Here is a 72,089-nt window from a genome sequence, read left to right as displayed (position 1 = left end):
AGGTATTCTTCATAAGCTAAGTCATGCAGTTTGAAATTTGTTAAACCTTAGCTTGTCAAAGAGCATCCAGTTCAAGGAATGTCTAGACTTTAGAGCAATTCTAGACATTCCATATAAAGAAGACCCATCATATGCACTTTCTATAATTCCTCTAAAGGTCATAATGGTTGAAGATGTTAGAAAATGCTATAACTACAAGATAGGTGGAATAGGAGACATGGAAATAAGGAAAGCCTATGACAAATTGTGCTAAAATCACATTTTGAAAGAAGAATTTAAGATTCTTGAAAGAAAGGGTTTAACCCATGCCCTAGATTTCAGTATAGTGACCAAAATAGAATGCATCAAGATAGTGCTAAGCAGAATATATGATGGATGCTTATGGCTGGAAGATGGTCCCATTAAAATTTCAAAGAGAATAGTTCATAGGGTAACTAGTTTTCCAACCCTAGATCAGTCAGAGACCCTGCAAAGTGACTCAAAGGAAGTTATTGAGAAAAAAAAAGGAACAAAATGGAACAAACGTGGAATGACTATTGAGACTATCACAGATCCTCAATTGGACTTTTCCATAAGGGTAATTTCTCACAAGTTTTATCAATCAAGCAGGTTAAACAGTGTGCCCTACATTATAGTAGATGTGGGCTATAAAATTGTAAAAAAGGATCATACCTATGATCTAGCTAAACTAGAATTGTAACAAATAATGGAAAACCTGGGTTCCATTAGAAAAACCAAGAGTGCATAGTATAAGTTTGGAAAAATCCTAATTTGCATATTTTTCTATGTTCAAAACACATTCCCATCTTTTGGCAAGGTGAGTTGGAAGACAAATAGATTAGTTGTAGTTCAAGTCAATGAGTTTATTGAACAAATGGGAGATAACTTTGAGACTATCATGACTAGCTATTTTGAAGACTTCAAGAAGTCTATGAAACAAAGGATGAGAATACTAGTTTCCTTGGTTGAACAGTATTATAATGACATATACTTTCTTGTTGATATTGACTATACATATGTATAGACTATCATACCTAGGGTAAGATGGCTAAGACCCTTAGGCTATGAGATTAATGTTGATGAAGCCTTAGCTACCATCACTACACTTTTTGCTAAAGAAGTTGATAAATCAGCCAAAATCTTTGGCAATTATTATGTCATGAAATCCAAAGTTGAGATGGAGTTGAAGACAACCTCCACATTGAAGAAGAAAGACAAATTGGTTAAGAAATTAAAGGAAAAACTTGGTGAAGGTAAAAGTGAAGAAGATGATGAAGAGGAAGAATAGGAACAAACTCAAGAACCTCTTGCACTAACCCAAGAACTAGGAAAAGATAAGGATGAAGAAGAAGTAGAATGTGTTGAGGAAGCAAAGGAAGCGTGAATATAGGTAGAACCAAAGAAGAGAAAGGCCAAAGCATAGCTTGTGGCAAAGACAAAGGCTAAGAAGATTGCTAAGCCAAGCCTGGTAAAGCCAACAACACCAACAACCAAGGCAAGCACACGAGCCAACACACAAAAAGCTAAAGAAAAGGCCAAAGATACAGAACAAGGATGTCAGGAACAAAAGAAAAAAGAAGGAAATAGATTGCACAGCTAGAAATTGATGATGAGAGGAAAAAATCAGAGGATACAAGCCAATTTAGAGTGGTAAGTCATACACCAAAATCTGATCTTGAGAATCTGTGTGAAAATGTTAGAAATAATGCAAATTTGCCTAGTTTGAAAAGTATTAATTTTTAAAAACTTGGTAGAGAAGAGAAGAATTTAATTGAAGAATCATTATATGAAATGATGTCAAAATTCAAGAACACCCCACTCGAATTAGATAACACTATGCCAAAATAATTATATACTATTGTTGAAAATAAGTGGCAGTATTGTTCATACCTAGAGAAACAAATTAGAGAATCCTTACTAGCCCAAGTAATGCCAGAATTGTCAAAAGGGTAGATTATCAAGGCCAACAAGAAATATGGTGGAAGGTTTGTACCAAAATACAAGGTATTTAGCATGAACTTCAAAAAAATATTGAAGATGTTGTGAAGAAATCCACTCAAATGTGCAAATTGATTTATGGTTTGACAATGGTAAACAAGGAGAAGAAGATCCCTTTGAGGGAAGAAATAATGGTGATGATAACAATGATAAGGAGGAAGAAGATAAAGAAAAGGATAATACTAAGAAGGAGACACAAAATAAAGATGAAGACATGGCTACAATTGAAGAGTAGTAGGAAGAACAAAGTGTGCAAGACACACAAATGCCAACTATGAGTCCTCCTCATGACACTAGTATACCTATAGAAACCATGAATGTTAAGGATGTCATGACTCTTAAGGATCTAAAGAAGATTCTTAACAATCATGACACTAGTATACCTTTAGATCTAAAGAAGATTCTAGACCAATCTACACTAGAAGCAAAGTTATGTGAAAATCTAGTATTGATTAGTGTAGATGTGCTTCAAAAGGTAGTAGCCAACATCACAAGGGATAAGGTGAACACACAAGAGCCACCTTCTTCCATCCCTTTAGCTACTAGTGTTCAACCCTTGATTCAAACAACTAGAGATACATCTATCAAGGTTAACACAAGTGTCAAAGAAGACATAATTGAGCAAGAGTAGACTACCAAAAAAGAGGAAAATAAAGCAACAACAAAGCAAGTAGGATAGATAGATGCATCTGTACCTACAACACAACCACAAGGTACAACTCAAATCATTATGATTGATGGAAGTATATCTAAAGAGATAAAGGATATACCAAAGAATAAGAAGCAAGAAGCTATTCAAACATTGGTAACATTACCAACATCAAGCACTCCTACAAAAACCCTTTAGAAACCAAGCATAGAGGCAATACCACTACAAATTTCAGCACTAGCTCATGCTCTGTAAAATTTGACAAGGTAATTCACTATGGTGATGTTGTTGGATATAATTGATTACTTGTGTGTTGTCCTTGATATTACACAAATGTCGTATTAGTTGTTAGTTAGAACATGTCGAGCTCACTTGGTCAGTGAAGATAGTTTTCCTAGTCTACCAAGCTCACTCGAGTGTCGAAGGAAGTTAAGTAGAAATGAGTGTTAACCAAGCTCACTCAGTTAATGAAGGGAAATTTGAATAGAGTTAGTGCTAACTAAGTTCACTCAGTTACCAAAATAATTTTGTAATTTCATAGTGTTAACTGAGCTTCTATTGGTTAACATAGGAAATTGCTTCAAAATTAGTTTCTACCAAGTTGAATTGGCTACCCAAGGATTTTCTTATTTTGGCATGTAAAGCTTAAATTATTTTACCTATTGATTCTATCCAATAGATGTAATGAATATTGGTTATTCTAATTTGTATTTGAGCCAACTTGACAATCTGAAAGGTATAAGTAAAAGGTCAAAAATTGATTTCAAGGTGTGTGAGATGCAAGTTGAATAAGTTGAAAGATAAGAAGAGGAAGCAAACTTGAAGGATAAGGAGATATCCTTGAGATGCAGGAATGTATTATTTGATTAGGAAGGATCAAGTATAAACTAGAATAGAGATTTATAATCAACAATTCAGTTGCATCACAATCAGATCATTTCATTGTTACTCTCTAACCATTGTAGTAGTGATCTAAAATCTCTTAACAGAGTTGGTTTAACAACCATTTCTAAATCCTCTAACAAGGTGGAAATTCCATTGAATTATTTCAAGACCTTTTACAAGGCCACTCCTAACGGGGTGATTAAATCCTTTAGCAGGGTCACACCTAACAATGTGTTTTGTAACCTTTAACAAGGTTCACTTTAGAAGAGTGAAAAATAGCAACTAGTTACATTTGTGGTTTTTCCCAAATTAGGTTTCCACATTAAATCCTGGCATCTCATGTGTTCATATTATTTCTTTCACACATGCAAAAAATTACTGATAACATCTTAAGATTCACTATTAAAGTCATTCAAACTCTACATTTACCAAGTAACAACAGTAATATATTTTATTAGTCTAAATTTTATAGTTGACATCTAAGGGATCTAGGATTTGTTTTAGTGGTAACTGATTCACCCCCACTAGTTACTCCTCTTATATTTCCAACAATTGGTATTAGAGCATCTAGTGCTTGTAGAGAAGGTTTTAAGGACATAAACTAAAGATCAGGATGTCTTACAAGAGAGAGATTCCAAAGTTGAATAGAGATAACTTTGTAGCATGGCAAGGACTTATGAGGCATCATATGGCTACCATCAATTATATAGGATGAAAATATCTTGATAAAGAATATAAAACTCCCACTAGAACATTATCAATTAATGATATTGCTAAGAAAAAGAACTATAACATCATGATGATTGGCATTGCATCTGCTCTCACTTATACTAAATTTGATGAAGTCAAAGACTGTAAAACTACTTTTGATATGTGGAACAAGCTGAAAAAAATCTATGGAGGTGAGGCAAAGCAGAAAGCCTTAGAGGATAGTTTGATCAAATGAGGATGAGAGAAGATGAAAATGTTGCAAAATATGTGGAAAGAGTCAAGGCTAGTGTTAGTGCAATCAAAGCATTTAGAGGAGAAATCAAAGAAGAAATTGTTATAAGTAAAGTGCTTAGAACTTTGTTTCCTATCTATGTAATTAGAGTATCTGCTATTCAAGAAAAGAGATGTGATCCAAATCACAAGTTAAATTTGGATGCCCTAGTAGGAAAATTGATATCTTTTGAACTAGACAACTTTGATAACTATGTTCCTACTTTGAAGAATATTGAATCTACATTTGAAGCTAAACTCTCACTCAAAGAAAAAGGAAAGAAAATAAAAGATAATTAATCAAAAAGTGAAGAAGAAAGTAAAGAAAGTTTAGAAAATGATCTTGAAATTATTGAAGCTTTACTTGCAAAGAAATATTCCATGAGTAGAGGAAAGTACATAGGTAAAATCTCTCTAATATGTTTTTGTTGTGAAGAAATTGGTCATATTGCTTCTAGGTGTCCAAACAAAGAAGAAAAGGAATAGAAGAAAAGCCACAAGTACAAAGGCAAGAAGGAATTCAAAGGTCAAAAATCCTACAAAGACAAAGGTAAGAAAACTTGTTTTATGGCTAAAGATTCTGATAACAGTGAAGATGAAATAGTGTATATTGCTATAAAAGATTAATCTAATGATGAAGGAGATAAGATGGAACTTTTCTCTCATGTTAGAAAGAATGAAGCATAGATCATAGATAGTGGATGTTCTCACCATATGACTAGAGACAAAACTAAGTTTCAACATTTTGAGCACTATGATGGAGGTAGTGTAAGGTCTGGAAATAAGGAACCTTGTTGCATAAAAGGGAAAGACCGAACCTCATTAACCAATGAACTTGTATGTGACAATGCCTATTAGGTTGAAGGACTAAAACATAATTTACTGAGTGTGGCATAGCTGAACAATATCGGATTCAAGGTAGAATTCATGAATGGCAAGGCAAGATTGTTGGATAACCAAGTAAATTTGATTGGATAGGGCAAGCAAACAAAAGGTAACTTATTTTATCTTGATCTTGGTGATTGCTCACATTTCATTGCTCAAGTAGAAGAAAGTTGGTTATGGCACAAAAGACTATGTCATGTAAACTTTGATAATATGGTCAAGATCAAAAAACTTAGAAGAGTAAGAGGTCTTCCTTATTTGAAGAAACCTGATGTTGGATTATGCAAAAACTGTCAAATTGGTAAAATGGGAAAGACTAGTTTTAATAGAAAAAACTATCAGTCAAAAGATGTCTTGGAAATTATGTATACTAATTTGTGTGGACCCATTGGAATAGAAACTTATAGTGGACAAAATTTTTTCATTCTTTTTTTTGATGATTATTCTAGAATGATGACTGTTATGTGTTTGAGAGAAAAATCAAAATATTTTGAGAAATTTAAATCGTATCTTGCTAGAGTAGAAAAAGAAAATGGAAAAAGATTGAAATTTTTGAGATCAGATAGAGGTGGTGAATTCATCTCAAATGAATTCAAAAAAAATTGCATTGAAAGAGGAATCAAAAGACAAGTATCAACCTCTGGTACTCCTGAGCATAACAGAATAGCAAAAAGAAGAAATAGATCCATCATGGATTGTGCAAGAACACTAATGATTGAGAAGAACATTGCTATCAAATACTAGAAGGAAGCTATCGGCACTACAGTTCATACTCTAAATCAAGTTTAGTTGAAAAAGGGCTCAAACAAAACTCCCTATGAAATATCATATGGCTACAAACCCAATGTAAGTTACTTGAAAGTATTTGGCAAAAAATGTTATATCTTGAAAGAATTTATAAAAGGAAAATTTTATGTAAAAGGTGATGAAGGTATATTTCTAGGATATTCCTGTAGAAGTAAAGCATACAGATGTTTGAATTTGTCCACTCACAAAATCATAGAAAGTGCACATGTGAGAATTGATGAGTTTGCAAAAAAGACTAAAGAAGAAAGCAAAAATGAACCAGAAGATTATAGAAGATCTTTCTACTATGAACCTGATACATTGCCAAACACATTTGACAAAAAGGAGACTTCATCTCCCAAGTTGACCAAATCTCCATCAACCACCGAGTTGTAGGAAGTTCAAATTGAGTCATAAGTACTCGAGTCACATTCAGAGGCTACTAAGTTAATGCATACCGAGTCTAAAGAACTCAAGCTATAGATAGAAGGACCCAAGCTAGAAATTGAAATTGAAAACGAAGATAGTGCACTTCATTCAAAAGTCAAAGAACTCGTATTGGCTAAATATGTCAGAAGGCATCATGCACCTGATCAGATTATTGGAGACAAATCAGATGGAATAATGACAAGAAATAAACTAAAAGGTAAATGTTTACTTGCTGAATTTGAACCTAGAATTGTTAAAGATGCATTGGAAAATGAAAGTTGTATTGAGGCTATGAAGGAAAAAATAGAATAGATAGAAAATAATAAAACTTGGACTCTTCTACCTAGGCCCAAAGATAAAAATGTAATTGGTACAAAATGGGTATTTAGAAATAAGCTAAATGAAGATGGAAAAGTGTCAAGGAACAAACAAAAGTTGATATGTAAAGGCTATTCTCAAGAAGAAGGTATTGATTACAGTGAAAATTTTTCCCCTGTTGCAGGATTAGAAGGTGTGAGGAATTTACTTGCTTATGCAGCTCACAAAGGATTCAAAGTATATTAGATGCATGTTAAATCCGTATTCTTAAATGGAATTCTTGATGAGGAAGTCTACATTGAATAGCTATAAGGTTTTGTTGATCCAAACAAAAGGGATATGGTCTACAAATTAAACAAATCTCTATATGGTCTTAAATAAGCTCCTAGAGCCTGGTATGAAAGACTACATAACTATTTGATACAAATTGGTTTTCAAAGAAAAAATGATAAAAACAACCTATACATCAAGGAAGGACTAGATAAGAAGATTGTGTTGGTAGAAATAATTGTGGATGATACTCTATTCACAGGAAATGATGACTTATGTAAAGAATTTTTAGAACAAATGAATAAAGAATTTGAGATGTCCATGTTTGGTAAAATAAAAAAATTTGCTGGATTACTGATACAGTAGAACAGAAATGGTATCTATATCACCCAATCTAAGTATATCAAAGAGATACTCAAGAAATTTGGAATAGAAGATTCAAAAACTAGTTGGAACCCCCATGTGTACTAGACTTAAGCTTACGAAAGATGATCACTCCAGAGAAGTAGATCAAACCTCATATAGATCAATGATTTAGAAACTACAGTATATGGTACATACAAGGCCTGATATTTCCTTAGTAGTAGGGATAGTGGAAAGATTCTCAGCTAAATGTAGAGAAAACCACATGATGGAAATAAAAAGCATCTTGAGATATTTGAAAGGTACTAAAGAGTATGGCTTATGGTGAAAACTTGGAGGAAACCTTGACCTAGAAGTATTTACTGATCTTGATTGGGTAGGAAATCTTGATGACAAAAAGAGCACCAATGGTGGAGCATTCTTTCTTGGTAAAAAGCTAGTATCTTGGACAAGCAAAAAGAAAAATTGCACATCTCAATCTATAGAAAAACTAGAATATGTAGTAGTAGCAGTGAATTTCTCTAACATTGTTTGGTTCAAACAATTATTGGAAGGAATAAACATTGAAATCAAAGAGCCAATAGTGATGTATTATGATAACACTAGTGCAATCAACATATCAAAGAATCCATTGATGCATTACAAAACAAATCACATTGTTATCAAATATCACTTTGTAAGAGAATTAGTTGAGGACAAAGAAATTAGATTGGAATATGTGCATACAAAAGAACAAATTGTAGATATATTCACCAAGCCATTACCCAAGGATGCATTTTTGTATCTAAGTGGTAAGCTAGGCATCATTCCACTATCTAAAGCTCACTAAATAAAATTTAGTGATGCACCAATATGAACCAAGTTGAAGATCAATCAATTGATGTAGTATTGACAAGGACATATTGCAAATAAATCTATACCCAAGGTACATTGATACTAATCAGAATTGTCATTGGTATGTGTTGTCAAAGAGGGAGAAGTTTATTGTCATATCTTTCTAAAATTTTGTAGAGGGAGAAGTTAAGTAGTTTCTTCATAGAGGGAGAATACTATAGGAGAAGTTTTCTATATAAAATCAAAGAGGGAGACACTTTCTAATAGAGGGAATCTTGTGCTATAACATGTGTTTCCATCAATACCAAAGAGGTAGATTGTTGAATATAATTTATTAATTGTGTGTTGTCCTTGATGTTATAAAAATTTCATATTAGTTGTTAGTTAGAACATGCCAAGCTCACTTGGTCAGTGAAGAAAATTTTCCTAGTCTACTGAGCATTCTTGAGTTTACTTTGTGCAGAAGGAAGTTTCTACCGAGCTCACTTGGGTATCAAAGAAAGTTAAGTAGAAATGAGTGTTAACCAAGCTTAGTTGGTTAACAAAGAGAAAGTTGAATAGAGTCATTGTTAACCGAGTTCACTTGGTTACCAAAGGAATTTTGTAATTTCACAATGTTATCTGAGCTTTTGTTGGTTAACATAGGAAATCACTTCAGAATTACTTTCTACCAAGTTAGGTCGGCTACCAAAGGATTTTCTTATTTTGGCATATAAAGCTCAAATTATTTTACCTATTGATTCTATCCAACTAAGGTAATGAATATTGGTTATTCTAATTTGTATTTGAGCTAACTTGGTAATCTAAAAGGTATAATTAAAAGGTCAAGTTGTGATTTTAAGGTGTGTGAGATGCAAGTTGAATAAGTTGAAAGAGATAAGAAGAGAAAGTGAACTTGAAGGATAAGGAGGTATCCTTGAGTTGCAGAAAAGTATTATTCAATTAGGAAGGATCAAGTATAAACCAAAATAGATATATGTAGTTAGAAATTGAGTTACATCACAATTAGGTCATTTCATTGTTACTCTCTAACCATTATAGAAATGATCTAAAATCTCTTAACAAAGTTGATTTAATAGCTATTTGTAAATCCTTTAACAAGGTGGCAATTCCATTGAATTATTTCAAAACCTTTTGCAAGGCCACTCCTAACAGGGTGATTAAATCCTTTAACAAAGCCACACCTTATAACAATGTGTTTTGTAACCTTTAACAGGGTTGGCTCCTAATAGGGATCACTTCAGAAGAGTGAAAAATAGTAACTAGTTACATTGGTTGTTTTTCCCAAATTAGGTTTCCATGTTAAATCCTGGTGTCTCATGTGTTCATGTTATTTCTTTCATGCTTGCAAATAATTATTAATAACATCTTAAGATTCACTATAGTAATTCACACTCTGCATTTACCAAGTTACAACAATTTCTATGTGTTTACCGAGTAATAGCAGTAATCTATTTTATCAGTCTAAATTTAATAGTTGACATCTAAGGGATCTGGGATTTATTTTAGTAGTAACTAATTCACCCCCTTCTTAGTTAGTCCTCTTATATTTCCAATAGATTTAACTTTAGTTAAAGAAATAGTGATACCTTAGTTTGATTAAGCAACAATGACACTAAAACAAATAAAAATGTTGCAACAAGCTTTCAAAAAGAAGAAACATCAAGAAATACTTAGAAAGGAATTTAGGCAAAGGAAAGCATTACAAGACATCAAGGAAATCTTCTTAATGCATTGAGTCTACCTACACCTAAAGAAATAAAGCTTATGTTAGAACAATTGTCAAAAATTGTTGAGAAGGTCAATAATGAAGATATTGACACAAGTGCAAAACTTATTGAGTGTTTAGAGAAGAAATTCTAGAATAAAGCAAATGAGAAAATATCTACAGAGATTTCACTCACTCAAGTTGCACTAACCACAAAGGTTGAAGATGTGAAGAAAGTACTAGAGAATATTTTTGCATTGTACACTAAACTATGTGATCCAACACTCTTCACTCAAGAAACAAGACATAGAATTTAGAGTCTAGAGAGAAATATTAATGTATCAAGTATGCAACTACCTAAAAACCTAGCTCAGAGTGAGAAGCATTTTCATGCATTGCTTTAATCATAGAGTCAACTAGCTATGTTGACAGTAGAAGGGGCTAATATAAGAGCCAAGTTGACACAAATGCAAGCCTTCCTCACCCCACATATGGAAATACTCCATAAAGAGCTAGGATATGCAAAAACTTTGTTAAAGAAATATCCTCATCTTTCTACATCAGATGCACTTGTTCACCTAGCTACCAAATTGGAAATCCAACTCAAGTCAATGGATGTTGTTGTGAGGCCTCACCTCGACCCATCATAGCATAGTGATATTTTATTATTTTGATTCTCATGACTCGATACATCAAGACACTATCAGATACATTGAACATATTATATTATTTCATGTTCTGTGATGTTTTACTTTAAAATATTTTGATTTCATCATTTAATGCTTAATGAACATGTATACCGATGAAGTAAGAGAATGTAAAATTAGCACTTTGAGTATACAATTTTGATGAGAGATTAACAATTGATTATTTGAAATTGGATGTTTTAATTTATGTGATTTCTCTAATATGTTATATAAATATATGCATGTGATTTTCTTGAGCTATTGACATATGCAATGAGTGTGCAGGACATCTTAGTTGAGAAACCTAATGGAGAAAGAAAACTAAACCCCATGTACCAATTGTGGAAATGTTGTTGTTGTATTTTATTTGCATCATGAGTTGTATGAATGTATCTCTCTGTAATCAATAGATGTTAATGTTTTGTAATAGTGTTTTGATGGTGTCACTTGACACTCGTGAATTGTTTATGCATTCCAACATACTAGTTAGGGTTAACCGAGTAACCTATAGACCTAAGTCAGACTAAGTTAGTGCCCTTTTTGCTAATAAATTTTTAATCAATTATTTACCACTAATCTAGATTAGTGTTTAATCTTCTTATTTTGTAGGTTGTTAGATAGTCCTAAAAGTTCCTAGCATTTGTTAGGTCCCAAATTAATCCATAAGGCCTAAAAACATGAAATCTTAATACCCAAGGGGTATGGGTATGGGTTGGGGGCATTTTCCACCCCTCTAGCCCCTTTTGTTGACTTTTATGGTCACTCAAAAATCCAATTTTTGCTTCGTTGCGAAAATTGATTGATTTCATCATGGGTTGAGAACTTTAACTCCACCTTGAGGTTAGCCTTAGGTCTAGTTGAGTTAGAAGTCCCTAGAAATTTTGGGCAAGTGGGGGGAGTTATTGCTTTTAGAGGTGGTTGAGTTTAGGATCTTATTTAGAGGCAATTTTTAGGAGGTTTGGGTTGTTCACCCAACCTCTAGTTTTAGACGGATTTTTAGAATTGAAGGAGAAGGAGAGGAAAGCAAGCTCATCTCAAACTTGCTCATTTTCCATAACTTGTTTTTTTTAAGGTAAAAATACTTCACCTCATTTTGGTTTCATGTTGTGCTTCATATTTTAGTTTCATTGTTTATGTATGTATGTGTGTGTGTTGAGTGTGTTGGGAGGGATTGAAAACAAGTTTTCTTCAATGTTTTTCCTTTGTATTTGTTTTGAATTTTGAAGTTTTCTTTTATGGGTGTTTTGGCATTACTCACCCTCGAATAAGGTAGAAGTGGCCATCTTCAAGAAAGGTCTTCAATTGGACTCCAACAGTGTAGAGTCTCTTCTCAAGATGAGAAGAGAGAGAGAGAGAGTGGGTAGGGTGTTATGGGCCCCTATTTGTTAGCACAAACCATGTATGCGTTTTGGCATGTAAAAATGGAAGAACAGAAGTTCTTGAGTTATAGCCCCGATAGGGCACCTATTTTGGTGTTGTGTCTAACATCTCCTATTGGAAAAATCCACCTTCTCCCTAGTTTTGGTTCAATGTCGAACCTATTGTGAAAACCCGATATGAGAATGAATGTTTGATTTTGTCTCCTTGTTATGTTTGTTTGTCACCTGGTTAGTTTTCATTCTATCCATGACCTCAGCGATGTATTGCAAAAAATGAAATGGATCCCTTATTAAGGGCCATGAAGAAAATTTAAATTGATTGAAATTCAATTATGTTTGGGATTGAAATCCTATGTAAAGTGTTTTTAAACTTTTTGTTGTAATGGCAATGATGTCAGGTTTTCTTCCTGGTTCTTTCCTGATAGAGCCTTTGAATCAGGTGATCAATAAAGTGATAATTGAGTAATATCATTTCTCATGAGGTTTTCATATTTTCAGTTATAAGTATGTGTATAAAAAATGAGATGAAATGATGATGTTCAATTATGGAAATTTCAATTTTCAAATATGTTAAGGAAAAAATTATCTTATGTTGGGAACTTGATTCGTCTTGATGCTTAGTAGGAGATAAAATTGCTTTTAAATTATTATGATAGCAAACTATTGAATTCTATGTTTTAAAACCATTCAAAAAAAGTTACCCCCCCACCTTGTTACAAAAATACATTGCTTGGAAGAATAATCCATACTTATGAAATAATTTGCTAAAAAAATTCCATACTTAAAAAATTATGAAATAATTTGTTAAAAAAAAAGTGTTCCTAGAGCCAAAATAACCTCTGGATTTTGTATGGGAGAAAGATTTGTTACTTTCTTGCAATAGAGCATCAAAAGAATCCTTGTAATATCCTTTTTGGTATAATTGTTAAATAAAAAAAATAAAAAAATAAAACAAATATCCTACCTAATAAACTTTATAACATAACTACACTAACCTTCTCCATCTTCCCTAGGCGTAGGCCTTGTATTGGCTTGTATTTAATAAAAAATTTAAAAAACTTGATTTGAGTGGGGTCTTTTCATGGCAATTGTGCCTGCGCTTGAAAGGGGGAGGGCAAGTTGCTAAGTTAGCATTAATGCCAAAGTTTTTAACTAAAGTCTTTTGCTTATAGACTTCCACCCTCATATTTTGTTATGCCCACTTTGGGGGCTATCATGTGAAGGAAAAGAGGGGGGGCACACCTGCCACATAGTACACCCAGTCAGCACTTGGGCAGTGAGTTGTAGGCTTGGGCAGTTTAGTTGCACGTAGGGGTGGGTGGGTAGTGTTAGGGTAGTTGTTTATATATAAAGTTAGTTTAGGTTTTGTATGTAGTTTGCATTAAAATTTTGTAGATTTTGTTAGTGAGTTTTTAGTAGTTAGTATAGGTTAGTGTTTTAAATAAAGTTTCTCTTTGTAGTTTTAAGTGTATTTTTTAGTTTTTAGTTAATTTTAATTTTTTGTATAATGTTAAATTGTATATCTTTTAGTATTGGTATATGTTGGATGTTAGTTAGTTTATTGAATTAGTTTTAAATTTATAGTAATTTAATTAATACATTTAAAGTTTAGTATATTTTAGTGTTTGTTATTACCTTGTTTCATTAAGTTAGTATTAATAAAGTTTTTAAACTAGTTAGTTTGTTTATGTCTAAAAACAAGTTCATTAGTATATGACTAGACTAATAGAAAATGTTAAGTTGTTTTGTTATGTAGTCATATTTAGTTTAATTTAAATTGTTATTTCTTTAGGAACATTTTATTACAAAAAATAAAAAATCATATATTTTAAAATAAAAATGTGATTTGAGTAAAGTTCAAATAAAGTATAATTATGTGAATTTTAGATGTGACATTTATTTAATAGCTCTATGATTTTAATATTTCAAAATCATTAGACCCATATTCATTTGAATTGTTATTCAAATAATTTTAATATGTTGTTGTAATATTAATGTAATAACAAATCAAATGTTGATACCAATTTAATAACAAAAGTTTAACTTTAGCTATTTATTCCTTCTCATGATTATAAACTTAAGATGAAATGTAGTAAACCTATACTTTCACTTGCAAATCAAACTCTTAAACCTTAGTGAACTTAATTATTATTACTTAAAAAAAAAAATTGTGTGTTTATGCCCTTGTATTTTGGGCATGACAGTTGCATGTGATAAATGGGATGTAGCTTTGAAGATAATTATGGAGGTCCACAAATCCTTTTGGGAAAATACACTCTAAGTGTATAGACCCTTTGACATAAGTGTCAAAAAAGGGGGAGATAAAAGAATAAAAAGAGGGAGATCAACAAAAAGGGGAAGACAAAGAAAAGACTAAGGTGGAAATAAACTTAAGGGGAAGAAAACAGGGAAAGGAGTAGATAGAGAAAGAAGAGAATAGTGAAAGGGGGAGAAAAATTAGTTTTTGACCCTAGTGATATACATTTTGAGGAATACAATGCAGAAATAGACAAAGAGCAAAGCACGTATCAGATGACAAAGCATTAGTTTAAAATACATTGAAGACAAAGAGTATCAGCAAGAGACAAAGCTACTCTGAATGGAGAACATATTCTTGGATACAAAATAGACACATTAAATCAAGGGGATTTATAAATTTTGAGGTATATAGGTTATTAAATTTTTTTGAAATTTAGAAGTTTTGTACATAAGCCAAGTTGTGAATATGATTATACTCAAGAAGATTAGATTGAATATGTACAGTTAAGTGTTTTTGACACTCATGTTAAAGGGGGAGATTGTTGATCTCAGATTGGTTTTGAAAATTAAGTTTCAACACACTTAAGATATTTACTTAGTTTATGTCGAACTAGTAATGCATGCTGAGTATAATATGTAAATATAAAACTGTATTGAATTGCAATGGATGTTGAGTTACTCAAGTGCTGAGTAAAGAGACCATGCCAAGTGATTTAAGAGCCAAGTAAATAGTAGATGTTGAGCAGTTTAGATGTCGAGTCAAAAATAGAATCATAGTAAGTGTTGAGCATTAGTAACTTCGAGTGTTGAGTAACATAGATTGGACATACTTGTTTGTGATTGCAAAAACAACAATATAAACCATTTTCAAGTCCATATAAGGTTAGATTTTGATTCTTTGAAGATAAGGATGAATCTATTTGTAGAATCCATATGTGTTTGCATGCAACTAATTAGAAAATAGGAAGTATTAAGTGGAAAAAAGGATGAATCTTAGCCATAGATTCATACCTAACCCTAGGTCACCAAAGTCTTTATAAGGAAGATGAAACTCCCAAAGAATAACAACAAATAGAAAGTGTGAGAGATAATTTTATAGGAGGTAGCAAGGGGTGAACAATCAAATTTGTTTACAGAGCATTTCAAGGTGACTAAGAACTGAGAGTGAATTGTAGAATCAGTTGGAGAAGAAAAAAGAACAGAAGGATAAATCAATTGTTACATCAGATCAAAGAGGATCAAGAAGGATACTATATGGATTTGATCTTTAATCAGGCAACCAGAGCCAATCATAAGATCTATGTTGAAACATCCTAATGGGTGATTTTAGTTAAATCTCCTAGGAAAAGTAGTCCTAATAGACTTTTGTAAATCCTTTAATAGGGTGACATTCCAAGTTGATGGTCTAAATTCCCTTAGCCAGAAACACTTCTAAAAGGGTGTTGAAATCTCCTGATAAGGTGGGACTTAATAGTCTTTGTAAGTCTTTAACAAGGTAGGAATTTCACAGGGTACATCATTTTTCATGGTCAAACCATTGTAACCTTAATTGGCTACACTTTATTCCTGTAGTAGTGAATATTTTTTAGTGTCATCCCCACCCTAGTTTTACCTTCTCTTTGGAGGGTTTCTGGGTTTTCATATCTGGTGTTAAGTGTGTATGTTCAAATTGCTTACATGTTTTAGATGCATTTACTTTTCATGTTATTTTCAATTCATATATTACATGCATCTAATGAATGGTGAAAGTTTGAACTTCTGACTCACCTATCCCCCCCCCCACTCTCAAAAGTATATGTTTCCCATTTGTAATTCCAATAGAAGGCTGATCAAAGACACACAAGTGTGAGAGTGAATGCCAAGATAAATGAGATTACTTATAAAGAAGTTGTTACTATTGATAAGTGTATCTAAGAAGAAGGCTTACGTGTTGTTCAGGTTGTTGAGTGAATTAGAAGCAAAGATCATAGTGGAGAGCTTATTTGAAAGATGATAGTGGATATCTTATCAATGACTCAACACATGAACTGAATAGTGATCTAAACTTGCAAAGTGAATTCTAATCATATAGATCAAAATTCTATTGTTTTCTTTCTATTCATTGCAAATAGTTTGTATTAAAATCCATTTAAAAGAGGTTGACCTAACATTCATGTGAATGAATTAACAATATATGTAAATCCTTTAACAAGGTGACATTTTAAATGGAATGATCAAAGTCCTCTAACAAGGCCACTCTTAACAGGGTGATTAAGTCATCTAACCAAGTCATATTTAACAATGTGTATTATAAACTTTTAATAGGTTGGCTCCTGATAGAGCTTACTTTGAGAGAGTGAAAAAATGGTGATATGTTTTTGGTGGTTTTTCCCAAATTGGGTTTCCATCTAAAATCCTAGTATCAAACTTGTGTTGAATGTTTTACTTTCTTTACATTTTATATTTCACAAACTATATTATATTTGGGACATTAAATTTGTTTTACTAGTATAGTAGAGACTAAACAACAACAAGATAAGCATAATAGTGAGTGTTTTATGTTTAACTGGTACTTATGGAACTTGAGTAACTAATTCACCCCCTCATAGTAATTCTAACCATTTTTAACACTCAACTAAGGATATGATCACATGTCAATAAACAAGGTAATAAACCTAAGACTTGCAATTCAACCAATTGAAAAATGGGATAGAAACAACAAAAGATGATGAAATGTAAGTCATCGATCAAGACCTAGAATCTTTATAGAACATCTATTTAAGGAGAATTCTAACCCTAGAGTCATATTAAGGAGGAAGAGAAAAGGAGAAGTTGTTAGAATAATTTAAAATAACTAAGAGGGGGATGAATTAGTTATCCAAGGCCCAAATGTACAAATAAAACTTTTTAGTACTGCAACTTATTCTTATGCATCTATTGATCATTCAACATCTTAAACACGTGCATATTGTTGTTCTATGTCAAAATAACTTTGCAGAAATGTAAACATGCAATACTACAAAATCAATCACACATTTTTACACAAGGATTTTACGTGGAAACCTAATTTGGGAAAAATCACTAATAACATTCTACCAATTTTCACTCTTCTGAAGTTAACTCTGTGAGGAGCCAACCCTATTAGAGGTTAGAATAAAAACTATTAAATGTGACCTAGTTAAAGGATTTCAATCACCCTATTAGGAGTGAGCCTTTTTAGAGTACTTTGGAACATTCCATTAGAATGTCACCTAATTAAAGGATTTACTAATGATTGTTAGGTCAACCTTAGTCCAAATGATTTATTCAGACTAATACAATAACTAGAGAGTAACAATAGGACTTGATCTAATAATGAAACAATTCACTTGTAGATTAAAAATATCACATTCAATCCTCCATTCTACTTAGCATTATTCATCTTCATCTTTGATAGCTTGTTTACCCTTCAAGTTAGACTCTTCTATTCGGCCACCATATGAAGCAATACCCTAGACTTCTTGTATTTCTTAGGTTCTCACACATGACCAGTTGCTTTTGGCCTGCTATCTCCTTAAATAGAGAATTTGTATCTTTTTTTTGTGTTACCACAATCGTCCATTCTAGGGTTAGGTCAGATTCATTGAATCTACCCATCTTTCTATTTTATTGACTTCTAGAAACTTCCTCTACAATCCTCTTTGAATTTTCCTCAAAATGGTTTATCTTGAGTTCTATGCAACTATATCATCATAGTAATCTTCCATACACTTCACACAACTTAAGAAATAAACTTTTTTGGCTCAGATTTGTTAAATCCTTAATCTAAAACATGTTACTATTACTCAACAATAACACTTTGTTTTCTTAGCAAATACTATCATTTGATGCTTGGCCAACACTGGGTTGCCTGGCATCGACTAAGTCTTTACTGGTGCTCAGTACATACTAAATTTCTTCACTTTTCTTGGCTTGTTCTATTTTCTCGATCAAGATTGGAAGACACATTTATTTACTTAGCCTTCTACAAGTCTTTGCTCAAGTATGCTTTCATTATAGCCTTAACTAGGTAAAAAATAAACTATATCATCAATGCCTTGCTTGGTCTTAGTGCTCCTTTTATACACCATATAACTCAACCTTTCTCTAGGTTCTCTTATTATCCTTTCATTTAAAATCCTCTTCATCAATCAATAAATTGATAGTATTCAGACCAAAGTAAGCAATTGTCTTACCAACAAGTAGTAGATTTAACATTAGTTAAAAAATAATGATTGTTCCATGATAGGTTTCATCAATCCTCTTCACTTCAACAATCTCCCTCTTTGACATTGATGTAAAACCAATACCAACAAGAATACCAAAAAGAAACTTTATACCTTGCATTGAAATCTCTCCCTCTATTAGTATGCATGCCTTCCTTTTGATTTCTCTAGATATCTCTTATATCTCCCTTGATATATTCTTAGTAAACTCTCTGCTATGTATATTCTTTAGGTACAACTCTATGTTTCTTCCTCTTTGACAATAATGCCAAATAATTTTTATCTATACATGTAGATAAAATCAATTTAGTTTGTCCCTTGTCACCTCGCATGTGACTATAAATCTTCTATTTTTAACTCCTTCCTTACTTTAGGAAGGTCCTAAAGTAAGATCCATTGCATGAATTTGTAAAATATGTAATTCAACTTAGTTTTTATAGGGAACTACTCTTACTTCTTAAATAGCTTTGGATAGGAGTATCACCCCTACTTTACCTCTAAGATATTCATGTTTATCCTTAGGTAAAGCCTTTGTCAATATATCATCTATTTGTTCTTTTGTATTCACATCTTCCATTCTCACTTTTTTTGTCTTGAACCAATTCTCTCAAGTAATGATGCTTTATTGCAATGTGTTTTATCTTTGTATGCATCACATGGTTCTTTGATATGTTTTTAGTACTCGTATTATCACAGTAGAGTATCACATGTTCAATAATTTTCTCATTCATTCCTTTGAGTAACTGTTTGATCTGTTCCACATTTGTGCAATTCACTACAACAACCACATATTCAACTTCAAGAGTAGATTGTGATACACAATTTTGTTTCTTGCTGGTCCAAGTGACAAATCTTTTTCCTAAAAAAAATGCTCCTCCACTTGTACTCTTTATGTCATCAATGTTTCCAGCCCAATCAACATCTGTATAGGCTCTTCATTTAAACTTATGATTTTTTCTTGTAGTATAGACCATAGTCTTCTATTCCTTTCAAGTATCTCATAATCCTTTTAATAAGGATTAAATGATTCTCCTTAGGATTTATAGAAAACCTTGCAAAAATCCCAATAACTAATGCAATGTCAAGTCTACTATGAGCCACATATTGCAATTTTCCAACTATAGACTTGTACGATGTTTGATTTACTTCAATAAAATCATTATTTATGGATAGTATGTGTCCTGTCACCATAGGAGTACTAAAAGGTTTTGAATTTTCCATACCAAAAGTTTTTAATATTTCCTTCACATACTTGGATTGAGTGATGTAAATACCATATGTCATCTAATATACTTGTAGTCCAAAAAATAACTTTATTTCTCGAAACATAGACATCTCCAACTCTTTCTTCATTTCATTTGCAAATGTCTTTCACAATGCATTTTGTCCTCCAAATATGATATCATCAAGAAATATTTCATCTAGAAAAATTCCTTTATCTCCTTCTATCTTCAAGTACAGATTGTTATTGTCACCAGTCTTCTCAAAATTAATCTTCACAAGATAGTTGTAAAGCCTTTCATACCATGCTCTGGGAGCTTGCTTTAAACCATATAAAGCTTTGTGCAATCTACACACCATGTTCTTATTGTTTGGATCAACCAATCCTTCAGGTTGTTCTATGTAAACCTCCTCTTTTGGTATACCATTTAGAAATACTGACTTAACATTAATTTGATAAACTTAAAAACCTTTGTAAGCAAAGTAAACAAGCATAGTTCTTACTCCATCCAATCTTGCATTTGGGAAAAAAGTCTCTCCATAGTCAATTTCTTCTTCTTGTGCATATCCATTGCAAACTAATGTACAATCAGAGTTCAGTTTCTATCTTTTCAAAGTATAATAATTACTAAGGTTTTCAAATCATAAAATTACCCTAGTGATAAAAGCATTTTGATGACTAAACTAAACTATCAACCACAACCCAAGTTTACAAAAGATAACCATTAATTCTCCTAATTATTATTTTTTAGTTTCAATTTACTTTAGAATTATATTTAAATAATAAAGTAATAAATTAAATTGTCAAACAATTAAATTTAAAATTTTAACAATACTTATTAAAATTATTAATAATAATTATCAATTATTACCATAATAAATTTAAATTAATTAAACTTTGAAAAAACTTTCCCAAAATGGAAGCTTGCTAAAAAAAGACTTTCTTGAAATGGAAACCTACTAAAAATAGAAACTTTCTTGAAATAGAAACTTGCTAATAATAGAAACATTTCTAAAATAGAAACTTGCTAAAAATAGAGACTTTCTTGAAATATCAACCTGTTAAAAATAGAATTTTTTTTGAAATAGAAATTTACTAAAAATGGAGACTTTCCTAAAATTGAAACTTGCTAAAAATAGAAACTTTACTTAAAAGGAAACCTCCTAAAAATTTAAAAAATTCAAAAAATGGAAACATACTAAAAATAGAAAATTTTCAAAAATATAAACTTGCTAAAACTAGAAACTTTCCAAAATGGAAACTTACTAAAAATAAAAACATTCTAAAAATAGAAACCTACTAAAAATAAAAACATTCTTGAAATGAAAACTAACTAAAATCGAAAACTTTCTGAAATGGAAACTTACTAACCACTGAAACTTTTCAAAAAAAGAAACTTAAAAAATATGGAATCTTTTCAAAAATAGAAACTTACTAAAAATGGAAACTTTCCAAACCCTCATTCCATTTTCTAATCAATTGGACACAAATTTCAAAGCTATAATCATTCACATATGTTTCCAAAATAAAGAGCAATAAATCCTTTTCAAGGTTTCAGATTAAATCACAAACAATTTTATAATGAAAATTCAATTTTCTCAAACAAGGGTTTCAATCAAATTACTTCGCTCAAAGATGTATTAAGAACAAGGCAGAGAAGATTTCAACACAAGGGTTTTTCAACCACATTTAAAAACTTTGAAAATAGATTTATCTAGATACAAAGAAAAAAAGAATTCGAAGAATGGAAATCCATAGTACAATTAAACCACAAGATCCTACTTGAATTTGATGCTAACACACAAACACAAAAAAGCACGAAGCACACAAGAAAATCCCTTCCTTCTGAAAAGCTTCCTTCTCTGAAAATCACTTTTTCAAAACCTATATAATTGTAAAATGAGCTCTAGATATTTGATAAAGATTAATTTGGGGCTCTGATTGTGCAATCACATGAGGGAACTTGTTGATCAATTTCTTTTAATTATCTCGTTATCTTTTACATCTTCATGCAAACTTTTAGCAATTTAAAATATCTTTATTAAATTAATTAGCTTTCTCTCTTTAATTAATTTACTAAATTTTAATTCCATGCATATGCATAATGCAATTTAATTAAAATAAATCTTATTAAATAATTGCTCACTCTCTCTTATTAAGTCATCAGATGCTTTAATGATATATTTATTAATTCAACTAATAATATTATTGAGAGTTTATTATAAAAAAATAAAACTCTTAAATAATAATTATTAAATTAAATAAATATAAATATGCCTAAATAGAACTTTAATAAAATCTTTAAATTTAATTATTTTATTAATTAATTCATGAGATTCTTTTAATAACATATTTATTAATTTAATTAATAACAATATTTAGAATTTATTATTAAAAATAAAACTTCTAAATAATTATTGTTAGGATTTAACCATGGACAAAAATAACAATTACATGCAAATATTAAAAAAATCAAAAAACAATAGATCAACAGAAAAGAACACAAGACACCAAGATTTAATGTGGTTCACCCAATCCCTGGGCTACGTCCACCAAACAGTAAGTCCAATATTATTACAATCTAGTGATTATAACCTGATTACAATCCATAGTCCCTTACAACTCAATGCTGCCTCAAGAAGCAATTTTGCATCACCTTACAAAAATGCCTAACCCTAAGCCCTTTTATACAAGTAATTTTATGCCAATTTAGTGTTACAACATGTCTGCCATATTTAGTCATGGTCCAAAGAATTTATGAAATATGCACATTACTTCCCTGATCAGTCACCACAAACTAACAATTATCATTAAATTAAATAAATACAAATACATCAAAATAGAACTTTAATATAATCTTTTAAATTTAATTCTTTTATTTAATTAATTTCTCATTTAATTAAATATAATTAAATATTGAATTTTATTTATTAAATTTCCATTAAATTAAACTATTAAATTATCTTTTAACTTGATTTAATTATAACAAAAAATCATTACATACTTGCAAAACCAAAAATGACAACTCAACTGAAGACAAAGGACAAAAATCATTAATTCACGTCACTTGACTAATTCAGAAAGGTGAACCTAACTTAGATACTTTTCCTATTTTCTAGGGTAATTGGCTTATGGTTTAGGATTTGGCCTCAAGAGTTATCTCCCCACTTATACCATTGAAGTATTGTGATAGGATATGCTCATCTTGGCAATTTAGGGAAGTCAATACTCAGTACCTACAATCTGCATAAAAACCATGCATGTACAAACATAATATTCTAAACTAAACAAGTAGTGATTGGTGCATCATGTAGATCCTGATTAGCAGGTGACTATGACTCCCTTCCTCAAGCACATTAGAAACATCAAATATAAAGAAAATATACACACACACCATACACATACAAGTATGGGGTAAGTATCCATAGAAGACACATAAAAATCATTCATCTAACTAATATCATTAAATAATTGAAAGTCAATAAATGAACAAATATATCATCATCGAACAATCATGAAATAACTTAATATGATATAAAACTAATCAATTCCAGTAATCCAACACTGCTAATCATAAAACACAATCAGAAAACTAGCCTAAAAGAATCTGGCACTACAATCAAAAAAGTCAAGTAGGGATAGGCATTACATTATATCCCAACTTATGGTTGATTTCTTTTACCACATCTGGTCAAAAAGGACCATCACCTAATGAAGAGGCATTCTTATTATGATAAACCCTCTCTTCCTTTAACGGGGTAGTAGACATCCCTCCCAAAAGTCTAGTGGTTTCTGATTCTAAATTTGAGGAAGAAGATTCTCTCTCTACCACAGGTTGGTATTGAGAATGAACTAACACACTACCTCTAAGATTCTAGGTAGGATTAGGATCTATCTTTTTTTTTCTTAGCATTTCCTACCTTTGTGAGGTAAATTTGTGTACAATGATACTTCTAGATTGGCCTTTATAAATGCTCATGTGCTTTTCCTCTTGTCTGCCATTCTTGTTAGAATTACTTGAAATATATAGCACGAGCTACAAAACCTTCTGACTATGCTGCCACCCTTTTTGAGGGAAAATATTAAAAACCGTGGGACTTGGGAAAAAAGCACAGGAAAAGAAAATTTTTGAAAGAAGATTTGACACAATATGCCAATTAGAAAGACTTTGAAGACTGCGCATGTTTTGGAATATAAAATCTAGTTTGCAGATAAGGCACCATTAGAAACAACCCACATCATGTTTTTTTTTTTGTATTAGAATTTCATAGATTCTCAAGGTTTATCACTAGAAAAAGACCAATATATAGACAACAAAAATGACTGATACTCAAACTAAAAAGCATACAAATAATATCAAAGACAACAATAGGTCATTCAATAACTTTCTTTACACAACTCCCTAGCAGTCCCCATTTTTTTGGCATTTCAAAACTACCAAGTTGCAAAAACCCAATACCAATATATAGAAGAAACAACAAGGTCTAAGGATTAGCTCATTCCCATATTCAACCAAATTTATCTCATATCTAGACCAACTTCAACAAAGTATAAAGACTTTCTACACTTTAGGCTCTGCAAGGCCAAGGCGGATGCACCTCAGGGATTGAAATGATTAGTTATTTGATATTCTTCTTCAAAACTCATTCACCCATACTCTTCCTTTTAGATCTATCCCCTATAGTGAAAAATGGTCAACAATCTACTTGGATTTGTAATTAACTCATTGATTACAATAGCCAACTATAACTTAGAGAAAAACTATTAGAAATAAGTAATGACTAGAAATTTAATTCTTCATTACGGAAAGTAAATATTGATTTTGATTTAAAAATTTTGTGTAAAAAAATAATTGCATGAAATTACATCACAACTTATGACCAGTGCATTATCCATTGCTATACAGAGTCACACCATTAAATAATTGATCTATTTAATTGACTTGTAATTATGTTCATTAGTTATTAACCCTAAACTCCATTCTTATGATATCCCTCTCATATGTCTAGAAACCCCATCAATTTATGGAAGCATTTACTTAATTCCTTGAACTAAAAGCAACAATAAATTGACATACAACCTATCCTAGCTACATTAAATTGCATGAAATATTTTCATTCAATCCCAAAATAACAAGCATATGAAAATGGAGACAAAACTCAGAGAAACAGATACTCAGAACTCCTTCTTTGTATTAATATTCTTTGAAAATAATACTTCTCCAGTGTAATACTCAAAATATGACAAATTTTGAAATTCACCTTTCATTATGTAATTAGTATGAAAATTTGAAACAACATATAATTGACACCAAAACTGGACCGAATGCTAATACTATAAACACTAAAAATTATATAGGATTTGGACCATCCTCTAGCCTTGGAAACTCACTTATATAGTATGAGTTGCAGCAAGCTTCAGGCACAAAGGGAAAGGATAATTGTCCTTAGAACAAAATATTTACATAAGACAAAACTATCATTATTAAAAAGAGTTGAAAAGAAGACAAAAATTAGGGCTTTTTTGCGTTTTTGTAACATAATGGCTTTCTCATTGATTTTCTTGTAGTGGGGCCAGTTCTACTATAGTAACTTCTTGTAGATCCATTGTACCTGATGATTTGTCTTGCTCCATCTATTGCTCTCTAGGTTGTGGGACCACTTGGCTTTCATATGTTGTATTAGGCTTTGTAAACTGGATATTTACTATAATTAGTTGCTCTCCTACCAGATCATTGATTTGGGTAGTTGTATCCATGAATGAAATTTTTTATTTCTCTTTTATTTCTTCTATTTGAACTACTACATCAACTAATTGAACTCTTTCTATGGCAAATACTTTGTCCACATTCTCTTCCTCAACTATCATTTGTAACAACTCTATTTTTGGGGAATAGTCAACTATCCACTTGTCAAAAAGTACATCATTAGGTCAGTTGAAACTTAATATTTCTTTCTTACTCTTTAAGATATCTCTTCCCATCCTTTTTATCTCAGTAAAATATTGTTTGAAAGAGTCAAAAAATATTTGTACCTATGCAACTTCTTTGGTGGTCCTGGCATACTATATGTAATTTTATTTATTTACTACCCTATTTAACCTAATCCTCATTAGTTCCTTCAAATAATTTTCCCATTCTTCTTTGTCTCATATTTTACCTATGTCTTTGAGTGCATGAGGAAAAAGATCAAAACTTTTGCCAAGATACTTCAAAAAATAAATTATTTATTCTTTTTTGCAACACGTCCCTCTTGTGATCAAAATCTAGAAGATCATTAAATTCATCAAAAGTTTTTTCAATCTACTCATTAGAAAAATAAATGATAGAACAACAAAGGATTGTGATGGTATCATCCCTACTTATCCATTTGTTCAAAATAGAACTCAAATTTTCTTCATTATGATTCAATTCATTCCATATCTCTACTAATCTTGATAATTCCAAGTAAAATAGGGACCAACTTATGCTATCTACTAGATACAAAATTATATCTCTAATTCTATCATCATGCTGAATGCCCAGTTCAACATGTAATGACCATATCTTTTCCTTTTCCTCTTCAAGCTATTCAACTATATAAAAATTTGGCCTTTGAGGTGTACTAGGAATCTCTATAATTGACACTTTGTTAAAAGGTGTTTTGATCAAATATATATTGTCTTTGATGTTACACACAATATGAAATCTTTACTAGTTATTGTATACCAAACTCACTCAGGTGATAAAGTTAGTTTGTTGTGTATGTTGAGCATTCTAGTGTTTTCCAAGTTTATAAGATAGTGTCTATTGAGTTCACTCAAGTGTTGAAGAGAAGTTAGTAGAAGTCGGGTGTTAATTGAGCTGACTCAGTTAACAAAGGAAAGTTGGATGGAACCAATTCTAATCGAGCTCACTTTGTAACCAAAGGAAGTTAGTGAAGATGTAGTGTTAACTGATTTCACTTGGTTAACATAGGAAAATCATTTTTAAGTTAGTATCTACTAAGCACAATCGGCTAACAAAGGATTTTCTTATTTTGGCATATTGAGTTTAATGAATTTGTTTGTTGGTTCTAGTTGACTAAGGAGATGAATATTAATTATTCTAAGGTGTATTCAAGCTGACTTGACATTGTGTATAATATAAGTATAAGGTAAAGTTGAGGATTGAAAGTGTGTAAGTGGATGGAAGAATAAGAGTTTCTTAGAGAAAGCAGACTAGAAGGATAAATAGAATATCCTTAAGGAGCTAGAAAGATACATTCAATCAAGAAGTATCAAGTATTTGAGCTAGAATTGAGATCTAAAATCAGAAATATAGTTGCATCATAAATCAGGTCATATCATTGTTACTCTCTAACCATTATAGTAGTGAACTAAATCTATTAATAGATTTGGCTTAATAGCTAGTTGTAAATCCTTTAACAAGGTTGCATTTCTAGATTGAGGTCTATAAAGACATCTAACAAGGCCAATGCGAACAGGGTGATTAAATCCTCTAATAGGGTCACCCCTAATAGTGAATTGTGTATCCTTTAACAAGATTGGCTCTTAACAAGGCTCACTTTAGAAAAGTAAAAAATAGTAACTAGTTGCAATTGGTGGTTTTTCCCAAATTGGGTTTCCATGTTAAATCTTAGTGTCACTTGTGTTCATGCTATTTATTTTATGTAAATGCTACTAGAAGTTAATTAAGGTTAATCATAGATAATATTTTAAGTGATGCATGTTCAATATTTTTTGAGTAATAGTTATTATTTCAGTGGTTATCGAGTAACAATAGTTTTAGTAGTGTTTATGTTTTTTAGTGACATATAAGGGATCTAGGATTTATTTTTTTGGTAATTGATTCACCCCTCCCCTCTTAGTTACTCTTATTATATTTCCAAAAATTAGTTTAAGATATTTTGGTGCTTGTAAAGAAGGTTTCAAGGAACTAAGCTAAAGATTGGGATGTCTTGCAGAAGGGAGATCTCCAAGCTGAACAGAGATAACTTCAATGCATGGTAGGAACTTATGAAGTTACATTTGGAAACCATCAGTTGTTCAAATCTGAAATTTCTTAACACCAAGTACGTGGGACCTACTAGAACTATGACTATTGAAGAAATTTCAAAGAAGAAGAATCATAACATTATGATGATTGATATTCCTTCAACTCTTAACTATGTCAAATTTGATGAAGTCAAAGACTGTGGTACTACTTATGAGATGTGGATCAAGTTGAAAGCCATCTAAAGAGGAGATGATAATGTAAGGAGAGCCAAACCTAAAATTAGCAAAGACAATTTGATCAAATAAATATGAGAGAAGATGATAATATTGAAAAGTACAATGATAGAATAAAAGCTAGTGTTTGTGAAATCAAATCCTTAAGAGGAAAGATTGAAGATGACATAGTGTTAAGTAAGTTTATTAGAACACTTCTTCCTATATATAAAATCAAAGTTTGATAAATCCAAGAGATGAGATGCAATCCAAAGAATGATATAACATTGGATGCAATATTTGGAAGATTGACAATATTTGAGCTAGATAACTATGATAATTATGTTCCTAGTTCTAGCAATCTTGAGTCTACATTTGAAGCCAAGTTGCCACTCAACAAGAAAGCTAAAAAGTCTAAAGAAAAACATCTTGAAAGTAAAGAGGAAGACAGTTTTGAAAGTGATCTTGAAGCCATTGAAGCATTAATTGCAACAAGGTATCCCAAAGGAAAAGAAAAGTACAAAGGTAAAATTCCTTTAATCTTCTTTTCTTATGAGGAACTTTATCACATTGTTGCAAGGTGTCCAAATAGAGAAGAAAAAGATGAAAAGAAGAATATAAAGTAAACAGGCAAGAAGGATTTTAAAAGCTACAAGGACTACAAGGATAAAGGTGAGAATTATTTTTTTATGGCTAAAGATTTACATAGTAGTGATGATGATGAAATGGTCTATATTGTTGTAAAAGATGAATCTGATGATGAAGAAGATAAAATGGCACTTATCTCTCATGTTAGAAAAAATGATACATGGATTATTGATAGTGGTTGTTCACATCATATGACAGGTGAAAAAAAAAAGTGTGAACATAATGAACACTATGATGGTGGAAGTATAAGATTTGGAAACAATGAACCATGTTGCATAAAGGGAAAAGGTTGTATATCACTAACCAATAAACTTAGATGTGACAATGCTTATTGGGTTGAAGGACTCAAGCATAATCCACTGCGTGTGGCACAGTTGAATAAGATTGGATTCAAGGTAGAATTCATGAATGGGAAGGCCAAGCTACTATATGGAAAAGCAAATCTAGTTGGGTCTAGTAACCAAACTAAAGGTAACTTATTCTACCTAGATCTTAGTGAAACTTCATGTCTCATTGCTCAAATAGAAAAAAGTTGGTTATGGCATAAGAGGTTGTGTCATGTGAACTTTGGTAACCTAATCAAGATAAGGAAAAACAAAAGAGTGAGAGGTATTCCTAGTTTTAGAAATCCTAATATGGGCTTATGCAAAAATTGTCAAATTGGTAAGATGGGAAAGACAAGTTTGAAGGGAGAAAACTATCATTTTGGAGAAGTCTTGGAGCTAGTTCATAAAGACCTTTGTGGACCTACTAGAATTGAGAGCTATAGTGGAGATAAGTACTTTATTCTTTTTATTGATGATTATTCTAGAATAATGACTGTAATGTATCTAAAAAATAAGTCTAAAGCTTTTCAAAAGATTAAGTGGTATTTGGCAATAGTAGAGAAGGAAACATAAAAGAAGCTAAAATGTTTGAGGTCAAATAGAGGAGGTGAATTAATTTCTAATGAGTTCAATGAATTCTACACTGAAAGAGGAATCAAAAGACAAGTATCACCCCCTGGTACACCACAACAAAATGATATAGTAGAAAGAAGGAACAAATCAATTATTGGTTGTACAAAAGATGTGGATGACACATCAATTATCAATTGTGTTATCAATTACTCATAGCCTATACTAAAGAACAAATTGTAGAAATATTCACTAAGCCATTACCTATGGATGAATTCATATATCTAAGAGGTAAGTTAGGGGCTATTCCCTTATCTGAAGCTCACTAAATGAAGTTTAGTGATGCATCAACTAGAACATGTTGAAGATCAACAAAGTTGATGTAGTATTTAAAGGGTAGATTGCATATAAATCTATACATGAGGTATATTGGAATTCACTGAATATTGTCTTTTGCATAAGATATCTAAGAGGTAGGGTTTGGTTTTCATATCATAGAAGTTTTTTAAAGAGGAATATTTTACTATCATAGTCATACATCATAGAAATTTTGTTTGAAGATGTCAAAGTGGAAGAAATTGGTTTGATGTCAAAGAGGATGAAATTTTCTATCAGAAGAACATGTTGAATATAGAGTTTTGTGACAAAGGTTGAAACTAAAGTTAGTGGGAGTTCACACTGATAGAGGGACTTCTCATGGATGAGATCAAAATGAAACTAAGGATATTTTCCTTACTATTATTTTGCTCCAAAATTTCATTATATTATGACATTTTGTGTTGCCATCAATGCCAAAGAGAGAGATTGTTGATCAAATATATATTTTCTTTGATGTTACACAAAATTTCATATCTTTTCTAGTTAATGTATGTCAAACTCACTCAGGTGATAAAGTTAGTTTCCTATGTCTCCTAAGCATTCTAGTTTTTTTCAAGTTCAAAAGATAGTATCTACCCAGTTCACTAGGGTGTCAAAGAGAAGTTAGTAGAAGTTGAGTGTTAACTGAACTCACTCAGTTAATGAAGGAAAGTTGGATGGAACTAGTACTAACTGACCTCACTCAGTTACCAAAGGAAGTTGGCAAAGATACAATGTTAACCAAGTTCACTTGGTTAACATAGGAAAATCATTTTTGAATTAGTATCTACCTAGCAAGGTTGACAAACGATGGAATTTCTTGTTTTGGCATATTGAGTTTAATGGATTGGTTTGTTGAATCTACATGATTAAGGAGATGAATATTAATTATTCTAAGGTTTATTCAAGCCAACTTGACATTGTGTATGATATAAGTATAAGTTCAAGTTGAGGACTGAAAGTGTGTAAGTGGATGGAAGAATAAGAGATTCTTAGAGGAAGTGAACTAGAAGGATAAGAAGAATATCCTTAAGGAGCTACAAAGATACATTCGATTAGGAAGGATCAATTATTCAAGATAGAATTGAGATCTAAAGTTAGCAATATAGTTGCATCATAAATAAGGTCATATCATTTTTACTTTCTAACCATTGTAGCAGTGAACTAAATCTCTTAACAGAGTTGGCTTAATAGCTATTTGTAAATCCTCTAACAAGGTGGTATTTCTAGATTTAAGTGTCTAAAGACCTCTAAAAATAGCACTCCTCATAAGGTTATTAAATTTTCTAATAAGGTCACACCTAATAGTGTGTTTTCTTACCTTTAACAGGGTCAGCTCCTAATAGGGCTCACTTCATAAGAGTAAAAATTAGTAACTAGTTGCAATTGGTGGTTTTTCCCAAATTGGGTTTCTACATTAAATTTTGGTGTCACTTGTGTTAATTTTATTTATTTTATGTGTATGTAACTAAGTTAATTAAGGTTAATGACACATAATATCTTAAATTTTGTAAATTTTTTATTTCCTAAGTAAAAATTATTATTCAGTGGTTACCAAGTAACAACAATTTCAATAGTGTTTATGTTTTGTAGTGACATTTAAGGGATCTAGGATTTATTTTTGTGGTAACTGATTCACCCCTCCCCTCTTAATTACTCCTCTTATATTTCCAACAAGGTGGAATAGGGGAAGAAGAGTAGCAATTCTAAGCTGGCTTGACTGCCTACCTACTTTCTCTTTCCAATTTGATGCTGATGCAGGAGCATCTTGCATGGGAAAATTAAATTATTAGAAAAATAAAAAATAAAAATAAAAAAAATTGTGGAGGAGAGAGAAAATGACGAAAAATGGAAGGAAAATAATAAAAAATAGAAAAATAGGAAAAATGGAGAAAAGAGGAATTTCTATTTTCAAGGTGCATGGGTGGCATAAATAGAAAATAATAAAAATAGTTGTCATTCCATTAATCGAGGTGTGTAGGTGGCATCTTAGAAGTTTGTGGAAAGATCCTTAAATCATGTATTTAATATTTTTTGGGTGCTTAGTTGTATTTGGGTGGGAATTTAATATTTATTTAAAAGTACTTGTATTTACCTTTTATCCCACATTGGTTGTGTTTGTAATGTCTTGGGTTAGAAGTGCCTATTTAAGCAAGGCTTATTATCATTTGTAATCAAGTTGGAGAAATAGAAGCTCTTCGGATGTAATTTCTTGTAGAAGCTCTTAGAGAGAAAATATCTCTTATATTGTAAGAATTTGGAGTCCTTTCATTTGGAGGATATTATAATGAATTTCAAGTATTAATGGATGATGCTTTATGAAGCATTTTTTCATCTCTCTTGTCTCCATCTTGTTGTGATTTTGGTTGTGAGTTTGTAAGGGTGGTGTTGGCCCATCATCAGTGGTATCAGAGCATACCTTTGTGAGTGGTAGCAGAGCAGTACTACGTCAGTGGTATCAGAGCGGGAGTTCCTGAGTGTGCAAATAGATCGTCGAACGTGAGGCAGTTTGCACCAGGACCTTGATTGGGTGAAGTTTAGCAGAGCGGGAGTTCCTAAGCATGCAGACAGATCGCCAAAAGTGAGAAAGTTTGCACCAAGACCTTGAGTTGGGAGAATTTTTTCAAGAAGTTCTTGATTGTGTAGACAAAGCACCGACTGTGAGGCAGTTTGCACGAGGTTCTTGTTTTGGACGAGATTTGTCTTCTAAAGACTTGATTATTGAGAAGAGAAAGAAGAAGATGATTTTTGTGATTGGATGGATTCTAAGGATTCCTCAACTTGAGAAAAGTAGAGCAAGAAATCAAGAGGCATTGCTAGTTGTTTTGCAAAAGCAAGTAAATGAATTAGAAGCTAAGTTGCAGAAATGAAGAGCATGTCACATGAAAAGAGACATTGATAAATATTTGGATGCAAAAAAGGAAGATGATCCAATGGAAGAGCAAGAGGATGTAGAGGAAATTATTTGCGAACCTAAAGTTGAAGAAGTTGAACGAGAAGAGGAAGAGCATGAAGATGACAAGATTTATGAACCTGAAATAGATCAAGTTGATTTGAAGATTTCAACGATGGAGGAAGAGTATAGTACCTTAGTTGGAGATCAAGCAAGTGAAGTAGTTACATGCATTGTTGATGACATGAAAGTGCCAAGTGAAGATGATGTTGTCAAATAGGTAAATTCTTATGAATCATAAGATGTTTTCTTTGATGGTTTGCATGAGGATCTTGCTAGTCATGTATGGTATGCAAAGGAAAATTGGTATGGTGTTGTTGGGTTTATTACAAGCATGATTAATTCAACAAGATTGAATGAGGATGAGATTCATACTTGGACAAAGTTCATTGCAAAGGAGAAATTTCAGCAACAAACACTTGTTTCGACTAGGTGTTGGAAAAGAAGAAAGAAGGAAATATATCAGCACCGGATACTTGTTCTAGCTATGTGTTGGAGTAAGAAAAAAAAAATGTCAACAGTGGCTACTTCATTTTGTGAATCCATATTCACAAAATTTTTCCTACCATGGGAGTCGGATGCAGGAGCATCATGCATCAGCAAAAAAAAATGTGGAAGCCTTTAGTGAAGATGAAGATGGATGTATATCTTTCTTTTGGCATCAAAGTGTGGGACACACTTTTCTATCTACCAAGGGAGTCTGATGCAGGAGCATCTTGCATGGGAAAATTAAATTATTAGAAGAAAAAAAAAAAAAAAAAAAAATTTGTGGAGGAGAGAGAAAGTGACGAAAATGGAAGGAAAATAATAAAAAAATAGAAAAATAGGAAAAATGGAGAAAAGAGGAATTTCTATTTTCAAGGTGCATGGGTGGCATAAATAGAAATTAATAAAAATAGTTGTCATTCCATTAATTGAGGTGTTTAGGTGGCATCTTAGAAGTTTGTGGAAAGATCCTTAAATCATGTATTTAATATTTGTTGGGTGCTTAGTTGTATTTGGGTGGGAATTTAATATTTATTTTAAAAGTAGTTGTATTTACCTTTTATCCCACATTGGTTGTGTTTGTAATGTCTTGGGTTAGAAGTGCCTATTTAAGCAAGGCTTATTATCATTTGTAATCAAGTTGGAGAAATAGAATCTCTTCAAGTAGAATCTCTTCGGATGTAATTTCTTGTAGAAGCTCTTAGAGATAAAATATCTCTTATATTGTAAGAATTTGGAGTCCTTTCATTTGGAGGATATTATAGTGAATTTCAAGTATTAATGGATGATGCTTTATGAAGCATTTTGTCATCTCTCTTGTCTCCATCTTGTTGTTATTTTGGTTGTGAGTTTGTAAGGGTGGTGTTGGCCCATCATCAGTGGTATCAGAGCATACCTTTGTGAGTGGTAGCAGAGCAGTACTACGTCACAATTTTTTTCTAAAATTATGCCACTTTGTTTTCCAACTCATAGATCTACCTACCTTTTTCATCATATGCTTCTAACACCTTTTCAAATTTCTCATTTAATTCCAAAAAAAATAATATTTGGTTTCTACCACTACACCAAAGTCAACCATCTATTTATTTATTAGGGCCACCTTTTCACTGTCTACTTCTTTGACTCTATAGACAATGAGACTATTTGTATGCTCAGAATATGAGACTTCCTAAATTCTGGCCTTGTCTCTCTTCTAAATGGACCACATGACCAAGGCTTTGTGGTCATCACTTTATTTGACCCCTTTATGGGCTTGCAAAACCTCATCCTTAGTTTTGAACTAGGTAGCTTTCTCCTTTCTAACTACATAAAAAACCATTGCATTAGGAATGTCCCATTCAAGAAATATCATGATTTCTAAGTATTTTAGAAATTTCATTCCCCCTCAAGGTTTATCTAGCCAAACTCTTCAATAAGGCTGGCCTTGACCTCCTCTTCAATGTTAGAATCATGTCTATTAGGTTCTTTTATCATTATTTTCTTGCACCTTGCCTCAAAATTGTCTATATTACTTTAGCAAGGAAATTGAATAAAATTCCTAGATCTAACAAATTTTTGATCATCTAAAAATTTATTTGGTGTCTATTCCATCACAGGATCAATTTCTCTTCCTCTAAAGTCCTCTATAGTGAGGAATGGTGATGGCATGGGAGGCTCTAGAGGTGCTCCTTCTCCTACCTATTTTGTAGTGATGACAATATCCCCTTGGCCACCCATTTTTCTTAGTTTCTCCCTCAAGGAGTATTCATCATCTATATGTATGGGGGTCTCTAAAGGGGAGTACTCCTTAGTTCTCTAAGAAGATCCCTATTCTAACCTCTCTTTTTTTAAAATGTGTTGTAAGAGGACTTTATGAAAATTGCCTTTTGTATAGAGAGATTGGTGGGATATTTACATTATTTTCCATCACATATCTAGTCTTTTTCTAAAATGTGTACTAGCCTAGTTTTATGATAGCTTTACTTGTTATCCTCTTCTCAATCTTAATAGCATGATCTGGATATGCTTGAACCAAAATTGTTTTCTTCTCATTTAGGGTTTGCATGAACCTAGCAAAATTACTCATAAGCATATTAATTTTGTTACCTCAATATTTTACATCAACTAGGGGGTCATATTTTGGTTCTAAGGCATTAATGAATTCAAGAACCCTACAATAAACTCTCCATTTCTCTTTCCTAACTTCATACTCTTGCAATGAAAATTCATTCCTAATTATATCTTTAGGAAAGTAAATAAAATGTTTATAAGATTTACCTTTAGTCATATCCTTGAACATATCATAGAAGCCCTTTGGATCAATAAAATTGGGGTAGAATTTCCAAAAAAAATCCTAATTGCCTCCATCCTCCCTTAGTGATAACAAAATTGTGGACTATAGTAAAATGAGGAAAGAATGTACCTTTGGATCTTCCCATCTGTTCTTTTTCTTCTAATCCTCCTACCTACCATAGGATTTTTGCATTCCCAACTTTTAATAGCACTTGATATGGAAATACATGAGGTTTCCCTTAGAAACCATACACTTTGAATATAGTAGAGATTGAGTATGGGATGATATATGCCTAGTTGTGGCTCACCATCAATCCCTTGACATGATTTTTGGACCAAATCAATTATGGAAATGATTGAGGTATTCTAGGATTATCTCCAATTAATATAATCCTCAACTTGGAAGCAAAGTATTTGCTAAATCTCATGAAGCTAGAATCAGTGACCTCCCAAGTCATATATACACTCCATAACTCAACAAATTATTTTTCTCCATCCTTCTCTAACTCCAATTTCATCTCCTTGGGGAAAGAAAAAACACCTTTATACAAACATATGTACATCAACATTGAATACCAATAGATGAGTTTTACAACTTTAGCTTTTTTATGCCTATTAATCCATTATATATTTCCTCCACTAAATATGTGGTGAAGTCAAGAATTAAGCTTATACCATACTACAATTTCTAAGAAATGATGAGAACTATAGACCCTTGGATGCAATCTTGCTCATTCATCCCAAAAATTCTACAGAGGGAAATGTATAGTGCTTGTGCCCTGGGATTAAAATATTTTCTTAGCAATGGTTTTGGGGTACTTTCTATCATCAATGGAAAATGACCTATCTTTTCAAAGTGCTCTTGCAGTGGCCCCCTCCTTAGGTACACTCTCTAAGAATCATACATGTCTTGTAAATCATCCAGGCTGATCTTCTCATGCACTGCATGGTACTTCCCTAATCACCTCTGGTGTAACCCTAAAAAGATTATCTCCAACATAATTCTTGACTATTCTTGACCCTAGGTAATATCTTTTTCTATTGTTGTCAATAAATAATTATTGAAGAAAACAATAGGATCAATTAATTTGCCAATATCAAATTCCCAAACATTTCTTAGAGGAGTGTCATGTTTTGTCTCAGAAACCCATTTTTGAAATAGCTCTAAACCTCTAATGGATATTTCAGCATCTCTTAACCAGTTTTCCTTCCTGTAAAAACCCTCACTAACTAGTAATGCAGGGGTTTTTAGGACTAGATCTTTACCTTTACTAGCCTCATTAGTAGAGAAAGGTAACTAATCTAGAGAATAATCAGGTATACTTCTCTATTTGTAATCTACTTTTCTTAATAAATCCCTTTGTGGATGCATCTTATCTATATTATCACAATTAAAATTGGAATTTCTTGGATAGCCTGAGGTTTTTAGTACTTACTTAAACAAATTTTCTTGCTCCACCAAACAAACTTATTTGTAACAATTCACAACTTGAGAAAACACAATTTGAACTCTAAATCTTACAATGCTCTAAATTTTTTATTGCTTGGTACTCGATGATGAAATGAATCACAAGTTTTATGCAAATTGGTTATAAACAAATTCACATTTATTAGCATTAATCTTCTAATAGTCAAATTACATGCAGTGCCAAAAAATTTGAAATCCAACCATTGATCTAGGCAAGATTGGATGGCTTTGTTTTAAACTTCTAAGTCTGAGGTACTTTTTGAGAAGTTGGACATGTGTCAACATGTCACTTTCCCACTTTGGTTAAACATCATATAACTTCAAAATATGGGAAAGTGATAATCATCAATCTTCATCTTTCCAACAATGCTAAAAGATCCTAGTTGTCACTACATTTGTTTCAAAACTTTGGGCCCATTGATACACGTGTCTCTTTGTCACTTTCCCACTTTGGTTAAATATCATACAACTTCAAAATGTAGAAAAGTGATGATCATTGATCTTCACTTGATCAACGATCATGAAAAAGGCAATGCCTTCTTTTATACTCTTCATTTTTGGCAAATTAGAACTAACCACCTAGAACCTCATACTAATAGAAAAATCTAGCAACTTATGGAATTAGCTGACCATACCATATCAACATGGCATGATGTTACTTTCCTACTTTATCTAAACATTACACAACTTCAAAATATGGGAAATCAATAATCACTGATCAAACAAGATCGGATGATGTCAAGAAGATGATCATACCATCTCCATGTGGTAGCTTGTCACTTTCTCACTTTAACTAAAGTTTGAGCACTTTCAAAATGTGGGAATGTGATAAGTGTTGACCTTTATCTAGTCAATAGTGAGAAGCATGAATGATCTTAAACTATTTTAAACTAAAAAGAAAGGGGGGACCACCCGGATAGATGTCTAAATGTTATATTCCCACTTTGGTTAAACTCTATGTAACTTCAAAATGAGAGAAAGTGATGAGCATTGATCTTCACTTGATCATTGATCATGAAAAAAACTCAGAAAGGGTTAAGAACTTAAACAAAATAATAGGTGGGTTAACTCAAAGAAAACATAAGTTGAGAAAAGAGTCAAGTGCCAAGGTAAAGTATATTTTTGTTAAAATAATAAAGGACTATGTGAAAACTATATAATAAAAGGATTTTAAAAGGATTTTAGGGCTTTATAAAAAATCTTCTTATGCACATTTTGAAAATATGAAAAATGTGAACCAACTTTAGAAACCTAGGACACAAATGACATTAGGGCAATACAATTAGAATTTTTCTAGGGAATAATCAATTAAAAGACACACAATACCCAATTATAAAAGGATAATTGGTTTTTTCCACAATAATTTTGCAAGAATTTTACATGTGCAAAACCAAGCTAACACCTTGTCAAGTTAGCTTGAATAGAACTTTAAACAAATACGATTCATCTCGTGAGTCAGCTAGAACTAACCAACACAATTGTTAGATCCAATATAGTGATGTAGGAAAATCCTTTGTTAGCCAACCCAACTTGATCAACACTAACTCAGAAACTACTTTCCTTCATAATTCTTTCAGTAATCGAGTGAGCTCGGTTAACACTAGTTCCATGCCAACTTCTTTTAGTAACCAAGTGAACTCATTTTGTTGGCTTCTAAATTAATAATTTTTGAATAACCCAGTAATAAGAACACATATGCCTAGGATTAGCTAATTCCCATAGTCAATGCACCTATTCAGACACTAGGGTCACCTATAAGGCTATACTCTCCTTCTTCTTCTTTAGGCTCTATAAGACCTAGGTGGGTGGATCTTAGATTATTTATATGGTACTAATGTAAAGGCATATAACTGAATTTATAAAATAGATAAAATCCCTTGAATCTTCTATATTTATGCCAACATTCATGGGCATGAAATAGCTAATAACAAGTCACATGAATCTAATAAACCAAGTGAGGAAAACTTCTTTTCAACTCTTCAATATAAAGGGAAAAGATATTTTATTAAAGATTGAATCAGCATAGCCTAGGTATGCAACAACAAGAACATTTAATCTCTAAGTAGATCAATTCCTTATCCATTGGGCATTCAATAAGTTAGAACATACACATGGATACCCAAAATATATGCGTATACTTAGATATCTAATCTATCTATCTACTTTGCAAATAGACATCTATCTTTAAATGAAATTCATACTTATCAATCCTCCTATGATCCCTACAATTATGTTAGTGCACGTCAAGAAAATTACTCAAGCCCTTGACCCAACAACAAGATACACAATGACATACAACTTTAGAAAACAAGCTGTACCTAGACAATATGTACTTTGTTCATATATCAATAGAAAACTACAATCCCGTAGAAAAGGAGAAATAATTCAGAATGAAGCTTCAAATAAAGCTTTGTATTTAATTCCTTGAAATTAATACATCATGGTATATAGAATGAAGACACAAAGGATGACTATATATTTTGAATGCTTCAAGAAACTATAATACTATTGCTCATAATAGAGAAAACTACTGAGGAAATGTGGAATCACTGTAACTATAAAATGGAACTAGAACCAACTATGGTCTCACAACAACTAGACAGACTCTCAACCCAAAAATTGGAACCCTTACAATGAGAATAGAAAAGGAATATATAGCCAAGAAGAGGCTCATATCAAAATCTAATACTACCAAGTGTCTTGTTGAAACTCTTCCTTCTGCTACTGAACTTGTCTCTTTCTTCATCTACTAACAATCAAAATTAGCTTGACTATTGCAAAAATATCTTCTATAGAAGTAATGAGAAAAATAACCTCTAAAGGAATATCATATATCAGATAAGATGTGAGGAATTTTCTATCTAATCTAATTTTTGTTGTTTTTCCCTTTCCATGAATCTTCAACTGCTTCATACCAACATAACCTTATCCCTGTATTTGTTTTTAAAAACATTTATTTTATCTTTATGGTTACCAATGGATCTAATTCTGTCCAAATTTGATCACAATCTAATCACATTCCATTTGAAACAACAAATCTTCAATATCATTGAGAATCCCCCAGAAACACAAAACTACTTATAGCTTTTGCCAGTGGAGACTTGTGCAAAATCTAACTGCAAAAATGAAGAATTGATCTTCTCCCAGTTTTAGCGGTATATAATACTCTATGTTTTGAGTAAACTTTGTGCCCCTGATGCTAATTTGAGAAATCCAAGCCCATTTCATGATTTGATCAATTAAATTAAAAATTTTCTAAAAACTATATATTTGAAACTATATAATATGTCAAATTTAATTCAAATCTTTCAATTTTTACAATATGGGCATTCAAATTGGAGATTTTTGACTTAAACTAATTTTTTATTTCATTTTACATGATTTCTTCTACCACTTGTCAAATTTCCATTAACCACCTCACTTAGGCAGGCCCCACATCACCTACTTGTAAGATTTTAACCTTAATATCCTAGCCTCCCAATCTTACACAGATTGTAACATCTTAACTTCATAATTTTTCTTTCATAGTCTCATGATTTCTCCTCTCTCATAGCATCTCAACATGAAATTTGGATACTCTCGACCATTCGACATTACAATCCTATGATGACCACATTAATCTTTCAATTTCTCGACAATTCCATAGCATATCACCTTGGAAATTTTCCTCACGATCCTACACCTATTATTGCATCTTAACACTTAGATTCCACCCTCCCAACCATACAATATCAACAATCTGATGAATTTGATCATAGCATGTTAAGGCTCATCTAGAAGATGTTTGACCACATGACCAGTGTAAGATATTACCTCCAATACTTGCTCCTTCTAGTCCTACATCATATCATAACACCAAAGTTTGATTTCTTGCATTCACAATCTCACACTTTTCCCTCTGAAGATACCACATTACCTCCTTATAACTTGTGTGTATTTGGTCAAAATTACTCTAGTTTCATTTGGCTATAGTTGGGCCCCACCAAAAAAGCCCTCTATCTTGAAACAGAGAGTGTCTTTTAAGACACTATGATGTTGAGTGTTGGGGCATTTAAAAAACTTACTAAGCCAACTCATCCACAATGTGGGATAAATACCCAGAATCCTCTTTTATGCAAAACACTGTGAAAACAAGTGTGTCAATAGCCTCATACCATTTTCAAAAGACATATGGAATGGTCAATGTCGGAGTAGTAAGTTTGAAAATTCTTTAACACAATGAATCAAGGCAGAAGGTCAACATCTCCACATATGCCACAAAAGGGGGAAAACCCACAGTATGCTCTCTCCGTAGATTTTTATGCTCCTCAATGTCATGGGAGATCTACTCTGCTCCTCCTCTACCCTACTCCACTTGAGTGGAACTCAACTCTCCTTCTTTCCATGCCCTCAAAACATTAGTGGGTTGTTTTTATCCCCTTACACTAGAAGATAAATGGAAGGAATTCTTTTTTGAATGTTAGTATTAATGACATGAATAACACGTGAATTTGTAGAGGTCAAGGTTGATCACATCTTCTTCACCCCTTTGATTTCTATTATTTATTTCTTGTGTTAACTTTTTGTATCAACTAAAGGTGCTAGGTGAGACCATCATGTAGAAATGGAAGCCATGTAAGAACTGGTACTAATGAATGTACATGGTGATAAGAGAGGGAAATGGAACTAATTTAAGCTCAAATATAAAGCATTTATTTTAAAAATTAAATAAATAATTTCAAAATCTTTTTAATCAAGGTGGATCTCTTGTTAGTTTGTGGTGATGAATTAGGGAATTATTGTACATACTTCATAATTCTTTGGGGCTCAAGAAAAACTTTTGGGCCCTATTTTATTAGGATTTTGGTCCAAACATGTAATTATTAATTATAACCCTAAAGCAGTAAGAATTCTTGTATAAAATGAGCTTAGGGTTAAGGATTTTCATTATGTGTGATACAAAACTTGCTTCTTGCAATGGTATTGAGTTGTAAAGGATTACAGAATGTAATCAAGTTGTAATCACTAGATCATAATAATATTGGACTTGCTATTTTGTGGACATAGCCCAAGGTTTTGGTGAAGCACATTAAATCTTGGTTTCTTGTGTTCTCTTCTGTGCGATCTATTATTTTTTGATATTGTTTATATTTTCATGTAATTTTTATTTCCATCTATGGTTTAATCCCAACAAGTAGTATCAGAGGGAGGTTGTTTTTCCCAATTATCCTATGTAGGAAAGTCTGACAATTGAGTGGGAGTCTCACGGTTGAGTGGGAGCAATTTAAAATGAGGGTAAGATAAGGATTGACATTTTTAATGGGTAGAACTTTCAGTTATGGAAGATTCAAATGGAAGACTATCTTTATCAGAAGGATTTATGGAAGCCATTGGAAGGAAAAACCAAAAATTAGGGATCTATGACAAATGACGACTAGGATCTTTTAGATAGAAAGGCAATTGGAAGAATTCAATTATGCCTAGTAGCATCAGTGGCATTTCATATTACAAAAGAAAAGACAATAGAAGAGTTGATGGAACCCTAGCAAAATTGTATTAAAAGCCCTCCGCTTCAAACAAGGTATTTCTCATGAAGCATTTATTTAATATGAAGATGATAGAAGATATATCTATTGTAGATCATTTAAATGGGTTTAATACTATACTTAGTAAGTTATCTTCTATGGATATTAATTTTGAAAAAATAAATTAGGGCTCTCTTGATTTTGTGTTCTTTGCTTGAAATTTGGAATGGCTTGGTAATGGTTGTGAGTAATTCCATTTCTGGATCTAATACTCTAAATTATGATGATGTGATCAATGTTATTTTGAGTGAGAAAACTCATAAGAAAACTTTGGGTGGATCTAGATATAGAAGTGCTTTGAATGCACAAAGTTTAGGCAGAACAACTGAGAGAGGAAGTAATTCTAGAAATCATAGGAAATCAAGAGGAAAGTCAAAAGTGAAGAGGTCTCAATCAAGAGGACCAAATGACTATTGTTACTGTGGGAAACTGAGGAATAAGAAGAAAGATTTTTGGACTCAAAAGAAAAATGAAGGGGAAAAGAAAGATGGAGACAAGAAGGAAAATGTGGTAAGCAACAAATCTGAAGAGGATGATTTTCTTCTTTCTTTAGAAAGTTTTGATGATTCATGGGTTTTAGATTCTAGTTCTTCATTTCATGCTACACCTCATAGAGGTTATTTCATTGATTATGTCCAAGGGGATTTTGGGCTTGTTTATTTGGGGGATAATGAACCTTGTCAGATTTTTGGAAAGGGAAAAGTTAAGATTATGTTTCAAAATGGGAATCACTCGCTACTTCATGAGGTAAGACATGTTCCAAGGCTGAGTAGGAATTTAATTTCAGCAGGGCAACTCGGTGATGAGGGTTGTGTAGTTAATTTAAATGATAAAAAATAGAAGGTTTCAAAAGGTTCTCTTTTAGTAGAAAAAGGTGTGAAGGTAAGCACCTTATAGCTTTGTACAAGTCATATTGTTCCTTCTACTTTAATTAGTTCAAAGAAAAATGAATGTTCAGGAACAGTTGTTGCAGTTGAGCAAGGAGAAAAAATAGTTGTTGGAGACTTTGATACAGTATTGTGGCACAAAAAACTTGGGAACATGAGTGAGAAAGGTATGAAATTACTTTATTCAAAGAAAATTTTACGAGGTTTGAAATGTGTTAATATGGATTTCTATGAAAGTTGTGTGTATGAAAAATAGAAGAGAGTGAGTTTTGTGAAGAGTGGGAAGGAAAAGAAAAGTGAGAGATTAGAGCTTATTCATACACATGTATGGGGACCAGATTAGGTATCTTCCCTTGGTGGCCCTCATTGTTATGTTACATCTATTGATGATGAAACTAGAAAAGGATGGGTTTATTTTCTTAGACAAAAATCTTATGTATTTCAAACTTTTAAGAAATAGAAATGCTTGGTTGAAAATGAGACTAGTAGGAAATCAAAATGTCTCAAATCCAATAATGGTAGTGAGTATTATAGTCATGAATTTGAAGATTATTGCTCCACTAGTGGTATTTGTGGATAGAAAAAATTTCCAAGGACTCCACAGGGAAATGGAGTGGCTAAACACATGAACAAGACTATAATAGATCGTGCAACGAGCATGAAGTTGCATGTTGGGTTGCCCTTAAACATGTGGGCATAGGCTATTAATACTATTGTATATTTGATCAATAGAGGTCTAGCTACTCCTTTGGATTGTGGTATTCCAGAGGAAGCATGGACTAGTAACAAGGTGAGTTATTCTTTTCTCAAAACCTTCAATTGTGAAGCATTTTCTCATATAGATTCTAGAAATAGAACCAAGTTGGAAGTTGAGTAAATGAATTCTTTATTTGTTGGATATGGAATTGATGAATTTGGTTAGGCTTTGGGATTTTAAAAATTGTAAAATTCTAAGAAGAAAGGATGTCATATTCAATGAGACAGTGTTGTACAAAGATCTATTACAACAACATGAAAAGATAGAAGGTGATTATGTAGTGTTGGATGATACTTCAAAAGATGATGTTCCAGCAATTCCCTATGGTGTGAAACAACTATAACAACAGATACCACACATACTAGTGAATGTTAGATGGCCAACAAAGCTAAGTAGACCTCAAGAAAGATTTTCTCTTTTGTATTCTATTTTACTGATGTTGGTGAACCTAAATGTTATGATGAAGTTGTGCATGTGGATACTAAGATTCAGTGGGAGTTTGCAATGAAATATGAAATGGACTCTGGGATTTATGCAAGCTACCTATAGGTAAAAGGGCTTTATAGAATAAGTGGGTTTATAGGTTGAAAGAAGAGGATGGACGTAAGAAAAGATTTAAAGCTAGGTTAGTTGTATAAGGATTTGCACAAAAAAAAGGTATTGATTTTAATGAGATATTCTCTCTTGTTGTTAAGATGACTTCTATCCATACTGTTTTAAGTATTATGGCTACTGAAGATTTGCATTTGGAGTAGCTTGATGTTAAAATAGTCTTTCTTCATGGTGATTTGGATGAAGAGATCTATATGGTGCAACCATAGGGATTTGAGGTCAATGGTAAGGAGAACTTAGTGTGCAAATTGAAGAAAAGTGTATATGGCTAAAAGTAAGCACCTCGACAATGGTATCTAAAATTTGACAATTTTATTCATGAGCATAGATATAGTAGGTGTGATTCAGATCATTTTGTTTATTTTAAGAGGTTGGATGATAGAGGCTACATTATTTTATGTTTATATGTTGATGATATGCTTGTAGATGGGTCTAACATGGATCGCATTAAGGGGTTAAAAGAATAGTTAGCACATTCATTTGCTATGAAAGATTTGGGGGCAGAAAAAAAAAATCCTTGGTATGAAGATTTTTAGAGATAGGAAGAACAAGAAATTGACATTATCTTAGGCTGATTATATTATGAAAGTGTTGTAATGTTTCTCTATGGAGGATGCTAAAGCTTTTAGCACACCTTTACCTAGTCATTTGAAGTTGACTAAGGAGATGTGTCCAAAAACACAAGCAGAGGAGGATAAGAAGCATTAGGTACCCTATGCTTCGGCTATAGGAAGCTTGATATATGCTATGGTATTTACTAGGCCAGATATTGCACATGTAGTGTGAGTCATTAGTAGGTATATGAGTCATCCAAGAATTGAGCATTAGAATGTGGTTAAATGGATTCTTAGATATTTGAGAAGCACATCTAGCAAGTGTGTATAGTTTCAGGGCTCTACTGCTGACTTACAAGGCTATGTTGACTCATATTTGGTAAGGGATATTGATACTAGGTGGAGTACTATAGGTTATGTATTTACTATTGGTGGAGAAACAGTGAGTTGGGTTTCTAGGTTAGAGAAGGTTAATGCTTTATCTACTACAGAGGTAGAGTATATTGCTGCTACATAGGCAACTAGGGAGATGATATGGCTTTAGCTCTTCTTGGAAGAATTGGGACACCCTTAGGAGGAAAATCATTTTCTTACATATAGCTAGACTATCATTCATCTTGTAAATAATTTTGCTCTACATTTAGAGACAAAATACATTCAATTGCGATACCATTTTATTCAGTCAGTTTTGTATGATGGACAATTAAAGCTCGACAAGATACATACAAATGATAATCCAATAGATATGTTTACAAAGGTAGTGACAAGGGATAATTTGAATACCTCTTCAACTTTGATTGGCCTTCTAGACTAAATAGAATAAAAGAACAACAAATTCCAAGGTGGTTTGATCCAATGGGAGCCCCATGTAGCAGCAATATTGCTACAGGATTAGTCTCCAAGTGGGAGATTGTTGTCTAGTGTGGAGTTTGATCAGTCCCCAAGTGGGAGATTATTATTTTTTAGTGACTAATTAAGGAAGTACTATAATTATTAATTATAAACCTAAATTAGTAAAAACTCTTGTATAAAAGGAGCTTAGAGTTAGGGGTTTCCATTATGTGTGATGCAAAAATTGCTTCTTGCAATGGTATTGAGCTATAAGGAATTATGGATTGTAATCAAGTTGTAATCATTGAATAATAATAATTTTGGACTTTATATTTGGTGGACATAGCCTAGGGTTTGGGTGAACCACATTAAATCTTGTTATCTTGCGTTCTCTTCTATGTGATCTATTATTTTCTGATATTGTTTATATTTTCATGTAATTATTATTTATGTTTGTAGTTTAATCCTAACATCTCTCACAAGAAATATAGCTTTTCCTCATTTAGGATTCCTTTATGTTTTGAATCCATGTTATAGTTTGAGTGTTAGCTAGCAATTTTAGGCTTCCAAACTAATTATATTAAGAAAGATTGATCTTCTCAATGAATATCAAAGAGTCTTGTTCGATGTAGTATGACTCAATCAGCCATTTAACCTTTGGAAAAAATGGTATGTCACTTTGTTTTATGTTAATGATTTGAAACAAGCACAACTAATTACACTAAGTCATTGATTTTAAATAATAGGCATGTGCATCCATCACAATATTAAATTGAATGATTCATGGCTTTTAAACACAAATCATGCTAGGAAGCTTAGATATCTCAAAAACCCTAACACCACCTATACATTTATAAAAGGAGAAATCTCAATTTATGCATGGACACACAATTTTGATGGGAACAACACATTGAACCCTCCTTTGAACATTTTGAAACCCACAACAACATCTTGTCAAAACTGATGCAAATCAGTCGGGCCCCAAAAAATGGGTGTAGCTAAAAAAAATTAAATTGAATCACCTGATATCTCTAACTAATTAAATAAACATTTTGTACTGATCTAAATCAAGTTCAACCACTAGTTGATCATTAAAAAAATCATTTACATCACATTTGTAAACTAAGATTTTCATGCCAAGGGGTCCTTTGACTAGCCTTAAAAACTGACCAAAACACCTGACTAAGCTCTAAAAAATGACATGTTGATTTTTTATTCCACATAATTGCACCCTATTAGATTTTTTCTCATGAAGACTTCAGGGTCAAAATATATTGACTACCAAATTTTTCCACTTGAAACTATTTGTAAAAATACATGTTAGAAAACTACTAAATTGCATTTGGTTTTGGCTTCGAAAATAAGTCAAACAGATACTTGAGGGCTTGAAAACTGGGGTATTCATTCACTATTATGAGGAGAATATAAATCTATTATTAGATCTCATGAAAAATAACAGGGTGCATTTGGAAAGTGTGTGAGGTAGACTACCTAAATTTGTGGAACTAGAAACATTAGCAGAACTGTAGTTTTTGCAAATGTAATGGACCTAGAAAGGTATGCAGATGGATTAGTCAAGACTTGAAAATTGGAACACTTATGCATTTTTGGAATAAAATGCAATTGTATAGATAATTTAATCTCATCTATCATGGATTCAAAGTTATGATATCCCTAACAAGGATACTAGTCAATTTGCATTTTGACACTAGTAAAACCTCACAAGTTGCATATGGAATTGCATTACAAAACTTGTCAAATAGATTCATCATAGGCTCAAATATAGTATGTAGCAATTCTATGGCCTCTATAATATAATGAAAAATGAATTTTCTTAGTATGGTCAATTGGGTCAAAGTTATATCTGGTCAAACAAGGCCTACAAGAATTTAGGGTAATTTGTATCAGCATGACAAAGATAAGTAACCAACTTTGAGGGTTTCAAAACCTAGTAAAAAAAAAATCAAAATGACTTGAAAACTGAAACATAGGCTCACTAATATGAAAAATAAACTCTCCCAAAGTTATGAGTCATAAAACATAACCGGGTGAAAGATATTCAAATGCAAATGAGGCTTCATGTCATTGTTTGACACTTAGGCAAAAAATGTAGAATTGAACATTTCTCAAAACAAAACTTCACAGAATGACTCAGAATGACAATTTATCATTAGGGGGAGCATGGATATTCTTAATGCAAGGTGTTAGAAACATAAAAAACCTCATAGACCTTAAAATGGCAACCATGTATACAAGCAATAAAATGCATTTATAGGGCTCAAAATGACTCAAAATTTTGGAATGGTACTCAAAATGAGAATGAAATTTTGAGTCCCATCATTGTTAACACTTGTTATGTGATTTATTTTCTAGAATTCTTGACATACACTAGAGAATTCATTCAAACCCTAAGTGAGCTCAACTGACACTGATTTCTCATTAAAATACTTGACATTTTTCTAACATCAAAGACAACATACAACTGAATGATTGTATTCAACAAAGTTTTACTTAATAGAAGATTCTTGTTAAAGGTTTAGAATGAACTTGAACAAAAGAGGATCTTATTTCATACTAGGTGCAAGTTTAAAGGTAGAATTTGTGATGTGATTATCAATGTGGGGAGCACTGACAATTTGGTGTCAACAGAGATGGCCACAAAGTTAAATCTCAAAAAAGAGAGAAATACCCACATCCATACTAGATTGCATAGGTATAGGATGACCATAATGTCATGGTCAATTATTAGTAGTTGGTGAAGTTCAAGATTGTATGCTACCATGATGATGTACTTTATGACATTATACTAATGGATACATGTCATATATTTTTAGTGCTTGGTTTAATTAATCAAATTGGAAACTAGAGTTATGTACCCTTACTTATGTATTGAATATCCTTAAGTAGTAACAAATTAACCTTTTAGGCTCATTTTTATATCAAAATAGGGACTTTTGGCATCAAGTTATGTTTTTCATTAGTGACAACACTTATTCATAATTCTATATGGTTACCGATTTCATCACTCAGTTTCCAATGTTTGCCAAGCAATTCAATGGTTACTAGGTTTCATAGTTTATACTGAGCATTCCAATGGTTATCGAGTGAGTTTAGACTGAGTAGATAGTGGTTACTAAGCTTTGCAATATCTACCAAGTCATCACTTGTTGTGATGTGCAAGTGATGGATGAGTAGTGTTTATCGAGTGAAGGAAAGGTAAACATAGAAATCGATTTCTACCGAGTTACACTATATCTTCCAAGTCTCCAGTTTTCACCGAGTTTGAGGCTACATTGAGTGATTAGTATGGATCGAGCCTTTACTTCTACCAAATGCATGATGATGCTGAGTAATGCAGTGGATGTCAAATATCAGAAGGTCACCAAGTGACCTATTTAGAACCTGAGTTTCCACATTTGGGCCAACTGAGCAATATTTGTGTTAACTTATGTTTTGGCCAACCTTGTAATTATGAGAATTGGGATAATATATATGTGATGTATTGTATCATTCTTAAGTATGATGATGAGTAATGTTTTGAGAAGAGTGAATGTGAATCAGTAGTAGAGTAGAGTATTTAGTAAGGTCTATAAGGAATAGTCAAGTTACATCTATCACAAGAGGTGATCAACATTTCAAGGATCTAATCAACAATCAAGTTGTCAGTTAGATCTATTGTTTTATCCTAATATGTGAATCAGATTCAAATCCTTTAAAAGGGTAGACTTAATAGTCTTTTCTTTAAATCTCTTAACAAAGTGCATACTTCATTGTATGTTTGTAAAACATCTAACAAGGTGGACCTAGTAGTCCTAATTGCTCCTCATAGGGTAGATCATCATAAGTGATCATTGTAAGCCTTAATAGGCCAAATTTATGCTATGATATTGAAGTTTTGTAGGTATCATCCCCACCCCAGTTTTACTTTCTATTAGGAAGGTTTTTGGGTCACCAAATATTGTGTTCATGTGCCATGAATGTTTATCTTTTAGTTTCTTATGCATGCAGTAGATTAAATCAATTAATGGTGAATGAATTATGTTGACTAAGTGTTGAATTTGATAAAAAAAATTAGGTTACTAATTCACCCCTCCCCTCTTAGTAACCTAGCTAGTCTTGGTTATTTCCAAAAATTGGTATTAGAGCACTATGGTTCTTAGGATAAAGTTTAATAGCTTGAGCAAAGATAAAGAAAAATGGAGATATTTAGACTTTACAAAGCTATTGATAATGAGAAGCCAGATCTGGAGATGGCCATAGCTCAATTGAAGGAAGCAAAATAGCATCTTTCCCAATCCCTAAAAATAAGGAAGGAACTTGCAAAGAAAATGAATGATCTCCAGTATGTTGAAGAAAATATTGAAGACTTTTTCCTTTCAAGTAGTTTAGATGAAGAAAATAAGGCAATCAAAGAACTCCTAGAAAAGAATGGTTCCCTAGAAGAAGAGGTAAGAAAATTGAAAAGAGAATAAGAAATTCAGTCAATAAGATTGTGTGAAATCTTGGAACAAAAGAATAAGGCAAGTGAATACTTGGAGGCAAGAAATAATGAAACTCAAAATCAATCCCTTGAGCAAGAAAGTCTTATCAATCAACTCTCCAATCCAAATGAGGAACTCATGAGTCTGAGATCTGAAAATGAAAGGTTAAGGAATGATCTAAGCACTAAAAGGAAAATCAATGAAAGAATGAAAGCTGATATAAATTCTGAGAAGCAACTCAATGAAAGAATAATGAAATCCCAAGCAAACATGGATCAATTGAATCAACAAAGTGAGCAGAATCTTTATAGGCAAAAGGGTAAAGCAGGAATTAGATACAAAGAAGAAGGTGAATCCTCCAAACAAGGTACTCAAAGGAATCAAGGACCTACTTGCAATCACTATGGTAAAATAGGTCATACATCAAACAAATGTTGGAGCAATGGAAAGGAAAAACTCAATGGAAAATGCTAGAATTGAAAATAGCATGGTCATAAAGCTAATGAATGTAATGAGAAACCAAAGTTTGAAGGTAAATGTCACAAATGCAAGAAACAAGGACACAAGGCATTTGAATGCAGATCTAAACCATTCAATCTAGCTGAACAATTTGTAAAGGCAATATTTGGTTGGGACTACAATACTTGATGTAGATGTCATTACTATGGAGAATATGGACACATTGGCATAAATTGTGCAAGGCATCACTTGAGAAAGAAGGATACTACAGTAAGATGTTATACGTGCACTAAACTTGGTCATATAGCTAAGAACTACATGAATATAGGTAGAGTTGAAGATGAAAAGAAAGCTAAAGATGATAACATCAGGAATTAGATGAGATAGCAGTGGATTCCCAAATCTACTGAGCAAGCCAATTCAAATGATGGTCATGTCACTCAAGAAGTAGGTGACTCCACCATTTCCAATTAAGTTCTTAAAGGAAGAACTGGAACTGTCTCTTCAAGCCACATCTTAAGCAGTTCCAATGAAGGGAATAAAAGATTCAAATTAGTATTTCAGATATAGAGGGATCATAGAAAGTTTAACATCAATATTCATTGAGTGAGGCTAGATCATACCGAGTGAGGTCAAGCGTAACAAGTTTTGTTTGGTCACCGAGTTGCAAGGTTGTACTGAGTTATCTAGATAGATAGTGGATGACAACTTGTCAAACACTATGTCATTATGGCTTTCTTCATACTAAGCATTAATGGAAGATTTTCATCAAAAGGGTGGAATTTCAACTTCATTTTCACCAAAAATTCAATCTATCCAAAGCAGAGTGATTTACAAAGCATCTAGGTGAAATTGAGCATAATTTTGTAGCAAAATTTTTGAAAAAATTTTTATTATTCTATCGAGTGATCATGGCATCCACTAGTAGCAGTAGCAAGGCAAAGAAAGGTTCTAAGATGTTAGTGTGAGGTGTCAAATGGAAGGCTCTGAACTTCAAGTTGGTGCCAACATTTTTGGAATCACTTAACCCTAATGAAGCACAGTCATAAATCCCACAAAATGTACTTAAAATAAATGATATTTGTATTCATCTCAAATGTGTTGTGCAAGAAATTGGAACCCTAGAAATGGATAATGTCGTAGGATAATTGTGTATGGATGGAACCCTCAAACCCAAACATAACTTGACCCACATTCTACACCTGCCAAGGAACTTCCAAATTAAGTGGATTAGGTATATTTTGAGTTAAGTGCACAATGGTCAATTATGGTTAGAGTAGCCCATCTTGATAACAAACAAGATGATTTATAGAATAATGTGTCTCCTATGCTCAACTAGGTTAAGGTTACCAAAACCCTAGGTCAAGATGAGCTCCAGAAGAAAACCCTAGATGAATGGGATGGTAGAGGACTAAAAATCAGCAATGTATCTAATGTGAAACTTAGGTTTGGTATTCATATCATTTCCCATAAGATATATAGCTCCGGTCAATTAAATAGTGTGTCATGTGAGGCTATGGACTTAGCTTACAAAGTTGTAAAGAAGAATTTGGAGTATGATTTAGCAGATCTAATGTTGAAATAGTTCAACAAGAACATGGAAAGTATCTGGACTTCAAAGAATAATCCATGTAAATTTGGTTCTTTGTTAACTTTTTTGTTCTTTTGTGTACAAAAGTTTTTCCCATCCAAAGGATCAATGGTATGGAGAAAGGATACTCCAATTTTGTATCAAATTAATGAGTTTATTGTACAAATGGGTGAGAATTTTGACAATATAATGGACAACTATTTTGAAGTATTCAAGGAGAAAATGAATAATAGGTTCCAAATTCCACCAAAACTAGTTGAATATTACAAGGATGATGTTTGTTTCATGGTTGACTATGACAAGATATACATTCAGGCGGTAAGGGCTAGAATTGTATGGGCGAAACCTCTTCCCTATGAGGTTAATATTGGTGAAACCAAAGAGATAATTAAAGCGCTAGTGAATGAGCCAATAGATCCAAAGTTACCAATCTTTGGAACATATGATGATGCAAAGGCCAGAATAGAGCTTGAGATCAAGCTCCTACAGGCAGTAAGTAAAGGTAAGAGGAAGATAGAAAGGCTAAAAATTACAAGTGCCCCTTTTATGCTTATCGAGGGAAAAGGAGAAGATGATGAAGAATCTAAAGAAGAAAAGTAGGAATCAAAAAAGGAGGAAGAGCCTATGAAAAAGAAAGGCAAGGTGATTATCACCAAGCCACCCAAGGCCTCCAGAGCTATGTTTACAAGAAAATCCAAGAAGAAAGGAGGTAGTGAAATTGTGTTTTATAAGCCCCCACTCACCTTCCAAGAGAGATTAAAGTAATTATAAGAAGGTGTAGGTATCACAAATTTCAAAGCTTTAAAGTATGAAACAATAATTGGCGCAGAGAAAATGCAGATTGAGGAGCTATTGCTGACTAAGATGGGAAAATGGAAATATTCCCCTAATCAAATTGGAAAGGTTAAAACCTAGATGGGAATTAGTTGTGTAGATATAAAAGGATATATATGAGCAATCTTTGAGGCATTTGCTACCGAATCTTACCAATGCTGAGGTTAAGGTAACAATGAAGGATAATGAAGGTAAGATGATGATAAAATTTCATACCTATTTGATTTTGGTCAAAGATAATGAGAATGTAGTTAAAGATGCTACTGCTATGTGGAAAACTATTTATCATTTGTACAAACCAAGTGAGGATCCGATGGAAATAAATGATGATGATAATGATAGTGACAATGAAGAAGATAACACACATTGTGTCACTATTGATGTTGAGGATTATCAGGAAGTGATGAAGGATGGTGAAGAAGAGTAAAAGGAAGAAGCTAAAGAGGAAGATAAGGAAGGATATGAAGAAGAGAATGATCCAGTAAGGATAGTTGCACAAGTTATAGCCTCCCTTCCTCACTCTCCACCAAAGATTGTTACATCACCTAGCATGGAGACAGTTTCAGCAAGTGTGATTGTAACTTTAATAGATACATCATCTGCTCAATCACTATTTGCTAGCTCTCAGCTCCAAGTATCAATAATGGAAGTGTCTACCACTTCATCCACTAAGTTGTAGCCCTCCTCTTCTTTAGCTCCTGAGTTAGGGACATTAGCATTGAGTACAACATCAAGTTCTATAGTTTTTTCTACCTCAATTTTGCATGCTCCTATAAGTACTTCATTTGTAAATACTTCTATCAGTGCTCCTATTGTATGTACTTTAGTTATTGTTCATCTTTTAGTTTCTTATGCATGCAATAGATTAGATAAGTTAATGGTGAATGAATTATGTTCATTAAGTGCTAACTTTGATAAAATTTTTGAGGTTATTGATTCACCCCTACCCTCTCAGTAACCTAGCTAGTCTTGATTATTTCCAATAGGGACATAATCTTGAAATGGTATTTGTAAATTATATTCTTTAAACTAGGATCATAGTCATCACTTATTCCATGGAAATGAAATGTTTGGAAATTAATTGTAGAATTTCAATTATATCTTGAAACTTGGAAGTGAAAACATCTATAATAGTGAAATAAATTCAACTAAAAGAAATATTCTACTCTTCCTTCCTATGATGCAATAATAACCATGAGTTCTAGTACTACACACCTATAGGACCAAGAGGGTGATAAGATACCATTAACAAAATAGGAAAGAAATTAACAAAGTTTACTTACCAAGTGGTTCCCCTTGGAAGAGTGAACAAGAAATGTTCTCAAGAAAGACTAATGGAGATCAACACCTTCATTATATTCATTCTCAAGATCAACATAACAAATTGAAAATAAATATTTTGTATTAGCTATTGTTGTTCATATTACAAATAACATCTTCATGGACTACTCACTAACTTAAAAAAGTTGAATCAACAACTTATTTATAATAGATTGTTGAAAATAAACTCCCTAAATCTAAAGTCCCTTTAGCAAGAAGGATATAGCTTAATTCTTTAATGAGTTTACAATAATTGAGATATTTTCTCATTCCAATGAGAAAGCATTTATCTAAACATCTTAACCATTAATATAGATCCCTGTGATACTAGATTCATGTGCAAGTACTCAATTACTATTTTGACTAGATTACTATAATATTTGTTAGTTAATTATCTTCCTTTATGTAGTTATTTCTTGAATATGTCAATTCCATGTTTTTTTATTAGAATTTATACATTTTGGCTGACATGTTCATAAAAAAATTAGTAACATATGCCAAATTTTGAAACATATATCCATAGCATTAGTTCATAGAAAGCATTTTAATATACTAACTCTTGCAAATGTAGGACAATTAGTTGTAAGAAGACCTACCCAATAAAATTTAGGAGAAAAGATAATAGATCCATTCATACACATACCATTTGATAATCTTCATCTATAACCATAAGTGTAAGTAGTATAAAAGTTTATACAAAATCTTGTTTATCAGTGTTTGTTTAAAAGGTCTTTTTAGGAAATAGCAACATAAATCCTTAAACTATCACAAATATAAGGAATATATGAGTCATTAATTGGCCTCATCATTCCCCCCAATTGAAGTTCTTGTTGGACCTTAAGAAACTATGTTATTTATAAATTTTGTCATCATCTTGCCCCAATTGAAGGTCTTGTTGAACCTCAAGAAACTATGTTATTTATAACTTTTTTCATCATCTTGAAATCAGTTGGAATGTTTAGACCTAAACCTCCTCTACAAAAGCTCTAATAGAAACCTTTGGTTTCCCTCAACTATTTCCACCTCCTTACCTATGCTTCCATATCATGGTCACTAGAATTTTCATGTATTCCAAGGAGTGAAGATATCAGTATTAGAGGTTGAACCATCAAGGGGATACAAAAATTCTATCTAACCCTGGCAATAGTATTTACCACAATACCTTTTTACTAGCCATAGTGAAAGTTTTGGGAGAGTATGGCTCCTTAACCTATGAGTCTTTTGGTCACTTGACCTACCTTTGGTTGATTGATCCCAAAGCTTCTTTGACTTCCTACCCTGTCATTTTCTCATAATCTATATAAGCAACCTTGCTAGGAGGAAAAATCTATTAGCTTCTTACATCAGTCCTAAGTGATCTTTAACCAATCATAATACAAATTTAAGGCATCTTTATTACATAGGGAAAATATGTAAGAATAAAACAAAATTTATTAGTAGCACTATACTATCAATATGCTAAACTAATAAATTTACTTAACCCTACAAACAACAAAAATGAAAGAATAATAATAATAAAAGAAATTCAAATAAATTAATGCATGCAAACTAATAAACCCTTCAAACTCTCTATTGCTTCTCTTTGTTCATATGAATTGTGCACTAAATTATGATTTTGGTAGCACTTTGACTTCAACGTCCAAAAAATATGATAAATTTATATGATAAGAAATGATAGAAGATTTGACAAAGCTTTGACACATGAATGATTGAAAACCTACATGTGAAAGAGAGTGGGGGTGGAGGGGGAGAGGGGTTTATATAGAAATTCATGTTTGAACAGGATGATAAGAATGAACCAAAGAAAATCAGTATCAACAAACAAGAAGAGATAAGATAGAAGATAAATTACAAGTTTCTAGTTTTTAACTAGAAAAAAAGAAGATAAAATATGAAGATATTTTTAATTTTTTGAGGGATAAAGTTTCCAAAAATTGAAAATGGAAACTTTGAAATATTATTATATTTTGAGTTTTCACAAAAAAATAAAATCATAATTCCTCATAATTTTGATTTTTTCAAATTTTTAGAAGATTTAATTGAATTTTCATAGAAAGATGGTATTAGTAGAAATTAATTAAAAATTGATAAAATTTGAAATTGGAAGAAACTAGATTTAATTTAGAATTTAACTTAATGAAGAGGAATAAACTAGTTAATTTAAATTATAAATAATTATTATTTAAATAATGAAAAATTTAATTTAATTAACTAATAATGATTAATTAATTAAAGATTAAATAAAATAAATTATTTAATTAGAATTAGGGAATGATTAAATGATGCAAATATTTTATTTTAGAGGAAATAAGATGATTAATAAATGATTTAAGAACTCTTGATTAATACAAGAATAATAAGTGCATTAAATTTAAACTTAAAAGTTAGTCTATTTTTAGGTGTCTACATTTTCCCCTCTTTGATATATTTTGATTATGAGCATTGTATCAATTTAAAAAAATCATATTAGGTCATGTCCCAACTTGTCCTAGCAATAGCAGGTAGATTATATGACCTCCTTAAGAGATTACTTAGGAAACAAAGACATGAATGATCTCTCAATAGAAGATGAGAAATGTGAGATAAAATGATGAAAGAGAAGAATATTTAGTAATAAGTAAAGACTTAGTAGATGATGATGATTGTTTCATTCATAGAGATTGTTGAAAAAAATCTTGTCTAGTTTTAGGAAGGACACAACCTATATAAGACTAATGATAGTGTCTGGTTTTAGGGAAGATACACCCTATATAAGACAAGTGATAGAATCTCATTTTAGGAATGATACATCCTATATAAGACATATAATCATTGATTGATTTATTGATCAATAAACTAATATGAATTTGTTGTATTGATTGAGTTGATTGATAGAATAGATGTTAGTGAGAAGAATGAATTGAGATATATGATTAGAAGAATTGAACTTGTACTACCAATGTGGATGATGTATTGAGTAGTTGTCAAATATTTTTTCCAGATTTTATCATCATTCTTTATTGAAAAGAAAGAGGTACAAGTGTTGCATACAATTGGTTAATTGAGTGTTGTCTTTGATGTTACACAAATGTCATATCATTATCAGCCAATATATGTTGAGCTCACGTGGGTACTAAAGATAGTTCTCAGTGTCTACCAAGTGTTCCTATGTTTGCCTAGTTCAGAAGGTAGTGTTTACCAAGTTAACTTGGGCATCGAAGGAAATTTTACAAAAAGCAAATGTTAACTGAGTTCACTCAGCTAATGAAGGAAATCTGGATGGAACCTGTGATAACCAAGCTCACTCGGTTGACAAAGGATTTTCATGAGTTTGTAGTGTTCACCAAGATTTTGTTGGTTAACAAAGGAAATCTTTTCTGAGTTATTTTTTACCAAGTTGGGTTTGCTAATGAAGGATTTTCTTATTTTATTGTATTAAGCTTAATTGATTTATCTATTGATTCCATCCGACTAAGGTGATGAATATTGATTATTCTAACTTGTATTTGAGTTGACTTGACAAAGTAGAAGATATAAGTATAAGGTCAAGTTCTAATTTCAAAGTGTGAAAGGATGTGCAAGAGATGTTGTGATTGAAGATTTAGCGATGAGCAGAGGAACTAGATTTGAAGGATAAGTAGAATATCCTTGTGGAGCAACAAAGCCATATTTGATCAGGAAGGATCAAGGACAAGCCAGAACAAAGATCTAAAATCAGCAATTCAGTTGCATTTAGATTACATCATCTAATTGTTACTCTCTAACCATTGTAGTAGTGATCTGAATCTCCTAATAGAGTTGGCTTAACAACTATTTACAGATCCTCTAACAAGGTGGAAATTCCATTGAATTATTCTTAAGACCTATAACAAGGGCACTCCTAATAGTGTGATTAAATCCTTTAACAATGTCACACCTAATAGTGTGTTTTGTAACCTTTAACAGGGTTGGCTCCTAACAAGGCTCACTTTGGATCAATGAAAAGCAATAACTAGTTACTATTGGTGGTTTTTCCCAAATTGAATTTCCACACTAAATCCTAGTGTCAAATGTGCTCCTACTATTTTTTTAATGTGTTTACAAATAAGCTAAAGTAATGGTAATCATAAATAACATCTAAATATTTATGTGTTAATCATTTACTGAGTTAATCTAGTTATTGCCGAGTTACAATATTATGTGTGTTTATCGAACTTCAATAGTATTCAGTTATCTGTTTGCATTTTGTACTAACATCTAAGGGATCTAGAATTTATTTTTGTAGTAATTGATTCACCCATCCCCTCTTAGTTACTTCTCTTATATTTCCAACAATTGGTATTAGAGCTTTTGGTGCTTGCAGAGAAGGTTTCAAGGGCCTTAGCTAAAGATTAGGATATCTTACAAAAGAGAGATTCCCAAGCTGAATAGAGACAATTTGGCAGCATGGCAAGGACTTATGAGATTACATCTAGCTACCATTAGTGACTTAGGTTGCAGGTATCTTGATGCTAAATACAAGACTCCCACTAGAACTTTATCAGTTAATGACATTGTTGAAAAGAAGAATCATAATATCATGATGATAGATATTGCATCTACACTCAGTTATGCTAAATTTGATGAGGTAAAAGATTGAAAAACTACTTTTGAAATGTGGAACAAACTTAAAGATATCTATGGAGGAGATGAAAATGTGAGAAGAGCCAAAGCAAAAAGCCTTAGAGGACTATTTGATCAAATGAGAATGAGAGAAGATGAAAACATTGAAAAATATGTGAAAAGGATGAAGGCTAGTGTAAGTGTAATCAAAGCATCTGGAGGAGACATCAAGGAGGAAACTATTGTAAGTAAAGTGCTCAAAACTCTTCTTCCTATTTATGCAATTAGAGTATCTTCTATTTAAGAAATGATATGTGATCCAAATAATTAAATATGCTTGGATGCTCTAGTTGGAAGGTTAACAACTTTTGAGTTAGACAATTATGATAACTATGTCCCTGCTTCAAAGAATATTGAATCTACATTTAAAGCTAAACTCTCACTCAAAGAAAAGGGTGAAAAATCAAAATCTAGTCAATTAGGAAGTGAAGAAGATGAATCATCAGAATAAAGTTTAGACAATGATCTTGAAGTTGTTGAAGCCCTTCTAGCAAGAAAGTATTCCAAAGGAAGAGGAAATTACAAAGGTAAAGTTCCTCTGATCTGCTTTTCTTGTGAAGAAATTGGTCATGTTGCTACTAGGTGTCCAAATAAGGAAATCAAGGATGAGAAGAAAAGTAACAAGCATAAAGGCAAGAACGACTCCAAGAACTACAAATGCTTCAAGGACAAAGGTAAGAAATCTTGTTTTATAGTCAAAGATTCTGATAATAGTGAAGATGAAATGGTATATATTGCTATGAAAGATGAATCTAATGATGAAGGAGATAAGATGGCACTTATCTCTCATGTTAGATAAAATAATATATGAATTATTAACAGTGGCTACTCACATCATATGACTAGTGATAAAAGAAAATTTGAGCATATGGAATATTATGATGAAGGTAGTGTAAGATTTGGAAACAATGAACCTTGTAACATAAGAGGAAAAGGATTTATCTTGTTGACTAAGGAACTTGTATGTGACAATTCTTATTGGGTTGAAGGACTAAAGCATAATCTAATGAGTGTGGAATAACTAAATAACATTGGATTCAAGGTAGAATTTATGAATGGACAAGCCAATTTGCTAGATGGGAAAGGAAATTTGGTTGGATCTGGTAAGCAAACAAAAGGTAATATATTTTATCTTGATCGTAGTGGTTGTTCATGTTTTATTACTCAATTAGAGAAAAGCTAGTTATGGCACAAAAGAATATGTCAAGTGAATTTTGATAATCGAGATAAGATAAGTAAACATAGAAGAGTAAGAGGTGTTCCTAGTTTGAAGAAACCTGACATGGGTCTATGCAAGAATTTCTAAATTGGTAAGATGAGAAAGATTAGCTTCAAGAGAAAAGACTACTAGTTAGAAGAAGTCTTAGAAATTGTTCATATAGACTTATGTGGACCTATTGGAATAGAAAGTTATAGTGGAGAAAAAAATTTCATTCTTTGTGTTGATGACTATTCTAGAATGATGACAGTAATGTACCTAAAAGAAAAATTAGAAGCCTTTCAAAAATTTAAGTGGTATCTGGCAAGAGTAGAAAAAGAAACTGGAAAGAACTTGAAATGCTTAAGATCAAACATAGGTGGTGAATTCATCTCCCATGAATTCGATAATTTTTGCATTAAAAGAGGAATCAAAAGATAAGTATTAGCCCCTGGTAAACCACAGTAGAATGGTATAGTTGAAAGAAGAAATAGATCTATCATGTATTGCGCAAGAATATTAATGATTGAAAAGAATTTTTCTCTCAAATACTTGAAGTAAGCTATTAGGACTGTAGTTCATACCTTGAAAATAGTTCAGTTGAAGAAAGATTCAAACAAGACACCCTATCAACTATGGTATGGATAAAAATCTAATGTAAGTTACTTGAAAGTATTTGGCAGAAAATGTTATATATTGAACGAATCTAGAAAAGAAAAATTTCATGTAAAGCTGATGAAAGCATATTTCTAGGATACTCCTATAGAAGTAAAGCATGAAGATGTTTGAATTTTTCTTCTCACAAAATTATAGAAAGTGCAGATGTTAGAATTGATGAATTTGCAAAAAAGAGTGAAGAAGAAAGCAACAAGAAATCTAAAGATTATAGAAGATTTGTTTACTATGAACCTAATGCCCTACCAAATCTATCTAAGAGAAAAGAAGCTTCATCTCCCGAGTCCCTAAAAACTCCTATAGTTATCAATTTGCAAATAGTGTAACCCAAGCTGCAAGGACCTGAGTCATAATTAGAGGCTACCAAGCTAGTTCAAACCAAGCCTAATGGACCCAAGTCATAAATAAAAGGACCTAAGCTTGAAACTAAAATTTAAGAAGAAGATGGTGGAACTCATTCAAAGACCAAGGAGCCTATATTAGCAAGATATGTCAAAAGACATCATGCATTTTATCAGATCATTGGAGACAAATCAGATGGAATAATGACAAGAAGCAAATTAAAAGGTACATTTTTAATTGCTAAATTTGAACTTAGAAGTGTTAAGGAAGCTTTGGAAAGTGAAAGTTGGATTGAAGCAATGAATGAAGAGATTGAATAGATAGAAAAGAACAAACCTTAGACTCTTGCTCCTAGACCCAGAGATAAAAATGTAATTGGTACAAAATGGGTATTTAGAAATAAATTGAATGAAGATGGAAAAGTATCAAGAAAGAAAGAAAGATTGGTGTACAAAGGTTACTCTCAAGAAGAAGGCATTGACTATGGTGAGACTTTTGCCCCTATAGAAAGACTAGAAGGTGTTAGAACTTTACTAGCATATGCAACACATAGAGGATCTAAATTATATCAAATGGATGTCAAATCTGCATTCTTGAAAGGAATTTTTGATGAAGTTTACATTGAGCAACCAAAAGGTTTTGTAGATCATAGAAAAAGAGACATGGTTTTCAAGTTACAAAAAGCTTTATATGCTCTCAAGAAAGCTCCCAAAGCTTGGCATTAAAGACTACATAATTACTTGGTATAGATTGGATTTCAAAGGACTAATGACAACAACAGTTTGTATATCAAGGAAGGATCATATAAGAAGATTGTGTTGGCAGAAATATTTTTTGATGATACTCTATTTATAGGAAATGATGACTTATGCAAAGAATTCTTAGAAGAAATGAGTAAAGAATCTAAGATGTCCATGTTTGGTGAAATAAAATTCTTTTTTGGACTGCAAATATAGAAGAACAAGAACAGTATCTACATCACTTAATCTAAGTATATCAAGGAGATACTAAAGAAGTTTGGAATGGAAGATTCAAGACCAGTTGGAACACCTATGTCTATTGGACATAAGCTTTCCAAAAATGATGATTCCAAATAAGTGGATAAGACCACTTATAGATCAATGATTGGGAAATTGTAGTATGTAGTACATACAAAGCCTGATATGGCTCTAGCATTTGGAATAGTGGAAAAATTCTCAGCAAATCCCAAGGAAAATCACATTATGGAAATCAAGAGAATCATGAGGTATCTGAATGGTACTGAAGACTATGGTTTATGGTAAAAACTTGGAGGCAATTTGCACTTAAAATTATTTATTGATATTAATTAGGCAAGAAATCCTAATTACAAAAAAAACACTAGCAGTGGAGCATTCTTTCTTGGTAAAAGACTAGTATTTTGGAAAAGCAAGAAGCAAAATTGTACATCTCAATCCATAGCAGATGCAAAATATGTAGTAGCAGTAGTTAATTGTTCTAACATTGTTTAGTTCAAACAACTATTGGAAGGAATGAAGGTAGAGATCAAAGATCTAGTTATTATATAGTGTGATAACACCAATGCAATCAATATATCAATGAATCTAGTAATGCACTCCAAAACAAAGCATATTGCTATAAAATATCACTTCTTAAGAGGGTTAGTGCAAGATAAATAATTCAAATTGGAATATATGAATACAAAGGAAAAAATTGTAGACATATTCACCAAGCCATTACCTAAGGATGCATTTTTGTACCTAAGAGGCAAGTTATGGGTCATTCCCCTTTCTAAAATTCACTAAATGAAGTTTAGTGAATGCATCAACCAAAACCTATTAAAGATCAATAAGTTGGTTTAAAATTGACAAGGGAATATTGTAGATGAATAAATACTTAAGGTACATTGGTATTTATAGAATTATTTTCTTTGGCATGTGTTGTCAAAGAGGGAGAAGTCTACTATCATATCTCTAAGAAATTTTTGGAATAAAAATTAAGAAACCAAAGAGCGAGAAGTCTTAAAAAGAAGTATGATGAATGAGGGAGAATATTTTGAATGAACTTGGTAGTAGCTATTAGTAGCTATTGTAGGCAAAATTTAGTGAAAAGGAAGAGCTCATATTGATAGAGAGAGTTCTCAAGCCTAAAATCCAAAATTTTGTTGCGCTATGACATGTTGTGTTGCCATCAATGCCAAAAAGGGAGATTGTTGGATACAATTGGTTAATTAAGTATTGTCTTTGATGTTACACAAATTCTATATCATTATCAATTAGTATATGCTAATCTCACTTGGGTAATGAAGATAGTTCTCAATGTCTACTGAGCATTCCTATGTTTGTCTAGTTTAGAAGGCAGTGTCTATTGAGTTAACTTGGGCATCAAAGGAAAAGTTGCATAAAGCGAGTGTTAACTAAGCTCACTCAGGTAACAAAGGAAAGTTGGATGGAACTAGTGCTAACTAAGCTCACTCAGTTGCCAAAGGATTTTTGTGATTTTACAATGTTAACTGAGCTTCTATTAGTTAACAAAGGAAATTCTTTTTGAGTTAGTTTCTACCAAGCTAGGTCAGCTAACGAAGGATTTTCTTATTTTGTTGTATTAATCTTAATTGATTTATCTTTTGATTATTATAAGTTGTATTTGAGATGACTTGAAAAAGTGGAAGATATAAGTATAAGGTCATGTTGTGATTTCAAAGTGTGAAAGGAAGTGTAAGAGATGTTGTTGTGATTGAAGATCTAATGATGGGTAGAGGAACTAAATTTGAAGGATAAATAGAATATCCTTGTGGAGTAGCAAAGCCATATTCAATCAGGAAGGATTAAGTACAAGCTAGAATAGAGATCAAAAATCAGCAATTCAATTGCATTAAAATTAGGTCATCTCATTGTTACTCTCTAACCATTATAGTAGTGATCTAAATCTCCTAACAAAGTCGGCTTAACAACTATTTTCAAATCCTCTAACAAGGTGGCAATTCCATTGAATTTTTCTCAAGACCTCTAACAAGACCACTCTTAACAAAGTGATAAATCCTTTAATAGGGTCACACCTAATAATGTGTTTTGTAACCTTTAATGGGGTTGGCTCCTAATAGGGCTCACTTCAAAAGAGTGAAAATTAGTAACTAGTTGCTATTGGTGGTTTTTCCCAAATTGGGTTTCCACATTAAATATTGGTGTCAAATGTGTTCATGCTATTTTATTTTATGTGTTTGCAACTAAGTTAAAGTAATGGTAATCACAGATAACATCTAAAGATTTATTTGTTAATCATTTACTGAGCTAATCCAGTTATTAATGAGTTATAGCATTTTTTGTGTTTATCGAGCTTTAACAGTATTCAGTTATTTGTTTGCAGTTTGTACTAACATCTAAGGGATCAGGGATTTATTTTTTAGTAACTAATTCTCCTCTCCCCTCTCAGTTACTCCTCTTATATTTCCAACAACAAGTGCACAAAGATATTGACCATCTAGATACCATTTCTTGTTGGAAACCAAATTGTATGTTGTCATTGATGTTACAAAAATGTCAGTATTAATAGAGCATAGTCAATATTAACTGAGAACAAATAGTATTAACCAAGCATAGTTAGTATTAACCAAGCATAGATAGTATTAACCAAGCACAGTCAGTATTAACTGTGCATGGTTAGGAAATAAAGGAACTTCAATGTTAATCAAGTAGTCAGGAATCAAAGGGATCCTTCAATACATAGTGTTAATAGAGTGGTTAATCCTAGTATTAATCGAGTATCAACATATTACTAAGGCCGACTAGTTGGATGTTTAATAATTATTTTAAAATGTATTCAAGCTGACTTGGAAAAGCTTATGATATATAAGAGAGGTCAAGAAGTGTAATGAAAAGTGTATAAGTGTGAAAAAAGATGGATATGTGATCAAAGAAAAAATAAAGAGAAGGCAAGTGTGGAAGATAGGGAGCAAAGAATATTTTGATCATCAAGGATCCAAAGGTGAAGACAAAAAAAGATTTGAATATGCAAAAGAATTTTCTTCATAAATCAGGTCAAATTATTGTTACCTACTAACCATTGTAGCAGTGAAGAAATCTCCTAACAGAGTTGACTTAATAGTCAAATTGTAAATCCTCTAACAAGGTGACATTTCAAGATTGAAGTATTTTAAGACCTCTATTAGGCCACTCTTAATAGGTTGAACTAAATCCTCTAATAGGGTCATACTTAATAGTATATATTGTAACCTTTAACAGGGTAGGCTCCTAACAATGATCACTTTAGAAGAGTGAAAAATATTGTAACTAGTTGCATGGTAGTTTTCTCAAATTGGATTTCCAAGTTAAATCTTGGTGTCATATGTGTTCATGTTATTTTATTTATACTTTATTTTTCTACAACTAAGTTAATAAAGCTTTAAATAGGTTAACAATCTTAAGACTTCTTTCTTAACCAAGTTAGAGCAAGAACATAGTTTTAATCGAGTTGGATAAAGAATTTCATTGTTAATGAGAAGCTTAATTTGACATTTAAGGATTACCCTCTTATTTATTCTCTTCATTTCCAATAATTGGTATTAGAGAATTTTGTTCTTGCAGGAAAGGTTTCAAACACCTAAGTTAAAGATCAAGATGACATATAGAATAGAAATTCCAAAGCTTAATAGAGAAACCTTTTCAGCATGGCAAGAATTGATGAAGCTACACCTATCAAGAATTGGAGATACTACTCTATTCTAATTGGAAAATATATATGCATCACTACCTAAACCTATAGTTGTGGAATAGATGAAGGAGGCTAAAGATCATGATATAATGGTGATTGATATAGCTTCATCTCTCAACTATTTAGAATTTGATGAAGTTAAAGAATGTCCAACTACATTTGACATGTGGGAAAAACTACAAAAAGTTTATGAAGGTGATAAAAATGCACAAAGATCCAAGACAAGAAGTTTAAGAGGAAAGTTTTAGCAAATGGAAATGAAAGAAGGTGAAAACATTGTCCAATATAGAGAAAGAATCGAAGAAAGTGTGAGTACAATCAAAGTTGGAGGAAGAAAAATGATTGACAAAATAGGGGTCAACAAGGTATTAAGAAATCATCTTCCTATTTATGTAAGTAGATTTTTAGAAATTTAATAGATGAGATTCAGTTGAAAGAATGATATAACCTTGGATTCACTTATGGGAAGATTGACTACTTTTGAATTGGACAACTTTGATAATTATGCTCCTAATCCTAGCAACATTGAATTTGTATTCAAAGCCAAATTAACTCTTGGTAGGAAAGGAGGAAACTCAAAAGTAAAATAGGTTGATAGTGAAGAAGAAGATGATACTAATGATGATTTTGAAGTCATTGAATCCCTACTTCCAAAAATATTACCAAAAGGGAAAGGTAAATTTAAAGGAAAAGTTCCATTGACTTTTTTATCATGTGAAGAGGTTGGTCATATTGCTGCAAGATGTCCAACCAAAGAAGATAAAGATGAGAGAAGAAATAATAGGTTCAAAGGCAAGAAAGACTTTAAAATACAAGGACTACAAAGACAAAGATAAGAAACCTTGTTATATTGCTAAAGATTCTAATAGTGATGGTAATGAAGAAGAAATAGTCTATATTTCTTTTCAAGATGAATCAAATAATGAGGAAAATGAAAAGATAAAACTTATTTCTCATATTATAAAAACTAATACATGGATAAAATATAGTGGTTGTTCTCATCATATGACTGGTGAAAAATCAAAGTTTGAACATTTAGAAGACTATGATGCTAGAAGTGTTAGGCTTTGATACATTGAACCATGTTATATAAAAGGAAAAGGATTCATAGCATTGACTAAAGGAATCAAATGTGTCAATGCCTACTTGGTTGAAGGACTAAGAAATAATCTACTAAGTGTGGCACAACTTAACAATATAGGATACAAGGTAGAATTAATGAATGACAAAGATAAACTATTAGATGGTAAAGGAAACCTACCTTGGATTGGAAATCAAAAAAAAGGAAAATTATTTTACCTAGATTTTATTGAAAATATATGTTTATTGGCACAAATAAATGAAATTTGGATAGGGCATAAAAGGATGTTTCATGTTAACTTTGATAATCTGGTTAGCATAAGAAAGAATAGAAGAGTAAGAGGCATATTAAATCTAAAGAAACCTAAGATGGCCATGCGTAAACAATGTCAAATTGGAAAGATGAGTAAAAGAAGTTTTGGAAGTAAGACTTTCAATTCTACGGAAGCTTTGGAACTAGTACATATAGACCTTTTTTGACCAATAGGTATAGAAAGCTACTGTGGAGACATATACTTCATTCTATATGTTGCTGACTATTCTAGGTTGATGATTTTAATGTTCTTAAAAGATAAATATAGTGCTTTTAAAAATTTTAAATGGTATTTGGATAGAGTTGAGAAGGAAATAGGAAAGAATCTAAAATGTTTGAGATCAATTAGAGAAGGTGAATTCATCTCAAATGAATTCAATGAGTTATGCAATGAAAGAGGATTCATAAGATAGGTATCAACACCTACATCACCAAAGCAGAATGGTATAGAAGAAAGAAGGAATAAATCCATCACGGAGTGTAAAAGAACACTAATAATTGAAAAAAAAAATTGCACCAAAATACTTGAGAGAAACAATCAACACAATAGTTCATACACTAAATTGAATTCAACTGAAGAAAGGTATAGACAAAAAACCTTATGAATTATGGTATAGGTATAAGCCTATTGCTTTTTATTTCAAATTATTTATTAGAAAATTTTATATCTTGAAAGATATAAGGAAAGGAAAGCTTGGTGCAAAAAGAGATGAAGGCATATTCCTAGGTTACTCCAATAAGAGTAAGGCATATAATTATTTGAATCTTGCTACTCGTAAAGTTATAGAAAGTGTACGTGTGAATATTGTGTTAAGAATATAAAGTCTGCTAGGGGTGTGAATTAGTTACTCAACTATTATCACAATTATCAACACTATTAATCTTTAACCATATGAGTAATATATTTTCCAACCATAACAAGATACTCATACACAATAACACTAGATATGTTAACTACAAAAACCCTTGATTAGAGGGAAAACCCCACTAGGGATAGTACCCACAAAAAGATGTACTAATATAAATATTCCTTGTTAGAGAATAGACCCTTTTAGGAGTTTGTGAAATAAATTCAACACATAACAACCCCTATTAGGGGACTTTAAATCCCTAGTAGGAGATTCTAACCATGTTAGGAGTTATAGAAGGAAGATGGATCCACTATCCAAATAGCTTGAGGGGCAAGACCAATGAACCCATTGTCCAAATGATCAATGTATTATTCCTTGTAGAATAGTAGAATTGAATTGTACTTGGACTTCATCTTCCTTTGTCCTATCAACTGGACTACTCAGCGTATTCTGATCTCGATACCAAATCACCAACTTCGCATCCAATAATCCCTTGGATCACTTGCACACATTTCCCAAATACTCTTCTCTTTTTTGCACTCTTTGATATCAATTCTTCCTCCACACACTTCCAAACAAGGAAAACATCCTTCCTTTATCCCATTTCTTCAAATAAATTCCTTTAGTCAATGTTGAGGCTTTCTCAATTAATTGTAATAGGACCACAATAAGATAATTAATTATTTTGCAACCATACAACATTGTTAGTTACATCCTTTACAACTTCTCACATGTGTGAGTCTAGACTTTGCACACTCACTAACATCATGGTCAAACTGTCTTCTATCACTATATAACTTTGCATATAACAATTCTATCTCTATTGGGAGACATAATCCATCCATCAAAAATTGCTTATCAGGTACTATATCACTGTAATGCTCTCTACAAATCATGCATATCTTTGAGTTACTTGATGTGCACTTGACCTTGTTATTAGGACACAATGTAGAACACTTCCTTTATTGTGTGTCACCTAAACATTAAGCCTCTATTTGTATGACCAGAATCTTTGTTTGTCACTTTGCTAGTATTTATAGAAACTATATTATGCTATCATCAATGACAAACATGGTTATGAATGCAACATATAAATCATTCTACCAAACTCCACATGCTCTAGGAATACTTAGCACGCTCCCCCAAAGGAATACCATTAGCATTCATGCTAGAAATTTCCCCCTTCGGCATTGATGGCAATATATATGAAAAAAACCTAAGTTCCAAGAATACAAAACAATAATCTATTTCTATTTCTGCTAGTGTTCTCATCTTTTTAAATCCTCTTCATCAATCAAATCTAAAATCTACTAGAACATTGCTCTATTTTGCATTTTTTTAGGATTGCAATCATTTGTTCACACACTAAACAACTCTTAGCTTCTCCCTCATTTAATGTTACTTCCCATTGACATCAATAATATTTTCTCTTATACATAGGACATCTTAATTTCTCTCCAATACATAAACATTCCCCATTAAAGTATCATCTCCCCCATACATGGTACTTCTCTTATGCAATCTTTCCCTCGTAATACTAATGAGATTTTTAAAAAACAAATTTGCATTCTCTCCCCCATTCAAACTTAGAAGATGTTTTTAATGCACATTACTCTCCCCCATTAACATTAGTAACAAAGGCCTCATTATGTCAATCATCTTATTCAATTCTTCAACCATCTAAAGTGTCTAAGGACACTGTTAAAAACTAGATATGAAGAGTCCAAGATGACTTTGCTCATCTCAGATACTACCCCATATAGGAAGTATCATCATTTAGTCTAGTAAAACAATGGTGCTATGTACCACTCAACTAATAAAATCTCTTCATCATCTACTCCAAAGTAGGTAGGGGCATAACCCCAAGCATACTTCTCAAGTACTCAAATGTATCTTTAGGCAAGGGCTTTATAAATATATCTACAATCTAATATTTAGTACTGGCATATTCCAATCTGATTTCTTTCTCTGCAACTTTCTCTCTCAAAATATGATACTTAATAGATATATTATTAGTCTTAGAATGTAATAAAATATTCTTAGACATAATTTTTGTACTTTTGTTATCACAATATATGATAACAGGATTTGAAAATTATATCCCAATATCCTTAAGCATTTTCTTCATCCGCATGATCTGATTGCCATTATTTATTGGTGCTATGTACTTTGCTTCAACTATACTCTGTGAAATACAATCTTTTTTCTTTCTTATCCAAGAAACCAATCTTCCTCCAAGAAAAAATACTGCACCACTAGTTCTTTTCCTCTCATCCATATTTCCTACCCAATCTGCATTGGTATAAGTACACAAACTAGAATCACTTGATCTGTCATACCATAAACCATAATCAAATGTACCCTTCAAATATCCAAATATTCTTTTTATTATTTCATAATTATACTCTTTAGGATCAACTTGAAATCTAGAATTACATTTTTAATATCTAGTCTGGTGTGATTCAGTTATTGCAAACCTTCAATCATTGATCTGTACTTCTTTTTTTCAAGTGTAGGTGTCTCATCTTTGCTAGATAACTTGTGACCAATTATCATTGGTGCACCAATAGGATTACAACTTTTCAATCTAAATATTTTCAAAAAGTCTCTCAAATACTTAGCTTGTGATATTAAAATACCATCATTATTTTTCACAATCTACAAACCTAGGAAAAACTTCATCTCACCAATCATACTCATCTCAAATTCATTCTTCATCTCTTTACAAAACTTATCGCTTGCTTCATCATTGTCTCCAAAGATTATTTCATTAGAAAATATCACTTTATTAGAAAACCATTCTTAATTTATTTCAAATACAATTTTATATTTGTCATACCTTTAGAAAATTCAATCTTTTCCAAATACTTGTCCAACCTTGCATACTAGGTTCTAGGTGCATTCTTTAGAGCATATAGATATTTCTTAGATCTATATACCATATCCTTTTCTTTTATCAAAGGAAATCCTATATGATGCTTAATGTAAACCTCTTCTTGAAGTTCTCCATTCAAAAAGGCTTATTTGAAATCCAATTGATGCACTCTGAACTTCATATTTGCTGCATAAGCTAAAAACATTCTCACTTCTTCCATTTTGGCTATAGGGGCATATGTTTCTTCATAATCTATTCCTTCTTACTATGAATAGCCCTTTCCATAGAAGTCTAGCTTTATTTCTCACAACTTCACCTTGTTCATTCATCTTGTTTCTTAATAGCCATTTTGTTCCTATAGCATTCTTGTGTTTAGGTCTAGGAGCCAATTCCCATGTGTCCTTCTTCATAGTTT

The sequence above is a fragment of the Cupressus sempervirens genome, chromosome 8 (genome assembly GCF_028749045.1).
Source record: "Cupressus sempervirens isolate cs-2001-9-10 chromosome 8, ASM2874904v1, whole genome shotgun sequence".
NCBI lineage: Eukaryota > Viridiplantae > Streptophyta > Pinopsida > Cupressales > Cupressaceae > Cupressus > Cupressus sempervirens.
Note: the sequence above shows the minus strand (reverse complement) of the source record.